Genomic DNA, 72089 nt, shown 5'->3' on the forward strand with positions numbered 1-72089 from the left:
AGAGAGAGTGCAAAAGAGAGGGGGAGAGAGAGAGCGCAAAAGAGAGGGGGAGAGAGAGAGCGCAAAAGAGAGAGGGGAGAGAGCACAAAAGAGAGGGGGGAGAGAGTGCAAAAGAGAGGGGGGAGAGATAAAAGAGAGGGGGTAGAAAGAGAGCAAAAGAGAGGGGGAGAGAGAGAGCAAAAGAGAGGGGGAGAGTGAGAGCAAAAGAGAGGGGGGAGAGATAGAGCAAAAGAGAGGGGGAGAGCAAAAGGGAGGGGGTAGAGAGAGCAAAAAAGAAGTGGAGTGAGAGAGCGCAAAAGAGAGGTGGAGCAAGAGAGCACAAAAGAAAGTGGGAGAGAGCACAACAAAGAGGGGGAGAGAGAGAGCGCAAAAGAGAGGGGGGAGAGAGAGCACAAAAAGAGGGGGGAGAGCGCAAAAGAGAGGGGGAGAGAGAGTGCAAAAGAGAGGGGGAGAGAGCGCAAAAGAGAGGGGGAGAGAGAGAGCGCAGAAGACAGGGGGAGAGAGAGCGCGCAAAAGAGAGAGGGGGAAAGAGAACGCAAAAGAGAGGGGGAGAGAGTGCCAAAGAGAGGGTGAGAGAATGCAAAAGAGAGGGGGGAGAGAGCGCAAAAGAGGGGGGAGAGAGCGCAAAAGAGAGGGGGAGAGAGTGCAAAAGAGAGGGGGGAGAGAGCGCAAAAGAGAGGGGGAGAGAGCAAAAGAGAGGGGGAGAGAGTAAGAGCGCAAAAGAGAGGGGGGAGCTCAAAAGTTAGGGGGGAGAGAGAGTAAAAGAGAGGGGAAAGAGCAAAAGAGAGGGGGGAGAGAGAGAGAAAAAGAGAGGGGGAGAGGGAGCAAAAGAGAGGGGGGAGAGAAAGCAAAAGAGAGGGGGGAGAGAGAGCAAAAGAGAGGTGGAGCGAGAGAGCGCAAAAGAGAGGGGGAGAGAGAGCAAAAGAGAGGGAGAGAGAGAGAGCAAAAGAGAGGGAGAGCAAGGGGTGGGATCGATGAACTGCAAAAAATGGCATGTGTGAACGGGATTTAGGACTAGTAATAATAATAATTGGTAAGGAGTTTTTTCTGGGCTGTTAGTCTTTTTTTCCTGACTTTTAAACTACTGAGATAACTCTGGTAGCTATTCAAGATTAGAACAATTATTCTTTGTCTTAGAATCCTTTCTATGTGACTGGTACGATATGCACAACTGGAACACACACTCAAATGAACATTAAACTCAAAACTGTATTCCTCATTAGGGGCTAGATTATAAAAAGAGCTCAAAAATATTTGTGCTAATGCCTCCCAGGTTATATAAATATATATATATATATATATATATATATATATATATATATATATATATCAATACGAAAAAGTCCCCTCTTAAAACTTTCTTTAACCAAGGTGAGGTGTTCTAAAAATAGTGTTGTTGGCGCATGAAAAGCACTTAAACGGAGCGATATTATAAGTTCATACCTTTATTTTCTTGTGTAACAAACACATACAACTTTCACTGACATAATAATTACCAGGAGACACAGGTGCTAACGGAGTATGACGTCATCTGACGCGTTTCATGCCTTTCTGGTGCTTTGTCAAAGATGTATAGTGGGAGGTATACTGGCTACTTATAATCCTCTTGGATTATGTTCCTCTCCCCTACTACAAACATGTCACCAATATTTGCATACCTCATTGTTTATAGTCAATACGGCATACAAAATAAACAGTATTAAAACACTATATATATTCCGAAATCTAACTGACAACTAGAGAAAAACTCACCCATAGAGGATGTGTCAATCTAATGTTAGTTACAAAGTAACAAAATAACAAATTGAAATAACATAGTAACAATAAGCTAGCTGAGCGATATTCTTTTTAGTTTATACGAGATAATACCTAGACTATTTGTTGAAAATCATCCTTTAAAATGACTCTAGATATTTATTTGTCTCTAAAATAAGAACTTTATTTTACATTTAGAATTATTAAATGTATTAATGTACCGCTCAAGTTGCTGATCATCAATTGAAAAATATTTTTTGTGTCAGTATAGTTGCAGCATAATGGCTTAAAAACAAACAATGTTTCACACCAGAACTCTATATACATAACCTGTACGTACAAAACCTATGTATTGTCTACATTGATAAATATTTATTCAAATGGGACTTTATTAACAACAAATGTAGTTGATCTATTAGTCTACATTCTACAGTTAGAACCATACACGGGCTTTTCTAATTTATCTTAAACTTTATCTGATATTTGGTCTAATAGTTATTATTATGCTAAAATACTGAAACTGTGAGCTAAGATATTTAGGAGGATAAGTTGTACGGTTTACTTTTATTTTTGTTATTATTTTTATTTTTATTTGGGAAGCATATCTTGGAGAAAGTAGAGGAATAGATGTAATATGCACTTATCGATGAGAAATTTTTAAAAAGTGGTCTAAGAGACTTTTAGATCATTTACCTTGATAGAGATCTATATCCCATCTGGAATTTATTCCCTTGGGTTCCTTTGTTCCCAAATTGAATATCCATTTGGCCTCTCTATCAAGCAAATTTCTAAATCTATCCCCTCCTCTGTTATTGAAGGGTATAAAGTCGATTGCTTGGAATCTAAACATTTTTTTGTTGTTTTCCAAAGTATTTCCATGTTTAAAGTAATGTTTGGCAATTGGGGTTTTTGGTGGGTCTCTTTCTAATGATGTAAGGTGTCCACGTATCCTGTCTTTTAAAAAACGACTTGTACAGCCTGTATACTGTTGTCTACGAATTTGGCAAGTAATCAAATAAACAATATACTTGGAGCAACAATCTAACCTGTGACTAATACTGTAGCTTTTGTTTGTAGTTGAAGAGGTGAAAGTATCACCTGTGATACCGTGTTGACATACATTACAGGGATGTTTACCACATTTAAAGAAACCTTTTTTTAGATAACCATGTTTCTTTTGACCTTGTTTTAGAGTTTGTGTAGACTTGAGTTACCTTACTTCCTATTTTTGGGACCTTTCTAGATAAAAATTTGATGCCACTCGATAGGCATTCCTTTAGTTTATCATCTAACCTAAGAATTTCTAAATTTCTATTTACAATGTTATTTACAATGTTTTTGATTTGGTTAAATTGGTTACTATATTGTGTAACAAAAACTGTGCTATTTTCACTATAGCCTGCAGAATCTTTTGTATGTATTTTGTGTTGTTTTTGGATACTTTTTTTGAGTAAGTCCTTGTGTTTAACTTTGGCTACTTCAGTTCTAAGAGACATCAGTGTTTTCTTATCATAGCCTCTTTGTGTCAGTCTTTGCACTAGCTTAAGTGAATGGGTAAATTAATCCATATCATCTGTACATATCCTCCTAATCCTTATTAGTTTGCCTTTTGGTATCCTTCTTTTTGTGTGTTGGGGGTGGCAGGAATCAGCCCTTAGGATAGTGTTCCCAGATATATCCTTTCTGTATAGTTCTGTGCATATCTTGCCATTGTCTGCTTTTAGGGTTATATCTAGATAGTTCACTTTAATTTTGTCTATCTAAAATGTGAATTTTAAATTTAGTTCATTATTATTAAGAAATTTTATAAATTCCTCAATTTGTTCATTGGTTCCCCGCCAGATAAACAGAAGATCATGTCAGTATATTTATGAAAATCTTAGTAGTGCTATCCAAATAATATATCAGCTTATGGTAGGGTTATAATCACAATACAAATAATAATTTTCCTTAAAAATAGAAACCCTTAATCAACATGCACCTACTAGACCATACAATTAATATAAATATCTGAATTCTTTTATTTAGTTAATATCCATAAACATATTGAAATATATTTGCAATAACAGGCAATGAAATAATATCATATGCGCTTGAAAACTATTTAAATATGCTATGCAAAATTCATACATGTTTATCTTAAAAAACAGCCTTATTTACAAATCTTTTAACATCCAAACAATACAATTTTAAACTGTGCTCTTAAGCAATAGGATAATATATATATTCTGCTATTTAACTGCAATTTATCCTAATACAAAATTTACAGTATCAGAACTTGCACAGATGAATTACTTAACAAATCAGATACAGATTTAAACAATATATAGGCTGTGAAACGTTAACTTAAAATCCAAACTATTTCTTTAACTCTGCTACATACAGTAATAGTAAATGCTTATTTTAAATGCTTGCATACAAATAGGCAGGCTAAGAGCTAACTGAAACAATGACATACAGTTTAAAAGTATAATCTGCTCTTTAAATCTATTAACTGTAAAGGCTATGCATATGACTTATCTTACAATAAAACTTTTGTATACATCACCAAATAACAGCAATCCAGTTTCCAATGTTTCGCAACAGATCCAATTTCACCTCAGAAATTTTAAAATTGGGGATAATGCATATGGAGTCCAATAGTAGGTGTGTGCTTTAATAATAACTGCAGCAGTTATTCCTTCTGGATCAGTCAACACCCCAACCTTTTTTTAGTCTATATGCTGGGGTTTAAATCATCTGATCTCACCCCTCCCCTTTTTTGATTATTTATCAGTCATTGGTGAATATTGGAAACGCCCACGGCCTTGTCCCTTGTCATTGGATAACCGGAATATCTCATTCCCAACAGCCAAAAGGCTTTCTGGCTGTAGTTCTCTCATGGCAACACCGGGTGGCAGCATTACAAACATTTCTAAAACATTTTTAAGCAAGTTAATTATTTTCATAAAATGGTTATTTAATCAGATTACACTCTCTGCATTAATCATATATAACCCCAATTACAGATGGTTAATATTAGGTTATTTTTTTCTGATTATTCTGATACCAAATATGTTATATTATTAACATTTTATTATGTTAAGGCAATTTAATACTGCTAATTATTAACTTAAAATGCATTATAATTTTATCAGTATTCTGGCATTTCTATACAAATAACAGCTTATTTTTAATTCAGTATTGTATTCCAACAAGAATATGTCATATTTTATGTTTCTGATAAGCCCAGGATGTATAAACCTTCTTCATGCAGATCTGAGATTATATGCCTGAAAAATATAAACAATATAGAGGTTATTAAACATTTATTGCACATTCATATGATATGACTTATTTCATCTCACGCAGGCATTCCATCTGAAATAAAGTAATAACTGTCATTAATTATTTCTTTACAGGTCCACAAATATTTATTTATATTCTTAAAAACACAGAGGTTAAGATATTCATGCTTTCAAAATATATATGTATATATAAAAATATATACAGTTGTTCTGAAATCATGTGCTGTTATCCTAACGTCCCCCACTGCCCTTTCAGTACTCAGTTGCCAGACTTTTTGTCTCATACTAACCACATGGGGTCCCCTGTACTTAAGTGCAAATGCTGAAAACTTTCATAAAACATGTTACTTTTGAGATCCTATTACACCTTTTCAGTTTGAAAGATAAATGGTATCCTGATTCCAGTCTGCTAATTCCCATCTCATTATCTCCTAAATCAACAGCCTTAGACATTTATGTTTTTATTAACTGTATGGGGGTAAGGGATGCTTGTATTTTTAATGAAGGAGCAAATGGTTTTGGTCCTGTCTCAAGCCACAACCTTTGTTCTCTTTCAAAATTACTTCCCCAACATTCCTCTAAGTGACTGTTCTAAAATTGGGTAGGCCAAATGTTCCATTGTCCCCCCCTGTGTGTTCAGCATAACTTTACATAATGAGTGGGGGAGATCTCTTAGAAATAATCCTTTGTTCTACCAATCATGTGCACATCCACAGACTTATTAAATAAAGATAAATATACTTCTATATATTATTTAATAATATTTCAAATACCTTGACATAAATCCCCCTTTCAAATTCAAAAATATGTAGGACACATGTATTTGAATTGGATCAAAGTTAGTGGTATTTGGTGAGGATGTTGACCGTACACATCATAGACAGTCTTCTATGTAGATAGTCTGTCAATTTTGAGCCTTCATGTTCATCAGCTTGTCATCTTTAAACTACAGTATGTCTTTAGTGCATTTGGGGGATATGACACTTCATTCTCCCTCTATGACTTGTAGTTGGGATCTGGGATGACATGCCCGCAATTGATTGATATGGACCCATTTATCTATGAAACTTTCATTTTTGGGGATCCTTATTTTATAGGCCACTGGAGATATTTTGTCAGTAATGACAAAAGGACCTTTCCATGAGGGAAGAAATTTCTTCTCCCTAACCTGATCTCTTCCAAAGTTATAAAGATAAACTTTATCATTTATTTAATATTCCTTTTTGGATGTTTTGAGATCATAATAGGTTTTAGTGGCAGTTGCGGCTCTTTCTAAATTCCTTTGAGCAAATGCGAAGGCATATTGCAGATGTTTTCTTAAGTTCTCCACATATTGATGTGTATTGGCAGCGTTTATCAAGTTTTGGTCTGAAGTACGCTATAGCAGATGCTGAGGTAGAACCATTCTTCTACCAGTCATCAGTTCAAAAGGTGACATCTTGGTAGCACTACTTGGAGTTGCTCTTAATGCCATTAAGACTAGAGGTAGTTTTACATCCCAGTCTTTACCCGTTTCACTCACAAACTTTTTGAGGATTTTAACAATGGACTGGTTGTAACGCTCTACACCACCACTTGAGGCAGCTCTATAAGCAATATGGAGCTTTCTTTTAACCCCTAGTATTTTCCACATTTTGGTCATCACTTCGCTAGTGAAGTGGGTCCCCCGATCTGACTCGATTCTTTGGGGCAGACCAAATCTGGAAAATACATGGTTGATGAGCAATGCTGCGCATGTTTCCGCACTATTGTTAGGTGCACTAATGCACTCTACCCATTTAGTGAACAGGCATGTTACAGTTAACATGTATTTGTTACCTCTTGATGATCTTGTTACTGGACCGATGAAATCAATTTGTATATCTGACCATGGCATTACCATCCCCCTTTTCTGCAATGGTGCTCTATGCGTTGGTGCAGTGGGTTGGAACTGTGGGCAGATTAAACACCCTTGACAGTAGGTTTGAACATCTTTCAACATGTGTGTCCAAAAAGCGTAATCACGCAATATTTCATACGTGAGTTTGGCACCGCGATGACCAGATGTGGGAGCATCATGGGCATGTTGAAGCATTAGACCTCTGAACTTGGTGGGTACTACCCACTGCTGGATGCCAGTTTTGGAGGTTCTAATTAACAAACCATCCTGTAACTTGAATTGTGATTTAGATTTTATTAAGATTCTCAGATCTTCTTTGCCAATACAATCATCTTTTGAGATGGGGTTGCTTTCAGGATCTTCTATGTGTTTATAGAAGATGCCTACAATGGGGTCTTCTTTTTGACTAGTGATCAGGTCCTCACTAGGAGAATCCTGACTCCATTGTACCAAGTTAGGCTCACCCTGTTGTTTTACCTGGTTTCTGGTAATGGCTTCTACCTGAATTGCACCCATTAAGAGGTCAATATTAAGGAGTTCTCCAGTTATGGCTCCTTGTTTGGCTAATGAATCCGCAAGATCATTGCCTTCCTTATCAGGACCTAGAACTTTGGAATGACCCTTGGTCTTTTTCCAGTGTATGGTTAAATCATTGGATACCACCAGATTATCAATCTCGCAGAACAACTTGCCATGCTTGACTGGTTTGTTATTGCTTTTCTGCATGCCATTCCTTTTCCAAGTTGGTAGGTATTCAACAAAACTGTCGCGCACATAATTTGAGTCAGTTATGATCACAAATTCATGAATACCATGTTCAATAGCCATTTCAATGGTTTTGAAAACAGCAGTTAGTTCTGCAACTTGACTGGATCTTGGTCCAATGTTGAAACCTATAGATATATTTGGGAATCCATTTGCCCCAGTTATACCAATGCCAGCGACTAATCTGCGCTCATTATCAATAGTGGCATGGTAAGAACAACCATCAACATACACCCCAGGTAATGTTTGACAATGGTCCTCATTGTACATTTTATATGGGGAAAGCAATTGTTCCTCCAGAAAATCATCTTCTGATAATTCTTCCCCTGGATCTCTGGCAGTACAGTCATGGAGCTCAGCAAACCCCTGTGCGACTGGATTCTTTTTATTCTGCTTGTAGCGAATTTCTAATGGCCAGCCTTGCAAGGAAAGAGTCCACGCTGTTATGCGGCTATTTGACAAATTCCCATCTCTTATTCTTTCACTTTGCAAATATAGCAAAGGTTGGTGGGCCGTTTCTACAATAATTTTCTCGCCCTGTATATAGCTGTGGAAATTTTGTAGAGCCCATACAGTAGATAAGAGGGCTTTTTCGCAATCGTTAAACTTTATTTCTACTGGGGATAGATTTTTGCTCGCATAAACAATGGCTTTGTTCAAATTATCATGCTTTTGGTATAAAACAGCACTCATGCTTATATCTGTGTAACCTGTCTCTAAGAAGAAAGGTTTACCACCTTCAGGGTACGCTAAGCAAGGTGCTTGAGTGAGTTTTCTCTTCAGCTCTCTGATGGCTGTCTCTTGAGACTCACTCCAGTGCCATTTCACATCTTTCTTTAGAAGAAGTAGTAGTGGTTTAGCTAATTCCGCATAATTATCAATGAATTTGCGAGAATAATTTGTCATACCCAGGAATGATCTATATTCCTTTAAGTTAGTTGGGTTTTTAGAATTCACTATAGCTTCCACCTTTTTCTTCTGGGGATTTAATCCTTCAGAGGTAACTTCATGTCCCAAGAAGTTTACACGGGTGTGGCACCATTGAGCTTTTTGTAGGGATAATTTGACACCTGCCCTTTTAAGTTGGCTGAGGACGTGTTTAAGCTCTGCAACATGTTTTTCAAAGTCTGTGCTTTTGATTAAAACATTATCAACATAAGATAAGGTCCCCCTTTCCAGTGCATCAGGCATAGCCTTATGCATGAATACAGCAAATTCATGTCCTTAATTTATGTATCCAAATGGAAGTCTCTGGAATGCATATTGAACCTTTTGGAAAGAGAATACCAGCTTATATTGGTCCTCTTCATGTACCTTTATGGTCCAATATCCCTGCGCACTATCAATGGCAGTGAATATTTTGGATCCCTGCATTTGTGCTAGGCATTGGTCAATATATGTCACAGGCCAGCCAGACATGTACACTCGTTTGTTTAGCTGTCTTAAGTCAGCACACAAACACCATTGTCCATTGGGCTTAAGGACACCTAGAATAGGATTATTATAAAAGCTGTGCACCTGTCTGATAATACCTCTTTCTTCCAAATTCCTTATGATCTCTGCAAGAGAATCATATGAGGCTAAGGGAAGTCTGTATTGTTTGACAAATACAGGTGGTGCATCGGGATCTGTTTGTATCCTTGCAATGTGCAAGTCTGTAGTACCACAGTCATAAGAATCCTTAGCAAAAATATCCTTGTACTCCATCAGGAGTTCTCGCAGCTGTTGGCGTTCATCATCGCTGGAACAGCCATTAGCTAAGGATATTTGCTCTTCGACTATTTGCTGAAATCCTGGAAAGATTTCAGGCTGTCCTATTTCATAGGCTTCTTCCAACCTAGAGGTGAGATCCCCTTGATTATAATTTACATTGCTCCCATGACTCTGGGTATTGGGGTAATCTTGCTGTTTGATTGGCTGATCAAACACTAGAGAGGCTTCCTCAATTTTACAGATGCCTTCCTCTGAGCTGAAGGGATAAATTGACTGAATATTAAATAGACCCTCTGGCATAGATGCAAAGGATTGTTCTATTAATTGTTCTTCAGTTAAGTATCCTTCAGGTATTAGCCCAATTACATTATTCTGGAATCCAAAAGTGTAATAACTTGATTCCAGTGCATATCCTATGGTAGTTCCCTTGAATAATGTTATATGTGGGGTCATGTTATGTACAATAATATGTATTGGAACAGTTCCAATATTCCCCATAGGAGTGTAGGTTACTGTGACACCCAGATTTTTTATTCTATGGGAGAGGCAAATCAGTGTTTCAGAAGTTTTTAATTTCTGACCTCTCTTTACCTGTAAGGGTAAAATAAATTTATCAGATCCAGCAGGAATTATGACATAGCTAGATACTTGCATATTTACAGCATATGGTAATTTCTGGTTTGACTTCAGGGCTGCATTTTCATCCTGAAATACTTCAGGGTCCCCCTTTAACCTGCTCCAGAGGCAAGAATTAATCAAATCTATTTGTATGGCATATCTATGTAAGATATCATTGCCAATGTATATTTGATTATGGGGAGTATTTAAAATGAAAAATAGGTGTTTCACTGACTTATTTCCAATAGAAATAGATAATAAGCACTTAGCTGTGATGTTATAGCTTTCAGACCTGTTATCCAGGTTGTGGACACAGTGGTCTTGGGGAGAAAGATATTTAATCACTTTAGGTTCAACTATCTGCGCTAATAAACCTTCGCTTATATAGCTAGCTTCCTGTTTTAAGTTTATTTTAGCATACTTGGTTTTACCAAGGTCATGCACTTGTATAGGGATAAATAGATCCTCTTTAACTCTCTCAATCCCTGTGAGGTATTGAGCGTGGCCTCCCCCCTTAGAGATTTTATGAACCCCCTTGTGGAGGGATATGGTTAATACATCGCCATCTAGGGAAATATTCGCTATCTTTCCAGGCGAAATTTTAAAAGTATTACCATCAGAGCCACTAAAAGGAGTCTGATCATCTATTTGTAGAATAGTGATCTCAGGTACAGAGTTATTCCTGAAATGAATCTCCACAGCATCTGGTTTCTCTTCCACCACGTGACAGCTATGTCAGGTGCGAGATATACCAGATTTTTCATAATTGATAGGCCGTTTAACTTGTGACCAAATTACATTATTTATGCAATCAATTATGGTGCTTAATCGCTTCAGGAGATCACTACTAATAATTAAACGATCAGTTGGCAGATCCACTATAATGACAGGGTGTCTTATGACCCTGTTCCCCAATTTAAATTTTAACCAGGCAGTACCGTAAACTTTTAGGGAGTCACCCCCAACACCTATTAGAGAACCGTCAAATTCTTTTATTTTAGGTTTGTGGGGTGTTAGCTCATTTAGCTGTGTGTAGTACCTGTGGGATAAGATAGTTGCCTGTGACCCAGTGTCAATTAATCGCCTGATATGGTTGGAGACTGAATCTTGCAGCTCAACTAATACATAATACCTTCCTGCAGTTTCTACCATTTCACACATAAAGTTGGCGTTATCATACATTTGTGGGCTTCGCCACGTGTTACCTGAGTTTGCCATGCTTTCTGATGCAGAAGAAGCTTCATACCTACCGGTCTCCTCTATGACAGGTTCGGCTGGATTCTTGTGTACTGCATCTGTGGAGATAAGGTTAAGAGAGTGCTGCAAGGGAAGAGGTTTGTTAATTTTTCCCGGATGAGGTTGATTGTCATCACAGCTAAATTGTCCATTTTCGGTCTGTGGGGAGAGAATATGATTAGTATAATTGATATTTATTATTACATTTTGTATATCTCTTCCCTTCAGGTGATACTGCAGTATTTATGACTGTACCTGTGGTCCACCACTGACCACTGGCTGTACCCCTAAAAAAATATTGCTCGGTTGCTGAGCCGTAGATTTTTGACTCATATTAGCGATTTGTTTGCTCAACCGATTTAACTGGGTAAACAGAATCTACCTGATTGTACAAGTTACCTCTACCCCTGGGCCTATCTCTTGGTGCCCCATGATAATGAATACTGGACCATTGGGTTCCCTCAGAATCAGGGCCGCTATTTCTATTCTGGCGTGGTTGCCCCTGGGGTTCAGCTTGTTCAGCATTAGTACTTTGGGGAGCATTATATACCTGGGGTGCCTGGTTACCCTGAGAATATCTTCGCCGTCTATTGTATCTACCCTTGCACGGATACCAATTATTTGGTGAGTATTCTCTTTGTGAGTAATTATTCACCTGATTATGTCCCCCACTTTGGTTATAGTCTCCCTGTTCCTCAACCTGTGGGAGGGGGCAGAGTTAAATCTCTGTGGAGAGGGCCTGTTTTGACTGGCCACCTCTGCATAGGTCTTCTTTTTAGACTCCAAATTGAGGGGGTTAGGTGACACCCTAGTTTCTGCTACAATTTTGGGTTTTGACTCCTTTTTCACCCCCTGTTCACTGGATTGCTGAATAGAGTATAATTTTGTACTCTCTTTGATCAGCCATTCCAATGAGCAGTCCTCATCAAAATCTCTAGCTAAGTTAATTTTGATGGGTGTAGGCAGTGCTTCAAAAAATACATTTACAGATTCTGAGCCATCAAATCTGGGATTATCCTCAGCCATACTGTACGCATTTTTCAATACAGAAAGGAATTCGATTGGACTCTGATTCGCACGACACTTTAAACCATATACCGCTATTTTCGCTGTAGTTTTAGTGCGATATTGCCCGAATTCTTTTCTGCATTGTCGTTTTACCCCATTCCAGGAATGAATATTCATATCCTTTAGTGAAGCAAAGAATTTGTGGTGTTTACTGTCAAATACCCAAGGCAGAAATTCAATTTTCAATTTCTCACTTGTAACATTCATTATAGCTAACGCATTTTCAAAAGCCTGTAAATGATCAATTACAGATGTTGTTCCCTTATTGGAGAATACAGGTACTGCGCGTTGTACGAAGGTGATTATTTTATGGGAATCATAGACTTTATCAGACTTACTTTGGGCTTCTCTGTTAGAGTTTCCCTCCCCCACGCCAGCTGCGCTACAGCAGTCCTCTGGATTTACATCATGAGGTGACTGCCTATTTGGGAAATCTATTTCTGACCCGTTAGGGGTCATTTGTCTATACTGTTCCATATGTTTTTGTACCTCGTCCCTGACGCGTTCGCTAAAGGAGTTAGCATTATCTGCATTATTCTCACTGTTAATATAAGGGTTTTCATTATGGCGATATGACCTTTTTAAATCGCTTAATTCTCTCTGGCTTTGCGCAAGCTGTTTATTTAAATCTTGTATCTGTGCGAGTAAGTCAATGTTATGCTTATCTAAGGCGGCTAGGTTTTGGGCAAATTCATCCATTTTATTTTTGGCTATTTTTAAACCCTCTTCGCGTCTGCGTGAGGAATGAATACTATTTTCTAGCTCCTGTATTTGCAATCGTTTGTCTGTAACACAAAACGACATTTCGTCAATCATGCATATTAAGAGGGGCCAAGATTTTAGGATTAGTTCTTCTCGCTTTTTGGGAGTTTTGCATTGATTAATCATTAATAATTCCTGGAAGAATTCATTCTCTTCATTCCACATATTATTATTAACGGTAATATTTTTAGCCCTAGTTTCAAGCATATCCATAAAATCATTTAATTCACCCGCAATATTAAACTTCCCTTTAATGTAACTTAAGATATCTTTCTTAAGGACCTGACCTTTAGTAATAGGTCTGGTTATGGGACCATTTTCAACGCTATGTATAGAATTAAATGAGTCACTTCTGGCTACAGTCATTATTATATTGGTTTAGTATTCAGTTAAATTAAAACGCTAATACAATTTTTGCCAATAAAAAGAGAAAAAAAAATTATATTTAAAAAAAAAATAGTATTAATTTTGAAATATGAATTTGAAATATGAAGAATTAATTAAAATTTAATTTTTTTAACTTTGAAAATATGAAAAATTAATATTTTTGATTAATTTTTAAATATGAAAAATTAAGATTTTTATTAATCTTTCAAAAATTAATCTTTAATAATATTTCAAGATATTAATATCAATCTCGAAATATGAAAATCAATATTTCAACCTTTCAAAAATTATATCTTCAAAATATTAATATCGAAATATGAAACTTTTTTCTCTCTTTTATAATAATTTCTATTTACTACAAATATATTATATCAAATATGATGGAATAATAATAAATCTCATTCAAAGTGCCTCCAATTATTATGTCAGTATATTTATGAAAATCTTAGTAGTGCTATCCAAATAATATATCAGCTTATGGTAGGGTTATAATCACAATACAAATAATAATTTTCCTTAAAAATAGAAACCCTTAATCAACATGCACCTATTAGACCATACAATTAATATAAATATCTGAATTCTTTTATTTAGCTAATATCCATAAACATATTGAAATATATTTGCAATAACAGGAAATGAAATAATATCATATGCGCTTGAAAACTATTTAAATATGCTATGCAAAATTCATACACGTTTATCTTAAAAACCAGCCTTATTTACAAATCTTTTAACATCCAAACAATACAATTTTAAACTGTGCTCTTAAGCAATAGGATAATATATATATTCTGCTATTTAACTGCAATTTATCCTAATACAAAATTTACAGTATCAGAACTTGCACAGATGAATTACTTAACAAATCAGATACTGATTTAAACAATATATAGGCTGTGAAACGTTAACTTAAAATCCAAACTATTTCTTTAACTCTGCTACATACAGTAATAGTAAATGCTTATTTTAAATGCTTGCATACAAATAGGCAGGCTAAGAGCTAACTGAAACAATGGCATACAGTTTAAAAGTATAATCTGCTCTTTAAATCTATTAACTGTAAAGGCTATGCATATGACTTATCTTACAATAAAACTTTTGTATACATCACCAAATAACAGCAATCCAGTTTCCAATGTTTCGCAACAGATCCAATTTCACCTCAGAAATTTCAAAATTGGGGATAATGCATATGGAGTCCAATAGTAGGTGTGTGCTTTAATAATAACTGCAGCAGTTATTCCTTCTGGATCAGTCAACACCCCAACCTTTTTTTTAGTCTCTATGCTGGGGTTTAAATCATCTGATCTCACCCCTCCCCTTTTTTGATTATTTATCAGTCATTGGTGAATATTGGAAACGCCCACGGCCTTGTCCCTTGTCATTGGATAACCGGAATATCTCATTCCCAACAGCCAAAAGGCTTTCTGGCTGTAGTTCTCTCATGGCAACACCGGGTGGCAGCATTACAAACAAAACAAATTCACCTTACATTTCTAAAACATTTTTAAGCAAGTTAATTATTTTCATAAAATGGTTATTTAATCAGATTACACTCTCTGCATTAATCATATATAACCCCAATTACAGATGGTTAATATTAGGTTATTTTTTTCTGATTATTCTGATACCAAATACGTTATATTATTAACATTTTATTATGTTAAGGCAATTTAATACTGCTAATTATTAACTTAAAATGCATTATAATTTTATCAGTATTCTGGCATTTCTATACAAATAACAGCTTATTTTTAATTCAGTATTGTATTCCAACAAGAATATGTCATATGTTATGTTTCTAATAAGCCCAGGATGTATAAACCTTCTTCATGCAGATCTGAGATTATATGCCTGAAAAATATAAACAATATAGAGGTTATTAAACATTTATTGCACATTCATATGATATGACTTATTTCATCTCACGCAGGCATTCCATCTGAAATAAAGTAATAAGTGTCATTAATTATTTCTTTCCAGGTCCACAAATATTTATTTATATTCTTAAAAACACAGAGGTTAAGATATTCATGCTTTCAAAATATATATGTATATATAAAAATATATACAGTTGTTCTGAAATCATGTGCTGTTATCCTAACGTCCCCCACTGCCCTTTCAGTATTCAGTTGCCAGACTTTTTGTCTCATACTCACCACATGGGGTCCCCTGTACTTAAGTGCAAATGCTGAAAACTCTCATAAAACATGTTACTTTTGAGATCCTATTACACCTTTTCAGTTTGAAAGATAAATGGTATCCTGATTCCAGTCTGCTAATTCCCATCTCATTATCTCCTAAATCAACAGCCTTAGACATTTATGTTTTTATTAACTGTATGGGGGTAAGGGATGCTTGTATTTTTAATGAAGGAGCAAATGGTTTTGGTCCTGTCTCAAGCCACAACCTTTGTTCTCTTTCAAAATTACTTCCCCAATATTCCTCTAAGTGACTGTTCTAAAATTGGGTAGGCCAAATGTTCCATTGTCCCCCCCTGTGTGTTCAGCATAACTTTACATAATGAGTGGGGGAGATCTCTTAGAAATAATCCTTTGTTCTACCAACCATGTGCACATCCACAGACTTATTAAATAAAGATAAATATACTTCTATATATTATTTAATAATATTTCAAATACCTTGACAATCATCTGTATATCTGGCGTAGAACTCAATGTGTTCACTAAACTTATTTTCCTGACCAAATATATATGTTGCCTCAAACCATCCTAAAAACAAATTGACATACGAGGGGGCAAACTTTGCCCCCATCGCAGTCCCGCATGTCTGAAGGAAAAATTCAGAATTAAGCAAAAATAAGTTGTGAGTTAAGAGGAACCTTAATGCCTCTAATGTAAATCCAATTAATTAATTGGAGAAACTGCTCTTCAGAAGTAAGTGGTACTCTACCGCTTTTAGACCCAATTCATGTGGAATGCACGAATATAGGGACGATACATCCACTGTAAGCCACATATTGCAATCACTCCACTTTTTCTTTTCAAGCTTTTGTAATACATGAGTTGTATCTTTAAGGTAGCCAGGAAGTGATTGCACATATGGCTGAAGAAGATTGTCTATCCATTCCCCCAATTTTTCTCCTAGTGACCCCACCCCTGTCACTATTGGCCAACCTGGGGGGGAGGCCAGATTTTTATGGATCTTGGGGACAATTCTACAATTGGCTGTGGTAGGCGTTGGATTATACAGATAGTCACACAATTTTTGGTCAAGTATATCTATGTGTACTTCCCAATTTAAGAGTTTAGTCATTTTTTTTTATATATATAGGGGTTGGGTCTCTTTTTAATTTACAATATGTATTGGTGTCATTTAGTTGGTGCTTGATCTTAGGTAATAATCTTGTTTGTTTTGTATGATTATTGACCCTCCTTTATCTGATGGAGTAATAGTTATTTCTTAATTTTGTTCAGAGGTTATTTAAAGCAATCTTTTGTTTCCTAGTTAAATTAAATTTCTTTTTTTTGGGTAATTTGTGTTTGAGTGATTCATGTAGATCTATTAGTTTACTATTGGCTAGATTACAAGTTGTGCGTTAGGCTTAAAAACGCCCGCTGGTATTGCGAGTCTTGCAGGTTCAGGTGTACCGCTCACTTTTTTGGCCAGACTTGGAAATACCGCAAATCCACTTACGTCAATTGCGTATTCTCTATTTTCAATGGGACTTGCATAGCGCCGGTATTACGAGTCTGACAAAAAGTGAGCGGTAGACCCTCTCCTGTCAAGACTGGTACCGCATTTAAAAGTCAGTAGTTAAGAGTTTTACACTACAACGCCGTAGCATAAAACTCTTAACTAAAGTGCTAAAAAGTACACTAACACCCATAAACTACTTATTAACCCCTAAACCGAGGCCCTCCCACATCGCAAACACTAAAATACATTTTTTAACCCCTAATCTGCCGAACCGGACATCGCCGCCACTATAATAAATATATTAACCCCTAAACCGCCGCACTCCCGCATCGCAAACACTAGTTAAATATTATTAACCCCTAATCTGCCATCCCTAACATCACCGACACCTACCTACATTTATTAGCCCCTAATCTGCCGCCCCCAATGTCGCCGCCACTATATTAACTTAAAAATAATTTAAATAAATCAAAATAAAAATAACTATCATTAACAAAATTATTCCTATTTAAAACTAAATACTTACCTATAAAATAAACCCTAAGCTAGCTACAATATAACTAATAGGGTTTATTTTTATTTTACAGGCAAGTTTGTATTTTTTTTAACTAGGTAGAACAGTTACTAAATAGTTATAAACTATTTAATAACTACCTAGTTAAAATAAAGACAAATTTACCTGTAAAATAAAACCTATCCTAAGTTACAATTACACCTAACACTGCACTATAATTAAATTAATTCCCTAAATTAAATACAATTAAATAAAATTATCTAAAGTACAAAAACAAACAAACACTAAATTACAGAAAATAATAAAAAAATTACAAGATGTTTAACCCTTTAAGGACACAGCTTTCAGTTTGCTCAATTGTTTTATGACGGAAAAATTCCGTCATATGTCCTTAAGAGGTTAAACTAATTACACCTAATCTAATCTGATCAGAACAGCCATTAGAATGCGAGCTCAATCTTATTGGCTGATTGGATCAGCCAATCCGATTGAACTTGAATCTGATTGGCTGATTCAATCAGCCAATCAGATTTTTCTTACCTTAATTCTGATTAGCTGATAGAATCCTATCAGCCAATCGGAATTCGAGGGATGCCATCTTGGATGACGTTCCTTAAAGGAACCTTCATTTGGCGAGTAGGCGTCGGTTGAAGAGGATGGATCAACGTCAGATGGAAGAAGATGGCTCCGCTCCGTATGGATGAAGATAGAAGATGCCGCTTGGATGAAGATGTCTACCGGTCCGGATGTCCTCTTTTGCCCGGATAGGATGAAGACTTCTGCCGCTCCGGATGTCCTCTTTTGGTCCATCGGTGCCCAGCTGGGTGAAGACGACTCAAGGTAGGGAGATCTTCAGGGGGGTAGTGTTAGGTTTATTTAAGGGGGGTTTGGGTTAGAGTAGGGGTATGTTGGTGGTGGGTTGTAATGTTGGGGGGTAGTGTGTTTTTTTTTACAGGTAAAAGAGCTGTTTACTTTGGGGCATGCCCCACAAAAAGCCCTTTTAAGGGCTGGTAAAAGAGCTGGTTACTTTTTAATTTAGAATAGGGTAGGGATCTTTATTATTTTGGGGGGCTTTGTTATTTTATTAGGGGGCTTAGAGTAGGTGTAATTAGCTTAAAATTCTTGTAATTTTTTTATTTTTTGTAATTTAGTGTTTGTTTTTTTTGTAATTTAGTTTAGTTTATTTAATTGTAGGTAATTGTAGGTACTTGTAGTTAATTGATTTAATTTATTTATTGATAGTGTAGTGTTAGGTTTAATTGTAACTTAGGTTAGGATTTATTTTACAGGTAATTTTGTAATTATTTTAACTAGGTAGCTATTAAATAGTAAATAACTATTTAATAGCTATTGTACCTAGTTTAAATAAATACAAAGTTGCCTGTAAAATAAATATAAATCCTAAAATAGCTACAATATAATTATTCGTTATATTGTAGCTATATTAGGGTTTATTTTACAGGTAAGTATTTAGATTTAAATAGGAATACTTTAGTTAATAATGTTTAATTTATTTTGTTAGATTAAAATTATATTTAATTTAGGGGGGTGTTAGGGTTAGGTTTAGATTTAGCTTTAGGGGTTAATACATTTATTATAGTAGCAGCGAGGTCCGGTCAGCAGATTAGGGGTTAATACTTGAAGTTAGGTGGCGGCGATGTTAGGGAGGGCAGATTAGGGGTTAATACTTTTTATTATAGGGTTTGCAAGGCGGGAGTGCGGCGGTTTAGGGGTTAATAACTTTATTAGAGTAGTGGCGAAGTCCGGTCGGCAGATTAGGGGTTAATAAGTGTAGGTAAGGTAGCGGCAACATTGGGGGGCAGATTAGGGGTTAATAAATATAATATAGGGGTCGGCGATGTTAGGGGCAGCAGATTAGGGGTACATAGGTATAATGTAGGTTGCGGCGGTGTACGGAGCGGCAGATTAGGGGTTAATAATATAATGCAGGTGTCAGCGATAGCGGGGGCGGCAGATTAGGGGTTAATAAGTGTAAGGTTAGGGGTGTTTAGACTCTGGGTTCATGTTAGGGTGTTAGGTGTAGGAAACAATGGGGCTGCGTTGGGAGCTGAACGCTGCTTTTTTGCAGGTGTTAGGTTTTTTTCAGCCCAAACTGCCCCATTGTTTCCTATGGGGATATCGTGCACGAGCACGTTTTAGCTGCTTACCGCTACCGTAAGCAACGCTGGTATTGAGGGTTGAAGTGGCGGTACATTAGGCTCAACGCACCCTTTTTGGAGCCTAACGCAGCCCCTCAGACAACGCTAAATACCAGCGTTGTCTTAAGGGTGCGTTGGGAAAAAAAGCGGTGTTAGCTACGCGGGTCTTTACCGACAAAACTCTAAATCTAGGCAAAAGTAAGCAGAAAACGGATAGTATCATAGTAAAAGCGGTAACAATTATCGCTCCGAAAATTAACCAGAGATTAGATCTCTGGTTCATTTTATAAAGTTGCCCCAAATGCCCTTAAAGTAGAGGGCATTGTAGTTCTGTATATAATAAAAAAGTAGCATTTTTTTTAAAATAGAAAAAAACTGCACTAGGCAGTTTTGGGGCTTTAAAGTTGGTGGGAGTGGGGTGTTAGAAAAAAACGGCACTGAAAAAAGCCATTACATTGCGGTCTATGGAAACTGTGTGTTCCCATAGACTGCAATGTAAATATGTATGTATAACATTATATAAATATATATTTATGTGTTAATATGTGTATATACACATATTAAGTTCAAAAAGAAAGTAGCTGGACGGTCTTATATAGTATATAAAAAGTAAATTTTTATTCCATAAAGTTAAAAACAAAATAAGGGGTACATCCAAACCGTATAACAGACATACTGGTGCGCAGTCCTTAAACGGCTTACGCGCTTCGGATTACCTCCATAGTCATAGCCTAATTAGGACTATCCATTACTGATTTAAAAACCCCTTGCTTGCTCGCAATTGGTTAAAAAGTTAATGAGACCGCCCCATAATGCGTTCACTCATAATACACAACATATTCTCTAAACTAACTATCTAAGAGATACTATTAGGCATGATTAATTATCAATTGATACAAAATAAAAAAATACAGAAAATACATATATATTAGTGGAAATAGAAGCCTAAATGTCTCAAATTTGATCTATAGCATACCTTAAAATTATATATAGTGCAAACATATTTATTTGATTTAATTCCAATAGAATTAATTCAATTTGATATATCCATAGATATGGATTTTTATTATTTTTTGTTTTTATTGCCACAAATTCATTATACCATATCTAGAATTTAACCCTTTAGGCAATCTAGTATTCAAGGTAAAAATCCAAAATGCTTCACGCCTTGCCAGAATTAAATCTGGATCTCCCCCTCTTCTAGGTCTAGAGATTTTTTCTATCGCACACCAAGAGAAACTATTAAGGTTTCCTTTATGATAAGTGCCATAATGTTGCACAATTGGTGTGGATGCTCTCTTGGTATTGAAGGAGGAGAGATGCTCCCTGATTCGGGAGTTGACATCTCTTGACGTGAGGCCTACATATTGGATTTTGCATTGGGTGCATTCTATAAGATAAATAACATTTTGTGACATGCAATATAAACATGTTTCAATCTTATAAATTTTGCCTTTAACTATGCTCGAAAATTCTTTAGTCAATTTAGCATAGTCACAGGGTTTACACTTCTTGTGTCCACACCTGTACATGCCTGTGTGTTTAAGCCAAGCGGTCCCTTTTGGTTGTTGTGATCTTAATAAAGTTGGAGAAAGTATAGATCCCAAGGTGGGGATTTTCCTTTATGAACATCTAAGCCCCTTCTTTACTGTATCTAACAAATTATCCTCTGCAGACAATATAGTAAAATGTTTACGTACAATATTACATATTGCAGGATATTGCATACTATGTCCTGTAAAAAATGGCACACCTTCAAATTTATCAGTATTTCTCACATTATTTCTTAAAAGATCATCTCTTGGTATAGTGTTTACAGCCCATTGTGCCTTCTTGATAACCTTCATAGGGTACTTTCTGACTGCTAACCGATTTACTAAATCTATCAATTGTAATTCATAGTCATCTGAGTTTGAACAATTTCTTTTTAATCTTGTAAATTCCCCTTTTGCTATAGCATAGGGTAAGTGCTTTGGGTGACAGCTAGTTCCCAAAAGTAACGAATTACCTGAAATTGGTTTAAGATAAACGGTGGATTCTATTACCCCTGTATTATTTCCTTTTAGAGAAATATCCAGAAAATTAATTTTAGTGATATTATGTTCAAATGTGAATTTCAAACCTATTTGGTTGTTGTTAAGATAATCAATAAAATGTTCTACATCCTCTTTTGAACCTTCCCAGATAAACAAGAGATCATCAATGTATGTCCTGTATAAAGAGATATTCTTCCTATAGGGGTTACTATCTCCAAAGATGTGGCCAAACTCCCACCAACCTAAAAAAAGGTTAGCAAAAGAGGGAGCAAATTTAGCTCCCATAGCTGTGCCACATCTTTGAAGATAGTAAACTCCCTCAAAATGAAAGAAATTATGAGTCAGCAGAAAGCCCAAAACCTTAATCACATATAGTTTAAAAGTATCTGTATAATCTGAGAAGTTGGTAAGAAAAAACATACAGCTTCCGTACCTTTAAGGTGGGGAATACTTGAATATTGTGATACAGCATCCACTGTGAGCCAGCTAGACTGCTCTGACCATTTACGTGTATTCACTACATCTAGCACATGCTTTGTATATTTGAGGTATGAAGGGAGGGAGGGAGGTTACCAATGGTTGTAAAACTATATCCATCCACTCAGATAGATTCCCTAGAATGGAATCTACTCCACTTACTATCGGTCTACCTTTCACATTGTCTAAAGACTTATGAACTTTTGGAAGATGGTGGAACAGGGGTGTTTTGGGATGTTCCACATATAGATATTCAGTTGTTTTAATATCAATACACCCCTGCTCAACACCATCATCCAAAATCTGTCTTAGTTCTTCCTTAAAATGACTAGTAGGGTCTCCTTTGAGGATAGCATAGTCTGATGTATTTTCAAGTTGTCTTAAGCCTTCATTGATATATTGGAGGTGATCCATTACAACCACCAATCCTCCGTTATCAGCTCTTTTAATCACCAAGTCTGTATTTTTTTGAAGAGTATAAAGAGCTTTCTTTTCAGGCCCCGTTAAATTGGATTTAATTTTTGGATGACTTTCTTTAAGTTTAATTAAATAATTTTCTATCCTATTATAAAATGTTTCTATTACATTACCCCTTTTATGTATTGGATATAATTTAGATTTTTTCTTAAGGACTGGACCTATATTTACTTCACCTGACTCTGTTTGGGCTTCCATTTGTAACTGTTGTAAAGTTACGATATCACATGTATGATCAAATACACATATTAACACATACATATATATTTACATAGTCATACTGCCCATTGCTGTGCTAATTACCTCTTTGCTGTGCAAGGTTCTGGTGCCATCTGTGATGGGATCAGTACTAGGTTCCCATAGGAGCCTATGGAAGTGTGCTTTCATGAACGCGATGCTTCCTTGCAATGCAAATGCAAGCTCGCGTTCTCATTGCGATTAACTTGTAATACCAGCACACATTATCATGCACTAGTATTACAAAATGGAGCACTAATATTGCTTGCATGCAAGCGATATTTAGGGCTCCACTTGTAATCTGGCTCTTGGGAAGAAAATTTTAATCTAAACCCATTTTTGGAGATATATTAACTGTAATGCTGTTAAAACTGATTTTGCTATTTGTTTTAACAAACATTCTCTAATGGCATATTATGGGTGCTAAAGTGTATTTTAAAGTGTGAGTGCAGATAATATACACATCAAATGCACATTAATTACAATAAAATATGCTATGTTATCACTACACATTATTTTACTTATGGCAATAAAAAAAACATTCTGTGTACCATGTATGTTTCTCACATAGTTATCCTCCTTGAAACATTATACATAATACATGTAATGTTTACTAGATATATAAATGATCAGAATAGTATTTTTAAATCTCTAATCACATTTGTTACAATTTTGTTTAAGAAAAAAAAAAGACAACCCCCCCAAAGTAAATAAAGCCATATTTCTGCAGTTCTGCAGTTCAGACTCAGTGTGGCACTGTTGGCCAATAAGAAAGTGTTGCTGAATATCTCATGCTGCAAATGTTTAGAATGCTTAAGCAGTGCTGAAATCAGGGCAACATCTTCACTCTCTTTGCAATTTGGATTATCAACATTTTGGGAATTTCAAAGTAAATCATTAAAAGGGACTATTTGCAGAAGGTTCTGAAGAGTATCAGATTCCATAGAAGACAATGGCATTGCAAGTAATATTATTCTATTGTTTTTTTCTTTGTGAAGCTGCATCTGATCATCTCCAGTACTCAATTTATGAAGAAATGAAAAAGGGTTCTATAGTAGGTAATGTTGCTAATGATTTGGGTATAGACAATACAGAATTATTATATAGAAAATTGCAGATATCTTCTCAGACAGAAAAGCAATATTTTAATATCAACTTTGAAAATGGGAACATATTTGTAATTGATAGAATAGACAGGGAAGTAATATGCAGGACAGAGCAGAAATGCTTTTTAAATTTGGAAATATTGGTTGAAAACCCTGTGAATATTTTCCATGTAAGAGTTGAAATTCAAGATATAAATGACAATGCACCTAGTTTCTCTAAGGATTTATTTGATATAGAAATTGGTGAATTTTCTTCTCCTGGAACACATTTTATTTTAGGGAATGCACAGGATCCAGACCTAGGTATTAATTCTGTTCAGAGCTACAAACTCAGCTTTAACCAACATTTCACACTGGGAGAAAAAACTAGAGCTAATGGAATAAAATATCCTGAACTTGTTTTAGAAAAGCCTTTAGATCGTGAGGAGCAAAGTATCTATAATTTAATTCTCACTGCTTATGATGGAGGCACACCTGTAAAATCTGGAACTGCTCAAATACGGGTCATAGTTCATGATGTCAATGATAATTTTCCTGCATTCAGCCAAGAAAAATATCAAGTAACTCTAAATGAAAATATACCAAATGGTTTTCTTGTCCTCCAGCTTAATGCTACGGATGCAGATGAAGGTACAAATGCAGAAATTACATATTCATTCAGTCACATTGCTAAAAATGCTATGGAAACGTTTACTTTAGATTCTCAAAGTGGAGTTATTAGAACAAAGGGAGAGCTGGACTTTGAAGTTACAAAAATGTATGAGATGATGGTGGAAGCTAAAGATGGTGGTGGTTTAGTGGGACATTGCACAGTTTCAATTCAGATTATTGATATCAATGACAATGCTCCTAAAATAATAACTAAATCTCTGACTACACCTATTCCAGAGGACTCCTTACCTGGTACACTTGTGGCCATAATTAATGTTCATGATTTGGACTCAGGAAAAAATGGTGAAGTGATATGTCAACTTTTTGGTGAACTTCCATTTAAATTATTGTCTTCATCTGTAGGTTATTACAAACTTGTAACTACACAGCCCATGGACAGAGAAACAACATCTAATTACAATATTATTGTAAAAGCTGAAGATGGAGGCTCTCCCCCCTTGTTTTCAAACAAAACAATTCAGTTAGCAATATCAGATATAAATGACAACCCCCCAGTTTTTGATAAAACAAATTATGTGGCCTATGTGATGGAAAATAACTTAGCTGGAACTTCAATACACAGAGTGCATGCTTCAGATTTTGATAATAATGAGAATGCCAGAATAATATTCTCCATTCTTAATATAGATATTGAGAACATACCCATATCATCATATATTTCCATAAACTCAGCAACTGGAATTATTTATGCACAACGCTCATTTGATTATGAACAGTTAAGAGAAATTCAGTTCAGAGTAATGGCTAAAGACAGTGGATCTCCTCCTTTAAGCAGCAATGCCACAGTCAGGATATGTATCGTGGACAGGAATGACAATGCTCCAAAGTTTCTCTACCCATCAACAGACACTGATGAACCAGCATTAGTTGAGTTTATTCCTCACACATCTGAGAAAGGTTATCTAATCACCAAAGTGATTGCAGTGGATGCTGACTCAGGACACAATGCTTGGCTCTCTTATCACTTTCTACAAATTCCAGAACCAGCCTCCTTTATCATTGGACAGAACACAGGTGAAATTAAGTTAGCACAAAGTCTCCATGATACAGATTCTTTAAGGCAAAAGGTTATAGTTATGGTAAAAGACAATGGTGAACCTCCTCTTTCTGCTACAGTTACTGTAAAGTTTGTTATGGGAGAAACATATCAACAAGTTCTTCCAGAGATAAGTAGCCAACCTGGTAATTTAGAAACACAATCAAATATAACCTTGTTCTTAGTAATATCAATAGCTGTGATTTCTCTTTTATTCATTTTGACAGTAATAGCTACAGTTATTTCTAAATACAGGAAAGCAAGCACTTCAACTCCTTTTGGAACTCTGACTAGGGATATGTTTCCTCAAGTTGGCCTCACATATCCCACTCAGTTTAGTGATGGAACATTGCCACTCCCATACTCATACAATGTTTGTGTAGCACTTGAATCAAGCCAAAATGAATTTGCCCATCTTAAACCAATCCAGAATGTTCCAATAGACAATCTTATTGACACAGACGATTCCGTTCCTGGAAATGATTCTCTGATCAAAAATGTTCCTTCAGAGGTAAGATGTGTTTCTTAATATTCATTTTAAAGATTATGAAAGGCAAATAAACAAAAATAAATTGTTGAAAATATAAAAAATAATTGTATGCTAATGCTAAATATCTCAATGCAGCATTCTTTATCAGAGTTGCTGAACTGAATATAGCTAAATAATTGCCATAATTTGCTTGGTTACTAATACTGAATCTTAAGGACAACATTTCTGTTTCTGTGGTGGAATTATATTTTGGTGTCACACATGAAATTGTTTAAATCTCAATTTCTCAGTGTCAACCTTTAGGCACTAAAAGCAAGCCATAAAGATGTACTTGATTGAGAATAGATACAATATTAGTTATATAATTTGCTGGAAATTTCTGTGTAAATAGTCCTGGACTAGTAATAAACTGCAATAGATGCAAATGAAATTTGGCCTTACCTTTCTTTATAATGAGTAGGCTGAACTTTTTTGTTCTAGTAGTTCTTTCTTTTTTTTACTAGTAAACTATTGAGATTAGTCTGGTAACTACTTAGATTAGAAAGAATATTATTTTCCATTATTATCCATTCTACTTGACTGGTGGGATATGCAAATAACAGGAAAACACAATTACAAAAATATTAAACTCAAAGGGCCCCATTTATTAAGTTGCTGATGCAGCTTTGGGGTCTGAAACACTAGTTAAGTAGCTGTGGCCTTAAGACCACTACTTAGCCTCTCCATCACCTAACGTGTGGCTAAATTAAATCATCCTGATTGTATATGGATGACTGACACCTACTGCTTGTGCACAATTGGCCACGCATGAACAGGGGGCAACATTGCACAAGCAGCTTATGCTGCTCACTTGCAGCGATGCTGGGCAGGAGCTTCGCAGGAGTGAAACTTGTCCACCGCTCTAAGTAAACTATTAATGCATATGTATTACATGTTAAAGGTAAATTGTTTGCGCGTGAGTGAAAGCCAATGCACGCTTCTGGACTTCCAATATCGCTACTGCAGTAACTTCTTCTCCCCATAGACTTCAATGGAGCTGACAGAAAAAAAACCTTATCGCTCGTGTGCTAATCATACACCATATTAGACATACTGCGCTAAACTTAAGGTAGTTATAAATATTTGATTTTCCAATGTTCTTAACATTGCAGTCAATGCTCCTTTATATATATATATATATATATATATATATATATATATATATATATTTCTATAGATCTATGATTATTTTTTGTTAAATATATATTTATACCGATATATCTTAATGAATATATATATATATATATATATATATATATATATATATATATATATATATATATAGTGGGTTGGGTTTTGGTATGGTGCCTGAAATAGGAGACTTGGAGAATGAGTCACTACACGAGATCCTATTTGTGGCTGTTTTTATGAGTATCTCACTTCCTAATTAGTGAGAAAAAAGTTTTTGTTGACTGTAAAAGGGTGTTTATAACAGCGCCTTCAAAGTGGAAATCCTCATGTGCATGTAGGAATACAAATATACCCAGATGAGTGAAACAATGAATAGTATCAACATAGCAAAAAATGATCCGCTCACCTGTTAAGACCACAGGGATAACTGGTCAGCGATGTGATGTAGTGTAATACTCCCAGTCAAGTCCTGTTTTCTTCTCTGGTGGAAGTATTCCCCTTATATGCCCAGGGAAAGGTCGACTCACAGTTTCTTGGCCTCTAAAATTCAGCAGATTCTTATTGCTATTATGGAACTCTTGAAAGTGTTTAGCCATTGTGCTTAATTTAATATTATAATTTTTTATGTCTCTTTTGTGTTCCTTAATTTGTTCCCTAAGTTCTCTATAAATTTTTCCTATGTAGTGCATTGGGCATTTGCAGAATAACATATAAACCACACCTTCGCTCCCACAATATATATGTCCTTTAATCTTGTGTCAAATTCCATATTTATCAATGAATTTATTATCTGTTGCCATATTCTCACATACTGAACAGTGGCTACATTTGTAGTTTCTACTTTTTGCCCTCCATTTATCTAACCAAGTGGTTTTTACTTTTGAATCAAAGTGTCTCCTAACCAGATTATATTTTATGTTTGTAACTCTTCTTGGTGTTATAGACAGTACAGTATCCGCTATTTTGGCAATAGAGGGTTCAGCTTGGAGAATATGCCAATGTTTTTTCAAAATATGTCTAATATCCTTCCATTTGTTATTGTAAGTTGTTATAAACCTGACATTTTCCTGACATTTTCCAGGTCCCTGGATTCTGATTTGAATTGTGTTTCTTCAGAACAATTTATTTTTAATCTTAGGTACTGACCATAGGGGATGTTATTTATTAGATTTTGACGGTGATGGCTATTGTACGAAAGTAAGGTATTCCCTGCTGTAGGTTTTCTATGTGTAGTAGTCTGTAATTTACTAGCAATTCTTCTGATATTTAGGCCTAGAAAAGTTATGTTGTCTGTACTATGGGAAAACATGAATTTTAGATTCCAATTATTTATATTTAAACTTTTTATAAATTTATCAAGATTTTCCTCAGAATCTTCCCAAATTAGAAATATATCGTCTATGAACAGTAGACAGAGAGCTATAGAATTTTCTTTGTTAAATTTACAGTCCAGGATACAATTCTATTCCCATCTTCTAAAGTACAGACAAGCATTAGTGGGGCACAGCATGTTCCCATGGCAGTCCCTAATATCTGTTCATACAATTTTCCATTGAACATAAAAAAAACTGTGCTCTAAAATAAAAGATAATAACTCTAGCACAAATCTGGTATGTTTCTTACATGAACTGCCTTACTGTTCTAAGAAGTATTTGCAAGCCTCAATCCCTAATTAGTGAGGGATTGAGGAATACAAAGACTCCACATCGATGGCCACTAACAGGGTTTTGTCTTTTACAGAAACATTATCTATTTTTTTTCAATACATCAATGGTGTCCTTAGTGTATAATGGGAGATTTAATAGAAAAGGTCTGAGGCAGAAGTCCACATACTGAGAAATTTTCTCAGTAAGTGAATCTAAGCCTGAGACTATGGGTCTACCCAGTGGTGGAATTTTCCCCTTATGAAGTTTTGGTACTGTATAAAAGGTAGGTGTGATTGGGAATTTCACTTTCAAGAATTCAAATTCATTTTTGTTAATGATATTATCTTCCAGAGCTTTTAGGAGTATTAAGGTAATTTTCTCACTATATACCTCTGTGGGATCAGATTGAAGTTGTTTGTATTGTTTTTTTTATCATTTAATTGTCTAGTACATTCATCTACATATTCCATAGTTTTCAAAATAACCATGTTTCCCCCTTGTCAGATGGTTTTATGGTTATGGATTGGTTCTCTTTTAAATCCTTCAAGGCTGACCTTTGTTCCCTATTTAGATTGTCTATAAAACCACTATCTTTGTTTAGAAAATTGATATCTTTTTCTACCATTTTTACAAAATTATGTACCATTGGTGTAGAGGATAGGGCTGGCATATATTGTGATTTAGGTCTCAGATTACTGAAACCTATTTTATTAGAAGTTTCATTCTCTAATTCTGATGTGCTTTGGAAAGTCGGAGGGGTTACAACTGTCCACCTCCGGACTTACTTTGGAGCTCCAAAGGGGAATACTACCCAAACGGATCCGGGATCCAACTATCCAACAAGCCGATACTCATAGTGAAAGAGACGTGGAATACCATTAATTACCTCTCAAGCCACTGAACGCATTACCTGGATCTTTGAAAATGGAAGGGTTGATCATTATAGAAGAGGTACCGCTTTTCTTTTCTTTGAATATGATTGGCTTTGCAGGACGCTGACATAGGGGAGGTCTGTATGATACCTGAAAGGGTATCAAAGGTGATCTATGGACCTAGCACAGCCCTAAGCAATTTCTTGGGAGAGCTTCCCCTAATTTACTGACTTACTTAAGCCATCATCTGAGTTTGCGGTAATTATACTTCCACACCCTATTTCTCTCCAGGATCACTGAACTTGGATTACAATTTGTCATTCACTGATCCCTATGCCTAAAGAATGGGTTTAATAATGGCGTATTTGCGCCCGACATTATATGCTTGAACTAACGTTCTAGGTTGAAAACCAAATTGTGACCCGACATTTAGAGGCTATTTAGGGTATATTTGCTTATAGGACATTTTTTCATATATGATCCTTATCTTTGGGACTCTGAATAATTCAAATGTTGCCATTTAATGTATTATTTGGTGTTTATTAAATGTATTCTATTTTGTGTATATTACAGGTTATCTTGTTTCATTCTGTCTTAGTCTGAATTCATGTTTCTTATACCCCTGTGCTGGTTAAGAATCACTAAAAATATTTTTTTTTTTAATTATTACTATTTTTGGATTCTCTTGCACTGGCAAGTGGTGATTAAGAGGTAATTCTGCACCACCCACCGCCACCATTAATTAATTAGATATTGATTGTGTAGTGCTGGTTCAACTCTCTCTCTCTCTTTATATATATATATATATATATATATATATATATATATACAAAATGGAGTTGAAGTGTTAAGACAGCGCTTTCAAGTAGACGATGCAATGCCATAAGCCAGAGGAATATAGGAAGCAGTTTAAAAAACAAAAGAACAGAACAACATCATAGTGTAGTTTGTTAACCACTTAGTTATATCAATGTGTGATTATTGGTGCTCACCTGATTGATTCTTATCAATATGAGGTGTATAGTATACTAAGTTAGGTTAGGATAATTTATCCCCACTGTATTAAAGATGAAAAACTTTGTTATAAATGCTTTGTTAGAGATGAAACACTTGTAATCCAGTTAGGAATCAGTGAGATTGTACTCAATGAGAGGTATAATAAAAACCCATTTATTTAGTCAGTCTTTGACAAACAAATATATATAGTTAGTGAAAAAGGGACATTAAGAAATCCAATTGGATAGGATCCTTGAAATAAAATGACCCAAAACGATCCTTTAAACGAAATCTCACAACAAAAGTCGTTATTACCCTCTGACGAAGTGAAGAGAGCTTCACGAAATACGTAAGGGCGGAGCTACACAGCAAGTGACGTCACATACAGTCTTGCAGTCCGGGAGCACAGAGACCCATACCGGAGCTGTTTGTTTTGCATTCTCCTAGACAGAACAACCTGCAATCTTTCTTTGTGAGAGATTAAGACACACTGGACTCTGCAAGAACGACTAAGTATACACATCTGTATAGTATACTGTAAGAACCAGTTTTGTGTTAATGACGATCTGTACACCATATTAATTCATGAGTGTCTGTGGAGGTTGAACTAATTACCACTAGACTTTTGTCGTGAGATTTTGTTTAAAGGATCGTTTTGGGTTATTTTATTTCAAGGATCCTATCCAATTGGATTTCTTAATGTCCCTTTTTAACTAACTATATATATTTGTTTGTCAAATACAGACTAAATAAATGGGTTTTTATTATACCTCTCATTGAGTACAATCTCATTGATTGCACACAACACACAACATTATATGCTTGAACTAAAGTTGAGCCTATCTCACTGCCTGCACGGTAACTGTCAGAGTGTGAAACACCACAGGGATTTATATGGTGGGAAATGGAAGTGTGAAAACTATCCTATAGAGGGGGCTGATATCCCCTGCCCCCCTGCTGCAATGCCAGTGTTAATAGTACAGATGGATTTAATCTTTAAAAAAGTTAAAAGCAGCAAGTAAAATAGTGTGATCTCCGAGCAGAGAAGGGCTTATTATATCCATTACAGTTAAGCAGCCTTAAAGTTGCAGGTGTGATTTTTTGCCTGCATCACCACTTTAATGATCAGAGAGGAACTAGAACAACCGCTCAGCTAAACTCCCTCACACTGCACCCTTTTACTTGTGTGAGGCAAATCTTATTTGCTCGGTTTGCCAGATGTCCAGTTTTACAACACTGTAACTCTTAGAGACAACAGTGAAAAGAAGGCAGCAAACATTAAACACTCTAACCTTCTCTTACCCTGGAGTATAATTACATTTTTATGTATAGGACCAGACTTGCCTGTCTTCATCCTTTTGGCTAACATCAAGCATTCCTCGTAACTCAGACCCAGGTAGGCTCCTCCAGACAGTTGATCACTCCTCCGGTTCTTAATCAGTACCGCACTCACTGTGACTGCACTGCAGCAGGCTAGGCTGAGGGCGCTTGCTGGCTAAAAAGCTGGAAGTGTCAAGCAGGTGGCTCTCAGTCTCACACTCTGTCTACTCTGACACACAGTTCAATCTGACACCCAGAATCCCTGGCACTTATTGTGGATGTGGGCTAGTCTGAACACATTAGCAGCTCTTCTCTCTGCTTCTTCCTGTCACCTGTCCTGCTGTGAATCCAGACACAGGCCAGGAGAGCTGCCTCAATTGTGTTTTTTTCTGATTGGCTGATTATGATTGCATGACTAACTGAAATTGACAGTGGGGCTGGCACTTCTATTACCACTGTAATAACTGTTGTGCAATGGAGAGATGCAACAAGCAGGTCTGCCTCTCTCCATTGTGCAACAGTCAGTTACTACAGTGGTAAAGGATCACCAGCCCAACTGTCAATTTCAGTCAGTCACAAAATCAGCTAATAGCATATAATTTTTTTTTCCTATTTTCAATTTGTAATTGATTTATATCTCTTGCCATAACAGGCAAGACAGTGCCTTACCTGCCTCCCCTGACTGCACGTCCCTTGCTCATTTTTATTTTAAATAGCTAGTGCTGTTTAATTTAAAGCACATACAAATATATGGTTTGATCACAGGTTTATGTTTGGCAATAATGGTAATAATAAACAAGCATGATTTTGACACAAACTGTAGGGATTTTAGAAAAATGCTATGGGACAGATTACAAGTGGCAAGTTAAATATGTTTTTTCACTTGCAAACTTCTAATGTGGGTGGATTAGTGTGCTATTATAAGTTGAAAGTAAAAAGCATGAGAGTAAAACCCGATGCGTGCTAACTTTCGAGCTTTGAATATTGCAACTGCGTTAACTTCTTCTACCCATGGGCTTCAATGGAGCTTGCACGCTAACCCAACACTACATAGACCTACAGCACTAAACCCAGAAGGTACTTATGAATACATAACATTACATTCAAGTAAAACATTATTATTGTGTTGTTTAAAAATATATATGAACTTGTTTTCTTTGCATTTTTCGAGGTCTGAAACCACTGCATCTTTTTTGTTATTTTTACCAGTTGTCATTTTCTGCAAATACATACTCTAAATGATAATATTTTTATTTGGAATTTGGGAGAAATGTTGTCAATAGTTTATAGAATAAAACAAAAATGTTTATTTTACTCAAACACTTACCTAAAAATATTAAAACCAAAGAAACTGATAATTTTGTAGTGGTCTCTTAATTTTTTCAAGAGTTGTATATAGTTATATACATACCTGATCTATCTATCTATCTATCTATCTATCTATCTATCTATCTATCTATCAATCTTTATATATAGTTATGTTTATGCACCAGAAAGATGTAGCTTAGAAGGTTTTATTTTTATTTTATATTAATTAGATCCCCAGAGGAGAATTATATATATATATATATATATATATATATATATATATATATATATATATATATATATATATATATATATATATATATATATAATATATATATAAAATATAAAGGGACATCTTAAAACCCTCAAAGGTGATTGCCCATATAGGTTTCCTCACATGGATAGTTTATAACTGAGTCCCTGTATGTGGACACATGTGATAATTTATGGAAGCTCTCAATCAACTATGTAGGTTCACAATATTTTGTTAAGAAAAACAAACTTCCTTGACTATTCAGACCATTCCATACAAATATCTCTATGTGCAGCTTGTGTATCAGTAACATACATTTTCCTTTGCTCAGCAAATTGCCTTCTACGGGCTACAGGGAATATGTGTAAATTCCTAGAAGCACACGCATTCACTTTAATGTAAATTAAAGTCCCCTATCAGTTAGCACCACAATACAACAATAGCTAGGAATTAGGGTTGCACCAATACCATTTTTAAGTACCGATACTTTTTTCAAATACTCACCGATACCAATTACCGATTCTTTTTTTTATGTCATGACAGTTTACCAAGCACAATACAGACAAATGATTTAAGATCACTTCTTTATAATTATGAACTGTATCTCAAAAGACATTTTGAAATAATTAAACAGTTTTATTTGCTTGTTGTCACAAAGTTCACACAACATGTTTATAAATAAAAATATTACAATAACATATATTAATAATAACAACAATAAATAACAGCTGCAGCAGCTGGGGCTGGAAAGCTACAATTTAAATGGGTGATTACTGGATGCAATTGGGTTGTAGGGTGCCTATATAACTCATCAATCTGACATTTGTACTTAATACAACGTAATATAATTTAATTCTAAAAATAATATTGTGGAAGGAGTATCCCAGTAATCCCCTTTGTGAAAAATGGGGCATTTGCATTCTACTGATTCAACAGAAAATAGGGCTGGTCTTCATATTTTTCCAGGGCTGCTTTTATTCCCAGTCCAGCCCTGGCAAAGGATGTTCCTCAGAGTACAGTATGTTTTGAGCATAATTGTGCAAGATGAGAACCAGCAGTATAACAGGCAATCTAGCAATTAGAATAATTTTTCAAAAGTTAGTGGCAAGTTCTTATTAAGGAACAGAAGCATCTCTGCATGTTCAGCTATAAGTCTGTTTATGCTATCAGTAAGGACGTTTGACGCTAAGCTGAACAGTCTTTAACTTTTCACACTACTGCATGGGTCAGAAAGATATTTTTGGGCCATTAAATATCAGTTTATTAACTGCCCAGTACTTCAGGGGTTTGTCTAAATGAGGTACAGTGATCTCTCCCAGGTAGGCTTCCAGCTGTAAAGTAGCAGCTTTTGGAGCATTGCTCAGATGTACAATAATACAAATAACAGCACTTTGTATTGGCAGAACAGAAGTGAAATTTTTGATAGTTAAGTCTCCACTCCAGCTTAAAATGAAATGGGAACATGCAGTTCGAAAAACGTCACAAGATGGTGTATGGGTAGGAATTGGAGGTATCGGTTAAAGTATCGGTGCATTAGCATGAGTACAAGTACTCATTCAAATACTTGGTATCAGCACCGATACTGATACTAGTATCAGTATCAGTGCAACCCTACTAGGAATGGCATCATATCCCCATAGTGCAGATATAATAACACTGGGACAGTTGCCTAGTACTCACGGCACCATACTTCATCTGCCTGTTTAGAGCTTCTCTGCTCACAGCTTCTATCGATCACAGCTGGTCCTTTTCAGCATTGGTTATCCAGACAGTCTGCTCATAGCTCCTGTCAGCTGTGACCCTACCATTACAGGGTGTGTTCTCCAAACAGTGTAGTGTGTTCAATATCACACCGCTATCCAGGGTCTTTATTATTACCAAGGTCCGGCTCCCAGATTTAACGGCCCTCAGACTTTGGGATCACCACTTAAGCATCGCTCCTAGGCACCATGACGTGATAACTTAGCCTACTGCCTGCAGCATTAAAAGCTGCATGATATGTAAAGGAGAAGATTATATACAATGAAATTATTTTAACATAAGAATACTATACATTTTAGTACGTATTTGAAATGTATTTTAAACAATAGGTTAATTTAAAGGAACATGAAACCAAAAATGTTCTTTAATGATTCATATTTGATTTTTTTTTCTTGGTATCCTTTGTTTAAAAGTAGGTAGATATTATAAGGATCAAGCATGTGTCTAGAGCACTGTATAGCAGCAGTTCTGCAATAATACTTTCTGCAATTTTATACATTTGGAAGAGCACTAGGAAGCAGCAGTCTTTGCTGCCCTATAGTGCTCCCAACACAATACCATAAAAACAAAGCAACATTGATAACAAAAGTAAATTAGAATTTTTTTAAAAAAATTGTATGCTGTGTCTGAATTATCAAAGGACAATTTTGGGTTTCATGTCCCTTAAAACAACAGATTTGACTCCCATTTAAAATGGATGTTCTAATTAATTAAAAGGGTAGTGTGTGGGTAGGAAACATTAAAGAAAGAATCTTGTTGGGATTTTTCCTCTTGTTAATGTTTTATTACCAATTCAAATTAGTGTTTTAAATATAGACCCTTATTTTGCACTGACTAAGAGATCAGATAAATGTTATGATACAATGATGATAGATAGATATATATGATAGATATATAATAGATAGATAGATAGATAGAGAAACATGTATACATAATATAACTCTGAAATTATATTTTTTCAGTGAAATAAAATTCACAATGATTTCATATTAAAATATAATTTATTTCCAGAGCATTTGAAAACAGGCCCCAAATAGCAATTTGGGAAAAATAAATAAATGTGTACCAAGTTAAAATACATGTGTATAAAATATTACATAATTTTGGTGATTTTAAATGAATAATTTCACAGGCATATTTATCTAGAAATAAGAGAACAAAAAGAACTCACAACAGTATGCAGTAACAATGCATCAGTACATACACATGTGTAACTACAGGGATCTCAGAGGTCTCAATTGAAACTGGGCCAACACCTCTAGATGTCCTATCTGACCCTGCAGTCACTAGTGGCAGGGCCACAGGAGTGACTGGTGGGGTCCAGGTAACAAAGGCAACATGTCTAGCCCCTGTGTATGCCCTCTTTGTGTGGACTAACCAAGCTGAGAGGGTTCTAACAGTTACAGAGAAGCAGTTCCTCTTGCTCATAAGTGGCTACTGGCTCAGCCTCTGTTGTTTGCAAACTGCCAAAAAGGGTGCTGTTGAAATGGAGGGTCCAACACAACCTTTGACATAGGGCCCAGTGAAGTCTAGTTACGCCCCAGGTTGGTCTTCTCGCAAACAACGTGTCTGAACACTAAAAACCTAGCAACACTATACACTATCTGCTTTTGGGTGAATGAACTGTATATTAAGTGTTTTAGATACAATATAAGGAGTGGTCTGTGGGTCAGAGTGTATAAACTTGCATTTTACTTTGAAGGACCATCATGTAAGTTTGTAGCTACCTAAATGAGACTCAAAATAAAATTTTACAAGTGTTATAAATATTCTTTACAAAAAGTGACATCAATGGTGAGAACAATGATCTATCTGTAAATTGCATCTAAAACTAAATTGCATGACAGGCCCTAAATATTTTCATTATTTTGTAATAAAAATAATCTGTTCCTTTAATATATAATTACTTTTTTGCTAACACTTGAAATGCTAGTAAATATCCTGATGCTTATTGATGGGTTTTGGACACTCACACATTTAAAATTTGACATAAACCATACAATAATATTGAACAGTTTGTATTTATAGTTGCATCTCTGCATTGGACGTACAGAATGGCAAACATTACAAAATTACAGACAATTTTTGTTAAAATTAAGACACATTTTTGGAGATATATGTATTGTTGGTGAAAGTGATTTTGTTCTTTTAAGACTCTTGGTCCATGGTGTATTATGGGTGTAATTTAAAGCACAAGTGCTGATAATATAAATGACAAATTCACAATAATTACAATAAAATGTGCTGCATTTTATCACTACACACGTCATTCTATTTATGACAAGTCTTCAAAATAAATTTAGTAGTTATTTTTGTTGTATAAATATACACAATAAATGTAATGATTACTATATTTATAAATAATTAGACTATTATATATTATTAAACCTCTAACTAAGACACATTTGTTACAATTTTGTTTAAGAAAAAAAAATACAGAAAACAATCTATTATTTTGTAAAGTAATAAAGCCACCTTACTGCAGTTCCGCAGTTTAGACTCAGTGTGCCGCTGTTGGCCAAAAAGAAAATATTGCTGAATATCTCATGCTACTGATGCTTAGAATTGTTAAGCAGTGCTGAAATATGGGCACCAGTGTCATTCTTTATATATTTGGATTATAAATAGTTTGTGAATTTCAAAGGTAACCAGAAAATAAGAATCATTTGCAGATGGTGATGAAGAAAACTGAGTTTTAAGTTACACAGGAGACAATGGCATGGCAAGTAATATTTTTCTTTTTTCCCTTCCTTTGTAAAGCTGTATCTGATCAGCTTCAGTACTCAGTTTATGAGGAAATGAAGAAAGGCTCTATAATAGGGAATGTTGCAAATGATTTAGGTATGGACAATACTGAATTATTCCTTAGAAAACTGCAAATATCTTCTCAGACAGAAAAACAGTATTTCAATATCAACTTAGAAAATGGGAACTTAATTGTGATTGATAGAATAGACAGGGAAGCAATGTGTGGGAGAAAGCAGAAATGTTTTTTGAAACTGGAAATATTGGTTGAAAATCCTGTGAATATTTTCCATATAAAAGTAGAAATTCAGGATATTAATGACAATCCACCTCATTTTTCTAAGGATGTATTTGATATAGAAATTAGTGAATTTGCTTCTCCTGGAACTCATTTTATTTTAGGGAATGCACAGGATCCAGACCTAGGTATTAATTCTTTACAAAGCTACAAACTCAGTTCCAACCTTCATTTCACACTGGGAGAAAGAACTAGCACTGATGGAATTAAATATCCTGAACTTGTGTTAGAAAAGCCTTTAGATCGTGAGGAGCAAAGCATCTATAATTTAATTCTCACTGCTTATGATGGAGGAACACCTGTAAAATCTGGAACTGCTCAAATACGGGTCATAGTTCATGATGTAAATGATCATTTTCCTGCATTCAGCCAAGATAAATATCAAGTAACTGTAAATGAAAATGTACCAAATGGTTTTCTAGTGCTCCAGCTTAATGCTACGGATGAAGATGAAGGTTCAAATGCAGAAATAACATATTCATTCAGCCACATTGCTAAAGATGCAATGGAAACTTTCACTTTAGATTCTAAAAGTGGAGTAATTAGAATAAAAAAAGAGCTGGACTTTGAAGTTACAAAAGTTTATGAGATGATGGTGGAAGCTAAAGATGGTGGTGGTTTAGTGGGGCATTGTACAATTTCAATTGAAATTATTGATATCAATGACAATGCTCCAAAAATAATACTTAAATCTTTGACTACACCTATTCCAGAGGACTCTTTACCAGGTACACTTGTAGCCATAATTAATGTTCAAGACTTGGATTCAGGAAAGAATGGTGAAGTTATTTGTCAAATTTTTGGAAAATTTCCATTTAAATTGTTATCTTCATCTGTAGGTTATTACAAACTTGTAACTACAGAAACTTTGGACAGAGAAACAACATCTGATTACAATATTATAATAAAAGCAGAAGATGAGGGATCTCCCCCATTGTATTCAAACAAGACAATTCAGTTAACAATATCAGATATAAATGACAATCTACCAGTTTTTGATAAAACAAATTATGTGTTCTATGTGATGGAAAATAACTTAGCTGGAACTTCAATATACAGAGTACATGCTTCAGATCTTGATACTAATGAGAATGCCAGAATAATACTCTCCATTCTTAATAAAGATATTGAGAATATACCCATATCATCATATGCTTCCATAAACTCAGCAACTGGAATTATTTATGCACAACGCTCATTTGATTATGAACAGGTAAGAGAAATTAAGTTCCAAGTAATTGCTAAAGACAGTGGATCTCCTCCTTTAAGCAGCAATGCCACAGTCAGGATATGTATCATGGACAGGAATGACAATGCTCCAAAGTTTCTCTACCCATCAACAGACACTGATGAACCAGCATTAGTTGAGTTTATTCCTCACACATCTGAGAAAGGTTATCTAATCACCAAAGTGATTGCAGTGGATGCAGACTCAGGACACAATGCTTGGCTCTCTTATCACTTTCTACAAATTTCCGAACCAGTTTCTTTCATCATCGGGCAGCACACAGGTGAAATTAGGTTAGCACGAAGTCTCCATGATACAGATTCTTTAAGGCAAAAGGTTGTAGTTATGGTAAAAGACAATGGTGAGCCTCCTCTTTCTGCTACAGTTACTGTAAAGTTTGTTATTGGAGAAACATATCAACAGGTTCTTCCAGAGATAAGCAGCCAACCTGGTAATTTAGAAACTCAATCAAATGTTACCTTTTTTTTAGTAATATCAATAGCTGTGATTTCTTTTTTATTCATAGTGATAGTGATAGCTACAGTTATTTCTAAATTAAAGAAAGCAAGCAATCCAACTGCTTTCAGCACTCTAACTAGGGATTTGTTTCCTCAAGTTGGCCTCAGATATCCCTCTCAGTTTAGTGATGGAACCTTGCCACTCCCATACTCATACAATGTTTGTGTAGCACTTGACTCGAGCCAAAATGAATTTGCCCATCTCAAACCAATCCAGAATGTTCCAACAGACAATCTTATTGACACAGATGATTCAGTTCCTGGAAATGATCCACTAAGCAACCATTTGCCATCAGTTAACCTAACAGAGGTAAGATGTAATTCAAATGAAAATATGAACATTGTTCCTTGAGAGATAAAATTTGCTTCTTAATGTTTGTGTATAAATAAGTAAACTTTATTCATTAAGCGTTACCATAATTACTGTTTTTCTTTTTGGCATAATACAGATCTTTAGTACAATCCGAAAAAGTAGTGAAAGAGAAATAAACACACATACTGTATATTGTTGAAAATAGCAAAGAGAAATGCATGGTAGTGCTACATATTTCAGTGTGGCATTCTTAAGCAGGTTTTTAAAATGGAATAGAGCCAAATAATTGCTATGATAAAATTTGCTTGCTCACTTTTATTAAATCTTATAACAAGTATAATATCTCTGTAACACACTTGGGTTTCATCAAGAATAAATTTCTCTGTGTCAACCCTTCAGTTCCTACAAACAAGGTAAATTTAAAGATACATTTGTTTGAAAATAGATATTATATTGGTTATAATCATTACTGGAAATTTCTATAAAACAGTTGAAGAGCATGCTTTAACAAATATTAAACTGAAATGTAATTAGGCATAAAGAACCAGTTAACAAATGGAGTGCAATTGATAGTGCAGAGTACATTATCTTTTGCTCAACCTCAAAGAATAATGTAGAATCTGGTAATACAAGTGTCTGCTTCTATATTTTAAACAAAACATCTTAATGTGGCCAAAATGCAATTAGTAAACCCTATACTTTTAATGGATAGTGCAGGGAGAACTATTAATGAGCTCATTATGCTCTTATTACAAATGGTGACTTACACTCGAGCGCAGTCCAAACTACCATTAAAAAATTTAGCACTTTTTAAGACCTGAAGTAAACCATCATTATTAATAATATAAAACAGGAATGGGAGGTGCAGTTTTTTTTTCTCTCCCCCGTCCCTCGCTTTGTTGACGGTAATATGTAAGCATAAGATATGGATATTCCTAGGTTAATTGGAAAAAAAGGGAAATAAGAAAGATATTAGAGAAAAGAGAATTTATTTATTACACTTTGTATGATCAGCACCTTATAAGTTTTGGTCATGTTATAATATTGCATAATGTATAAATATGTCTTTTTTTGCAATTAGTTATTGTGACAATATTTCCAACAATAAAATAAAGATATAAAAAAAATATAAAACAGAACTACATGAAGAATTCCACTACTTGTTCATCATTGGCTTAGTGCATGCACAGCTTAGCACATTATTGGTTTAGCAGTTGAGTAATATCCAACATGAATTTTACTGTGCCCCTCAAAATAAGTCTGTTATGAGGAATTTTATGCACCCATGCTATCTGGCATATAAAAATTAGAATGCTGTAAACTAATGCTTAATTGATAAAAAAGTTATAAAAAATGTGCAGTGCACCATGACACACAGATGGCTGCCGTGGTTAAACCAAGTGAAACAAATATAAAAAAACTGGTGGTTTTACAATACCAATACATAGAGGTAATCACTCAAAAAAAAACGAAAGCAAAATTAAAAATGGTCAAGCAACCAACTTGACAATTATTGGATCACTTAAGATGGATTGACCCTAAATTCAAATACAAATTCATTTTATTTATTTTGTCTGTAGCTCGTTCACCATCTTTTGCTTATCTAAGAAGGAAAGAGATACAGAAATTATTTAAGATACTTCACTATAAAATGAATAATAATAATTGTGCTTTTATATTTATTTCATTACTTTGCTCATTTTTCCTTTTGGTAATAAAAAATGTTTAACTTAATATAAAGTTTGATCATGGGTTTATAATTTGGCAATAAAGGTAATAATTGGATTAATTTAGTTTAAGATTATTTGGCACTCATTGTAGGGATTTAGGAAATAATGCTATATTAACAAGGTCAAAAGTAAATGCAATATAGTAATTTCTTATATATAGAGGATAAATTTCCACTGAGGGTTCAGATAATTATTTACTACTTTGATAATGAAGATGCACATTTGTTCCAAGTGATGAGCTTTACTGTGAATAAAATACATTTTACACTTAATAGAACACAACATAAAGAAGTATTTAACATTTAAATTGAAAGGAAAACACAAAAGTAGATGAATAAAAAAGAAGAAACATGACAGTGACCTCAATGACTATTAAGAGAATAAAATTAGAAATATTGTTCAGAAATTAAACAATGTCTGTAATTTAAAAGTTAAAATAGAGTTAGATCAGAGTAACAAAATCAATATTAAAAGAAAGCGAAAAAGAAATATATAAGCAGAAAGTTACTAGTACAATGTTAGCGCTAGATTACAAGTTGCGTTGTATTGTTAGCACGGGATGCGATAAGCAATATCACGACCAAGCTAACTTCCGCGCGTATTACAAGTTGAAAGTAAATGGGTGCTCTCTAGCAGAAACAAAATTAGTGAGAGTGAAGACCTAGCATAAAGTATAAGAGTTTAAAAAGAATGTGCCCCAAAACATAATAAGAATATTAAAATTACAGTTTCTGATAAAAATATTTCTTATAAATATTAAACTATTTTTTACAAGGGTTAAAAGGTATACAGTATATACACATACAGCATATATACACTTTAGAGCCCTTTCCACTCAAATACCTTAAAACATGAAAAATAATTTCCATTTAATTTTAATGTTTTAATGTGTTTTACTGTGTATTTAAAGTAAATATTTTACATTCCAATGTTCTTCACTTAGTAGAAAATATTCTTTGTATTTCTAAATATTTATTTCTATCTATCTATCTATCTATCTATCTATCTATCTATCTATCTTTCTATGAAACCTAAAAATGTATTTCATGATTTAGAGGGAGCATGCAATTTTAAAAACCCTAATTTACTTCTATTTTTAGTGAGGTTTTTTATATCCTATGTTCAAAAGCAATTAAGTATGCTCAGGTGTGTACATGTTAGGGAGTACTATATGGCAGCAGTTTCGCAATAATACTTTTAGCAATCTTATACATTTACAAGAGCTCTAGTTTGTCATGTAGTTCTCCAGACACATGCACGCTACATATTTAGGTAATAATTATGTGATTCAATGAAGAATACCATGAAAGCAAAATGAATAATTGAAGTAAACTGGAAACTTTAACAATTGCATGTTCTGTCTGAATCACAAAACAAACAAGTGTGAAAAAGTTGCGTGGTGAAGGAAAGGGTAAAGACAAAAGCCATGTGGATTTGTATTCTTGTCAATAAAGTTTATAGCACCAGATCAAATATGTGTGTTGACTATGGCCGCTTTATTTTGCTTTGACAAAGAGATCAGATAACTGTAATATGTACAGAGTATATACAGTATATATACAGTATATATATATATATATATATATATATATATATATATATATATATATATATACAGTATCCTACAAAAGTGAGTACACCCATCACATTTTTGTAAATATTTTATTATATCTTTTCATGTGACAAAACTGAAGAAATGACACTTTCCTGCAATGTAAAGTAGTGAGTGTACAGCCTGTATAACAGTGCACATTTGCTGTCCCCTCAAAATACCTCAACACACAGCCATTAATGTCCAAACCATTGGCAACAAAAATGAGTACACCCCTAAGTGGAAATGTCCAAATTGGGCCCAAAATGTCAATATTTTGTGTGGCCACCTTTATTTTCCAGCACTGCCTTTACCCTCTTGGGCATGGAGTTCATCAGAGCTTCACAAATTGCCACTGGAGTCCTCTTAAACTCCTCCATGACAACATCATGGAGCTGGTGGATGTTAGAGACCTTGCGCTCCCCCACCTTCCATTTGAGGATGTCCCACAGATGCTTAGTAGGGTTTAGGTCTGGAGGAATGCTTGGCTAGTCCATCACCTTTACCCTCAGCTTCTTTAGCAAGGCAGTGGTTGTCTTGGATGTGTGTTTGGGGTCATTATCATGTTGGAATACTGCCCTGCGGCCCAGTCACCGAAGGGAGGGGATCATGCTCTGCTTAAGTATGTCACAGAAGATGTTGGCATTCATGGTTCCCTCAATGAACTGTAGCTCCCCAGTGCCGGCAGCACTCATGCAGGCCCAGACCATGACAATCCCACCACCATGCTTGACTGTAGGCAAGACACACTTCTCTTTGTACTCCTCACCTGGTTGCCGCAACACACGCTTGACACCATCTGAACCAAATAAGTTTATCTTGGTCTAATCCGACCACAGGACATAGTTCCAGTAATCCATGCCCTTAGTCTGCTTGTTTTCAGCAAAATGTTTGTGGGCTTTCTTGTGCATCATCTTTAGAAGAAACTTCCTTCTGGGGCGACAGCCATGCAGACCAATTTGATGCAGTGTGCGTCGTATGGTCTGAGCACTGACAGGCTGACCCCCCCACCCCTTCAACCTCTGCAGAAATGCTGGCAGCAGTCATATGTCTATTTCCCAAAGACAACCTCTAGATATGACGCTGAGCATGTGCACTCAACTTCCTTTGTTGACCATGGCGAGGCCTGTTCTAAGTGAAACCTGTCCTGTGAAACCACTGAATGGTCTGGCCCACCATGCTGCAGCTCAGTTTCAAGGTCTTGGCAATCTTCTTATAGCCTAGGCCATCTTTATGTAGAGCAACAATTCTTTTTTCAGTTCTCAGAGAGTTCTTTGCCATGAGGTGCCATGTTGAACTTCCAGTGACCAGTATGAGAGAGTGTGAGAGCGATAACACCACATTTAACATACCTGCTCCCCATTCACACCTGAGACCTTGTAACACTAATGAGTCACCTGACACCTGGAATGGAAAATGGCTAATTGGGCCAATTTTGAATGTTCCACTTAGGGGTGTATTTTGTTGCCAATGGTTTAGCCATTAATGGCTGTAAGTTGAGTTATTTTGAGGGGACCGCAAATTGACACTGTTATACAGGCTGTACACTCACTACTTTACATTGTAGCAAAGTGTCATTTCTTCAGTGTTGTCACATGAAAAGATATAATAAAATATTTACAAAAATGTGAGGGGTGTACTCACTTTTGTGGGATACTGTATGTATATATATATATATATATATATATATATATATACACAATGGTTTCAAAATAAAATAGAATTTATTTCCAGAGCATTTGAAACCAAGTCCAATAGACCAATTTGAAACAATCATAGAGGCAGTGTGTAATTATTCCACATACCATATTCCACATTTTTTGTAATTTTCAAATGAATAATTTCACAAGCATATTTATCTCACCATAATAGAACAAAGATAAACCCCAAGAGTGTAACACTGTATCAGTAGATAAACAGGCTTCTAATTCCACCATGGTTATTTACGTTAAATATAGGTTACAATTGACTCTATTATTAGCAGGAGAATGTATGCTTTATTGGCTCATTATCCAGCAAATTAGCAGGCAATCTTCTCAGAAACAAGTTGTTTTAAGGATAAAATTAACACACAAAAACTCCTTACATAATATGCATTTAGGTGTGTTATTGGAGCATTAAGATGACATGTCAGATAAAATTTGATGGGCAGTCTGTGGAAGAACCAACATGCAACGTTGCTCACTAAAATGAGTCAAATAAAACTCAAGATGAAAATGCAAATGTGTGAGATTGCTTTACAAAAAGTAATATAATACAATAGTGAAAGACTTGATGTGACCTTGTTGCACACATATGTAAATAGAAACATTATTGATGTACTCACACATATATTGATGCTTATCGATAGTTTTTGTACACTTGTGTTTAAAAGGTGAAGTAAAGGATACAAAAAATATTTTACACTTTGTGATTGTGGTCGTTAGCCTCAGATGTAATCCCAGGCGACTAGGGTGTATATCAGCTAACTAGTATTGCTTGTTAAAAATAATTTGTTTTTTTGTTATATAACAGCATAATGTTTCTTTCTGAACATCTTTTTACTGATCTCTATTATATCTACTCTGGAGTAAAGATTTTCTCTTTTTTTTGCAGTATAATTATACATTTTAGTTCCAATATGTGTCTTATTGGACATGATAAATGGCAAATATTTGCATATGTATTTAATAGACATATATGCTATATTTCATAAGATAAGAATCGCTAGAAAAACGATATCACGACTACAACATTTAGCAATCGTGCTCTTTTAAATGTATATTTTATTTCATAATCTCATTTTCTGGTTTCATTATTGACAACAGAAATCTCTTGCAAAGATTTTTACAAAACAGAAGTCCAAAAATCATGTTTTGAAAAATCGTGATTTACAATAAATAGAATCTAACGTGCGTCGTAAGAGCACACCTTCAGAGTTCTGGTTAACTGTTATGCGAGACAAAAAAGTTTTGCAAAACACATAAAAATTACATTTAAAAGTACAGTTATTCTCATAATAAAATTGTCTAATAAACATTATTTAAAAAAACATATGTATTATATATATATTGCATAAAAAAGTTATAAGGGCTCAAAGATATGAGGAGTCAGGTGTTAGAATAAAAATGGCTGCAAAGGGTTTTAACATACATGTGTAAATACATATGTTTATATGTGTGTACATATGTATTTATATGTGTGTATATATATTTACAGACATATATGTGCATACATATATAGACATATTTGTAAGTGCATTGGAGTCCTTTGCAGTAAACTAGCTGAAAACATGAAAAATTATATTTATACATATTTAAGCTATATTCATATGTAATAAAGTGTCTAACTGTGCATTTACTGTAAATATTTTACATTCCAATGTTCTTCACATAGGGTAATATGTATTTTTATAGAGATATATGACAAAGATACAAGGTACACTTACCAAGACTTAAAAAATGTTCAGTTTATTACTAGTGATGTTTTTGGGGTCACCCTTGTCTTCAGGTCTAAAGATGGGGGTGACCCCGAAACATCACTAGTAATAAACTGAACATTTTTCAAGTCCTGGTGAGTGTACCTCGTATCTTTGTCATTTCTGTATTTACACTCTGGATGCACCCTGGGCACAAGGATTTGGAACAAGTGGTTATGTGAGTGCTTGGCCCCTATATATCTATACTTAAATATAGTAATATATACTGTACATATGTATAGATATATATTGTACATAAAAACATTAGATATATATATATATATAAATATTTATTTAATAATAAATAGAACATATTCTGCTATGTCAAGAACATTGGAATGTGAAATATTCATATTCATGTCAGGTTAGCGCACTTGATTAATTTGCAATCGGGTTTGTGTGCGAGTATGGGTGTTAGTTTTTTCCTCACTTTACTCGCTCCATTGAAGTCTGTTGGGAAATAAGTTAAAGCATTCGTGATATTCAAAGTTCAGCTTTTTACACATGTCGGGTTAAAACTTTTTATTTTCATCTTGTAATACACATGCTACCTGACGCAGGCAAAACGCCTTTGCCTAGCGAGTTTAACGTGCAAGGAAAGTGATAAATTGTGCGCTACTTGTAATCTAGCCCCAAATCAGAAAACAAAAGTTTACTTAGTCAATCATTGACAAAAAAAAACCTTTTCAAATATTAAAAGTTAAAAATGATTTCACAAACATTGCCAATATAACCATAATACCAATGTATATATTGCATTAAGATGATATATTACACAAACATGGACTCCATTAAACCTCGTTAACCTATTTCCATTTTCAGCGATTGACAACCATTATCAGTTGTTAACATTGATGATGTTGTAAAATGGAGGTGCAATATTGTGGAAAATATCAACTGTGTTTGGCTACGAAAGATTGGGATTATATTGAAAAACAAAAATAATAGCCAATCCTGTTTACCAAATATTAAAATAGAATTTCAGAAAGTTTGAAATTGATTGTTAAAATTGAAATGAATATATTTGGGGATGCTATATTTAATAAGAAAATAATGAACAAGTTATAGGAGATATTTGTATGCATGTTTTTTTTTTTTTTTGGCCAAACTGATTTTGCTTCTAATTCCATATTAATGCCAACGAGAACTTAAAATTAATTATAATGCATATGCTTTATGCTATCACTACACACAAGTTATTATTGCAATAAGATAAACATTGTTTTATACAATTTTTTCTACATTTCTTCCATGGTAACTTAAGATTTGCTTCTGTAAACTTGAAGAATCTGACAATTATATTTTTTGTAGTTATCCTTTTTGAACCAATATAAAGAATACAGGTAATATTTACTAGATTTATAAATAATAATATTATAACATACTATTACATCTCTAATCAATAGATAGTTGTTACAATTTTGTTTAAGAAAGAAAAGGAAATAAAGCAATCTATTTATTATTTTGTAAAATAATAAAGCCACCTTACTGCAGTTACACAGTTTAGACTCAGTGTGCCGCTGTTGGCCAATAATAAATGCTTCTAAATATCTCATACTATTGATGCTTAGAATTGTTAGGCAGTGCTAAAATCAGAGCAAGATTTCCACTCTTTTCACAATTTGGATTACCTATATTTTTGTGAATTTCAAAGGAAACTAGAAAAGAAGGGTCATTTGCAGGAGGTGAGTTTTAGATTACCAAGGAGACAATGGCATGGCAAGTAATATTTTTCTTTCTTTCCTTCCTTTGTGAAGCTGTATCTGATCAGCTCCATTACTCAATATATGAGGAAATGAAGATAGGCTCTTTAATAGGGAATGTTGCAAAGGATTTGGGTATGGACAATACAGAATTGATCATTAGAAAATTGCAGATATCTTCTCAGACAGAAAAACAGTATTTCAATATCAATTTAGAAAATGGGAACTTATTTGTGATTGATAGAATAGACAGGGAAACAATTTGTGGGATAGAGCAGAATTGCCTTTTGAATCTTGAAGTGTTGGTTGAAAAGCCTGTAAATATTTTCCATATAAGAGTTGAAATTCAAGATATAAATGATAATCCACCTAGTTTTTCTAAGGATGTATTTGATATAGAAATTGGTGAATTTGCTTCTCCTGGAACACGTTTTATTTTAGGAAATGCACAAGATCCAGATCTAGGTATTAATTCTTTACAAAGCTACAAACTCAGCTCCAACCTACATTTCACACTGGGAGAAAAAACTAGCACTGATGGAATTAAATATCCTGAACTTGTGTTAGAAAAGCCCTTAGATCGTGAGGAGCAAAGCATCTATAATTTAATTCTCACTGCTTACGATGGTGGCACACCTGTAAAATCTGGAACTGCTCAAATACGGGTTGTAGTTCATGATGTAAATGATCATTCTCCTGCATTCAACCAAGACAAATATCAAGTAACTATAAATGAAAATGTACCAAATGGTTTTCTAGTAATCCAACTTAATGCTACAGATGCAGATGATGGTTCAAATGCAGAGATTATGTATTCCTTCAGTCACATTGCTAAAAATGCTATGGAAGCTTTCACCTTAGATTCTCAAAGTGGAGTAATTATTACTAAGCGAGAGCTGGACTTTGAAGTTACAAAAATGTATGAGATGATGGTCGAAGCTAAAGACGGTGGCGGTTTAGTGGGACATTGTAAAGTTTCGATTCAGATAATTGATATCAATGACAATGCTCCAAAAATAATACTTAAATCTTTTACTACACCTATTCCAGAGGACTCCTTACCTGGTACACTTGTAGCACTAATTAATGTTCATGATTTGGATTCAGGAAAAAATGGTAAAGTGATTTGCCATGTTGTTGGTGAATTGCCATTTAAATTAATAGCTTCATCTTTAGGTTATTACAAACTTGTAACTACACAAACTATTGACAGAGAAACAACATCTGATTACAATATTATAATAAAAGCAGAAGATGAAGGATCTCCCCCCTTGTATTCAAATAAGACAATTCAGTTAACAATATCAGATATAAATGACAACCCCCCAGTTTTTGTTAAAACAAATGATGTGACCTACGTGATGGAAAATAACTTAGCAGGAACTTCAATATACAGAGTGTACGCTTCAGATATCGATATTAATGAGAATGCCAAAATAATATTCTCCATTCTTAATACAGATATTGAGAACATGCCCATATCATCATATGTTTCCATAAACTCAGCAACTGGAATTATTTATGCACAACGCACGTTTGATTATGAACAGTTAAGAGAAATTCAGTTCCAAGTAATGGCTAGAGACAGTGGATATCCTCTTTTAAGCAGCAATGCCACAGTCAGGATATGTATTGTGGACAAGAATGACAATGCTCCAAAATTTCTCTACCCTTCAACAGACACTGATGAATCAGCATTCGTTGAATTTATTCCTCACACATCTGAGAAAGGTTATCTTATCACCAAAGTGATTGCAGTGGATGCTGACTCAGGACACAATGCTTGGCTCTCTTATCATTTTCTACAAGTCCCAGAACCGGTTTCTTTCACCATTGGGCACCACACCGGAGAAATTAGGTTGGCACGTAATCTCCAGGATACAGAATTTTTGAGGCAAAAAGTTGTGGTTATGGTAAAAGACAATGGTGAACCTTCACTTTCTGCTACAGTGTCACTGCAATTGGTAATGGGAGAAACATATCAACAGATTCTTCCAGAGATAAGCAGTCAACCTGTGGACTTGGAAGCTCAGCCAAATGTAACCTTTATCCTAGTAATATCAATAGCTGTTATTTCTATTTTATTCATTTTGACAGTAATATCTACAGTTATTTCTAAATTTAGAAAAGTAAGTACTCCAACTGCTTTTGGCACTCTAACTAGGGATTTGTTTCCCCAAGTTGCCCTAAGATACTCTTCTCAGTTTAGTGATGGAACTTTGCCACTCCCATATTCATATGATGTTTGTGTAGCACTCGACCAAAGTAAAAATGAATCTGCACATCTTAAACCAATCCAGAATGTTCCAACAGACAATCTTATTGAAACAGTTGATTCAGTTCCTGTAAATGATCTTCTGAACAACCATTTGCCTTCAGATAGTCTAACAGAGGTAAGATATATTTCTTATTTAAATAAATTCATTTGAAAATATGGACATTGCTAATGTGTCTGTATAAAAAGTTAATTGAAACCCTTACAGTTTTTTTTGTCCCTTAAATTGATGGTAAATAAACCTAAACTACAATCCTATTCATAATCAATATTATTTTGATACCTTCATTCTTTTTTTTCAAATGTTTTAATGCAATTCTTTCGATCCATTATTATTATATTTTCTATAGCCACCTCCGGCAGGCCACAGCAAAAACTTTTTTTTTTTAATTGAGGTGACATTTTCCCCTCTTAACCAATAGGCAATCTAGCCATACGGCACTTCTTTAAAATAAATAAATAAATTAAAAAAAAATGCCTGTTGGTTTTATGGTGAAAATGTCACCACAAAAAAAAAACAACTTAGTTTTTCTGTGGGCATACGGAAGGGGGCTATAGAAATATAATAATAACAAAGCTAAAGTGTTGCTTTAGTATATCTGGGGGGGAAAAATAGATGAATGAATGTGAATATAAAAAATAATATAGTTTAAGAATTCGTTTGTAGCTTAGGTTTAGTTTACCATCACTATAATTTATTAATTATCATACATGTGATAACTGTCTGCCTGTCCTAATTATAGCATTGGAACAGCATTGGGTTATTCATTGTATTGACTAGACATTTATATTGTGGTATATATAGTTTTCTTTATAAATATTGTCGTTTTTTTTTTGTCATTTAAATATTTAATACAGATCGTCAATGTTATCTGAAATAAAAAATGCAAGTCAGTGAATTGGAAATAAACACAGACCTGTCATTGACAATAGCAATGATAAGTTTATACTAGATTACTTATACTAAAATTCCATTGCGGTACTTTCCACCTCACATTTGCTGAACTAAATATGGCAACATTATATTGATAGTGGAACTTGTTTATTCACACTTACTTAATTATCTAAACACACTTTCTGTTTATGTCATAGCATTATATTTTTAAAGTTATATATTTGTAAGTATAATTTTTTACTTCAGGGCCTACACGTACAATTTATTTGAAAGCTACTAATTTTCTGAGAATAGCTATGCTAATAGATATATTTATTGGAACATGGACCTTGTCAGGTGTGATTTAATACAGGTTTCCTTTAATCCTTTGAGTGCACTTTCCCACCTGGGTGCTAAGGTGATTTAAGTTTTTTTAAAAAAAAATAAATAAATTTAAATTTTTTATTTTTTTTACTTTTGTATTTGAATATTCTTTTTATTCATATTTGTGATTATTTAATTTGTTTTACTTCGGTGGTCTGATATGCAAAAGATTAGAAAGCCCACTTAAGTAAATGAGTTAAAGGAGATTGGACTTGCTTAGCATGATAATGGGGATTGCTGAAGTGGTGGCTATGGGTTTGAGCATCCTTATCAGACTGTTGACCATGCTAAATAGTAGCTTTGAAATTAATACATTTTCCAACATCAGAATAATGACAATGGGAACGAAAACACCATTAACATATTAAAAAAATTGTACCAGATATTGAAAAACTTGCCAATAGGATGTATGGACAGCATTGACTTCTGCAGTCTCAATCCGTTTTTTTTATACTTTTCAGCAGATTTTTTGTACCATTTTGCACTTGAATTCATATGAAAGTATTTGTTTAAGTGTAAAAATGGCCTTTTCTACATGTTTGTGAATACAGTATTCCAATACGTTTTGCTATAATTATGTTGCAGTATTATAGTATAGTCTGTCTCTAGTGGATAGGATAAATATGTATATGTATTCAATAGATATATACGTGATATCTCAGCTAATAGGAAACATGAGACAATTAATCACAACCTCATCATCTAGCAGTTATGTTTCGCAATCACATTCTTAAAATGTTTCTTTGGATTAATAATTTCATTTTTGTGATTGTAATTTACGGTACTCTCTTCTTCTTAAATGGGATTTATACTGACTATTGGGTCTTCGTGATCAGGATTTAAGAGTTTGCTGTTCTGATTGGCTGCGAAGATCTTCTGCACAGTGTTGCCATCTTCTTACAGTAAAATAAATTCATTAAAAACAAACCTTGTTCTGCAGAGTGAGGTTTGGAACTTTTGGCTTCCTTTTTAACTTCAGAAATTTGTAGTTTCACAATTTACAATATGAAAATGTTTAAAATCATGATATAAAAGATGCTATTATTTCTTGCTAATTTCTTTTTATGCTGTATAATTTCCAGAAGTCTTTTTGATTTTTTTATTATAATTTTGGCAAATTGGAAGACAACGTTGTCTCAATCAATGATTGAAAAAATAAATATATTTTTAAATATTAAAAGATTAAAAACATCACTGAGTAAACATGCCCAGTAACCATCATACCCATACATAAATTGTATTCACAAGATTTAACACTTATCAGAGACGCCACATTACAACACACACACACATGGCGGCTGATTTATTAAGCAACAAATGCTGCTCATTCCGTGCTAGCTGGAAGGCTCGCTGGAATCAGGAGTTAAGAAGCAGCGGTCATAAAACTGCTGCTCCTTAACTCGGGATAATTGACAACTCTGCTAGCGGCGGATTGGCCGTGAATGTGCAGGGAGCGGAAACGCACAAGCATTTCACAAGCAATACTTGTGCAATGATAAATGCCGACAGCATATACTGTCGGCATTTAGCGATGTTGGGCAGACATGATTTGTTAGATACAAGAGAATAGTCCAGCACACATCTGAAGCTGGGTGCAAAGCTGCAGCAGGGGACCACACAACCCCGCAATAATATCCAATGATTCCAAAAAGACAGCAGCACTCCAAAATTGTAATTCTCAATCAGAGGTTTATTACTGAATCAGGAAACAACAACAGCAACGTTTCGGACTTACATGTCCTTATTCATGCTATGCATACATCATTTCCTTTACACCTTTTAAACCATCAGTAGATACACCTCCTAAGTTAATTAACCAATTACATTCATCATATATTTATGTACAGTTTTTGCAAAAAGCTTGTGTGAACACTTATCTCTATTAAAACCGTAAACTAACAGACATGGAGGATTTATCATATACCAAGATATCTTTCACAAAAACACTGAGAGGTCATAATCTATATTCATACCCATTGGCATTAGGCAATTTAAATGAAAAATCCAAAAGGATGCTCTTTGTTTTAAATATTGCTCTCTATAGCCCCCCCTCCATCAAAAAGGGGAGACATGTTCTACTATTTGAAACCTTAACTGACATATTATGGCCAGCCTGCATAAAGTGTGTAGCTACAGGAGATTTAATATTTTTTCTTCTAATGTTCTATTTGTGTTTGGTTATTCTATCTCAAACCTTATGGGTCATTTCCCCGATATAAATAAGCCCACACTGACATTTTAGCAGATAAATAGCATACTCTGTGTTGCACGTGAAATAGCCTTCAATCAAAAATTTACGCCCTGTTCACTTCTCTTATCATCTGATACTATGCGGCGAACCTGCAACAGCTGACTCTTAGGCAGGGAATTCTTCAAGGACTGAGGATGGGCACTGCTAGCTAATGAAAGATAATTTTTATCTGTGCTCTTCTCATACAAATCAACCTTAATCTTTCCATTTTCTTTGATAACCAAGGTATCCAGAAAGGCCAAGCTTTCCTCACTGTAGACCAAACTGAATTTGATCCTATAAGTAGCACCATATCGTTAAAACAATTCATTTTCATATACTGATATTTCTTTATATACATTCATAAATATATTGGCAATGGTATATGTAGGGGCAGCATTGGAGCCCATTGCCGTGCCCTGCAATTGCAGGTAGAACTGATCTTGGAATAAAAAGTAATTGCACCTCAAGATTATATCAAGTAATTTAGTGATGAATTCTCTTTCATCATCAGTATACAATTTTGAACCCGCAATCATTTTATTAACAGCCCCCACACCTCCATCATGACTAATGGAGGTGTATAGGCTGGAGACATCCAAGCTCAAGCTGTACAAAATACACTTGTCTAGAGGAACAGAAATTTCCTCCAATTTGTTAAAAAAATCCCCAGTATCTCTGATATATGATTGGGACTCCAACACAAACCTCCTAAGTATGCAATCTAAATACACTGAAATATTCGAGAACCCAGTCTACACCCATCACAATGGGGAAGCAAGTTCGCATGTGCAAACTTACCCCGCAACGGCCCTGGAGCAGCTTACACTGCTTCGTACATGGACCCCAAAATTAGCACTGATGTAATTAAATATTCTGAACTTGTTTTAGAAAAGCTATTAGATTGTGAGGAGCATAATATCTATAATTTAATTCTTACTGCTTATGATGGTGGCACACCTGTAAAACATGGAACTGCTCAAATACGGCTTGTAGTTCATTGTGTAAATGATAATTTTCCTGCATATCAAGTAACTATAAATGAAAATATACTTAATGGCTTTCTAGTAATCCATCTTAATTCTACGGATGCAGATGAAGGTTTAAATGCAGAAATTATGTATTAATTTAGTCACATTGCTAAAAAAATAATGAAAAATCTTCACTTTAGAATCTCAAAGTGGAGTAATTAGTATAAAGCGAGAGCTGGACTTTGAAGTTACAAAAATGTATGAGTTGAAGATTGAAGTGAAATATGCAAAAATAATACTTATATCTTTGACTTCAACTTTTCTTGAAGACCCCTTACCTGGTACACTTGTAGCACTATGTAATGTTCATGATTTGGACTGAGGAAAAAATGGTCAAGTGATTTGCCATGTTGTTGGTGAACTGCCATGTAAATTAATTTCTTAATCTTTAGGTTATTATAAACTTGTAACTACACAAACTATTGAAAGAAACAACATCTGATTACAATATTGTAATAAAAGCAGAAGTTTTAGGATCTCCACATTGTATTCAAATAAGACATTTCAAATAACAATATCAGATATAAATGACAATCCACCAGTTTTTTGATAAAACAATGTATGTGACCTATGTTATGGAAAATACCTTAGCAGGATCTTCAATACACAGAGTTCATGCTTCAGATCTTGATATTAAAGAGAATGCCAGAATACTATTCTCCATTTTTAATACAGATATTGAGTAAATGACCATATCATCTTATGTTTCCATAAACTCAGCAGCTAGAATTATTTATATACAATGCTCATTTGATTATGAACAGATAAGAGAAATTCAGTTTAAAGTAATAGCTGAAGACAGTGAATCTGTGCCACAGTCAGGATATGTATTGTGGACGGGAATGACAATGCTTCAAAATTTCTCTACCCTTCAACATACACTGATGAAACAGCATTTGTTGAATTTATGCCACATACATCTTAGACAGGTTATCTAATCACCAAAGTGATTGCAGTGGATGCTGACTCAGGACACAATGCCTGGTTCTCTTATAACTTTATAAATGTTCCAGAGCCAGTTTATTTCACCATTAGACAGGAAACAGGTGAAATTAGGTTTGCACACAGTTTCTGCGGAGGATACAGATTTTATAAGTAAAAAAGTTGTGATGGAAAAAAGACAATGGTGAACCATCTCTTTCTGCTTCTGTCTCTCTAAAATTGTTTATGGGGGAACATATCAACAGATTTTTCCAGAGATTAGCAGCCAACCTGGGGGTTCAGAAACTCAAATAAAATGTAACATCTTTCCTAGTTATATCAATATTTGTGACTTCTGTTTTATTCATCATGACAGTAATAGCTACAATTATTTCTTAATTTAGGAAAGTAAGTACTCCAACTGCTTTTGGCACTCTAACTAGGGATTTGTTTCCTCAAGTTGCCCTAAGATACCCTTCTCAGTTTAATTATGGAACTTTGCCACTCCGATGTTCATACAATGTTAGCGTAGCACTTGACCCAAGTCAAAATGAATCTGTACATCTAAAAACTGACCCAGAATGTTACAATGGACAATCTTATTGACACAGATGATTAAGTTTCTGGAAATGATCCATTTAGCAACCATTAACCTTCAGCTATCCTAACAGAAATAAGATGTATTTCTTATTTAAAGTGACATGAGATTCAAAATGTTTCTTTCATGATTTAGGTCGAGCATAGAATTTTAAACAACTTTCCAATTTACTTCTATTATATAATTTGCTCAATTATGTTTATAAACTTTGTTGAAGCATATACCTATGTAGGCTCAAGTGCAGCAAAGCATTGCTGGGAACTATTTGCTGATTAATAGCAGCACATATATTTTTCCTTTCTTTGGCCCACCAGAGATGTTCAGCTCATAGTAGTGTATTGCTGGTCTTCAACAAAGGATATAAAATATATAAAATAAACCAAACGAGCACAGTGTGGGGAGAGAATCACTAACATACAGATAGTCCCCAGCTCCAAAGGATCAATATCTAATCAATTAGACAGTCCACCAGTATGGGGGGTAACACTCATATATGTTTTACTCTGCTACGGTTCACACACGTTATGCAATTGTGAATAGGTGCCTCACCCCCCAAGTAAAGAGTCCGTAGTAACTTACTGATGTTTCTAGAGGTTGAATCCACTGTCGTCCGTTGATCCTTAGTGTACCTCTCTGCAGAACCAGGCTGCGGTAGTAGAGCAGTGTAGTAATCGCTGTATTCCCAACGACCGGGCGTGGGGGCGTGTCACATACACGCTAACGGACTATGCGTCTCTAGCCGGCTTCACTGGTAATGCTCCTCGGATCCAATCCGTGATGCCTGGAGGCGTGTCACCTTCGCGTTACCACTGCATCCACCAATGAAAGGTACCAGAGGGTTCCGTGTAACTGACAGACGACAGCATACAAGATAAAGTGTATCCCTCAAACCGGGAGCTTGAAAAGATAGAGGACTCTTAGGCAGGGTGCCGTATCGCTCGAGCAGGCTAAAATCACTTCACCATAAAAAAACTGTGAGAGCGAACGGCAAGGTAAATTAAATAAAACAAGTCCTTTATTTCCAAAAGTCGAAACGCGTAAGCTTGCCTACCCTAGGTCTTGTGTGCAACTTTTTACACTGTTTTGGACCATCTGCTTTTAACTTTTGGAAATAAAGGACTTGTTTTATTTAATTTACCTTGCCGTTCTCTCTCACAGTTTTTCTATGGTGAAGTATAAAGAATATGAATCACATTTGATAATATAAGTAAATTGGAAAGTTATTTCAAATGTTATGCTTTAGCTGTATAATGAAAGAAAAATGTTGGGTTTCATGTCCCTTTAAATAAAGTAATATGAAAAATTGGACATTGTTAATGTGTAGGAATGAAAGTTAATTGACACTATTTCAGTTTTTGTTTCTTAATATGTTAATAATCATACTTATGATAAATGTCTACCTGTGATAATTATAGTTTTGAAACAGAATTGGAATATTCATTTAATAAACTAGACATTTATATCTTGTTATATATCGTTTTAGGGATTAAACTAATTTCAAGAAAATATGTCACTGTGTTATATTTTTAATTTAGATGTTTAATACAGATGTTATTAATATCTACTGGAATAAACCATGCAAGTTAGTGAATTGGAATTAAACACAAATTTGTCATTGACAATGGCAAATATAAGTTTATACAAATATTAGCCATTCCATTGCAGTTCTATTAATCACATTTTCTGAAGTAAATATTGCAAAATAATCACCACAATTAAACTAGTTTAGTCACACTTACTGAATCATATAAAAAAAAAAATCAGTTTATTTCGTAGCATGATATTTTACTTGTTAGTTATACATTGATAAGTATCATTTTCCTCCTGGGTGAAATTAAATGGCACACAGTGCTTTCAATCATCCCTATAGGGACAGTGATTAAAGGGACACTGAACCCAATGTTTTTATTTTCGTGATTCAGATAGAGCATGCAATTTTAAGCAACTTTCTAATTTACTCCTATTATCAAATGTTCTTCATTCTCTTGGTATCTTTATTTGAAAAGCAAGAATTTAGTTTATATGCCGGCCCATTTTTGGTGAACAACCTGGGTTGTTCTTGCTGATTGGTGGATCAATTCACCCACCAATAAACAAGTGCTGTCCAGTGTAGATGCCTTCTTTTTCAAATAAAGATAGCAAGAGAACGAATAAAAATTGATAATAGGAATAAATTAGAAAGTTGCTTAAAATTGCATGCTCTATCTGAATCACAAAATAATTGTTTTGGGTTCAGTGTCCCTTTAAGTTTGCTCAATTGCTCCATGACGGAATAATTATCATTGGTCCCCCAATCCATTTTCTATATTGTTCAGGTCTGCATGCTCTTAACAATGGGGGCTACTAGAAGCTAGGGTGAAGACTGAGGGGACTTACTGTACAAGTTAATCTATGATTCATTTAATTGCAGATGCTGCTCCAGTGAATCCAAACTTTATCAGATTTACCCATTCAGGATAAGAAAAATATTAAACCTTTATACAAAAAGTGTATAATTTAAAACAAGCAAAAATAGGTCACTCACTACCCATAAAATATATTAATGGGGAAATAAACTGCACTGATCTTCTTATATGTCCTGTTTAGCACAATCTTATATGCAAGCAATTTGTTATTCTGTAAGTAGTTAGCAATGTTGAGGGAGAAGCATTCAGTTCAATTGGTTTCCTTAAAAGGACATACAATCTAAATTTTTTCTTTCATGATTTCGATAGAGCATACAGTTTTAACAATTTTCCAATTTGCTTCTGTAATCAAATTTTCTTTTTTTCTCTTCGTATTCTTTGTTAAAGGAACAGCAATAAACTACAGGGAGCTAGCCAAGCACATCAGATGAGCCAATGATAAAAGGCATATATGTGCAGCCATCAATCGGCAGATAGATCCCAGTAGTGTATTGCTGCTTCTGAACCTATTTAGGTATGCTTTTCAACAAAGGATGCCAAGAAAATGAAGCAAATTGCATACCAGAATTGTATAATTGTTTAAAATTACATACTCTATCTTAATCATGAAAGATTCATCTTGACCTGTTGACATATCCCTTTAAGATGTAACATGTGATACCCTTTTTGGCAAATTTACTAGTCCACTTATTATAATGCCCCTCTAATACTTAAATTCATGTATTTAAGGTCCCGCCAAACATGTTCCATGGTACTGCACACTATCATGCTCACATTATTATATAATCCCCTTTAGAATGATGATGTAGCTGAAATGGGGATACGGCCTGAACCATTTTACACTTACACTTTCTCAAAGGTGTTTCTTCGCTCTTTCATTTTTATACTTCAAAATGCATATTTTTTTGCTTTTTATATGTTACCATTTTGGGATCATTTTATTACTTTGTCTAATACTATTGAAAAAAGATTGAATTTTGCTTTGATGATTACCTTTTCAAAATTGAATTTCAGTTGTTTTAGATACATTTGCATTAATTTTTTTTATTTTGTCAGTTGCTTAGTAAATGATGATTATCTTTGTGTGAGGAGTAAAGATACTAATATAGACCTTGGAGATAATTGGACAATAAATTAAATGACTGCATAATAGTGTATGTATATTATTAATTTGCTAAGTGCCAGATTATGAGTGGAGCGCTATTTAGGGCTTTTGCTCCCGCGCTAACTGCCCTAGAAGTAAACTTTTTGCAGGTTGCTCTTGTATTACAAATTGAAAGTAAAAGCTATGGCTTTAGAATAAGAATATCCCCCCCGCCCCTAAAAGTCAATAGAGAAAAAAAAGTGGAAAAAACCTGAATACCCCACTCGTGCACTAACCCGAATGCATATTATGAAGTGCGCTAACCCAACATAAAAATATGAATATTTCACATTTAGAATGTTCTTCACATAGCAGAATATGTTCTATTTATTCATAAATACATATTTCTACATATATCTGAAGCTAATTTGGTACAGCATATATCTATACCTATACATGATTATATATAGGTTAGCTATATAAAGATATATATATATATATATATATATATATATATATATATATATATATATATATATATATATATATAAATATCTATTTAGAAATACAAAGAACATATTCTGCTATGTGCAGCACATTAGAATGTGAAATATTTACAGTAAATACACAGTATAACACTTTATTAAATATGAATATTGCATAAATATCCTTTTACATGATTTCATCTACAGCAAAGGGCTCCAATGCACTTATATATGTCTATATATTTGTACACATGTATATGTTTAAATGTGTATATATGTCTGTAAATACATATATACACATAAAAATACATAAATACATATGTATACATATATATATATATATATATATACATGCATAGACATATTTAGAAATGTATGTGTAAGTATCTAAATATTAAAGCCCTTTGTATGCCCTTTGTAACACCTGAGATCTCATATCTTTGAGCCCTTATAACGTTTTTGTGCAATATCTTTTATTTAATCATTTTTATTAGATAGTGTTATTATGCGTGTAACTGTACATTGTAATGTATTTTTGATGTGTTTTGTGACACTTTTTTGTTTTGCAAAAAAGTTAACCACAGCTCTGAGGATGTGCTAACCCGATAAGCGTTAACTTCAATTGTGCTCAAGCGATCGTGTTTACTTTTAACTTGTAATACAAGAGCAATTTAACTTGCGTGCAAACAAACGTGAAAACCGTATATCGCTTGTGCGCAAACTGTATCGCTCAACTCGTAATCCGGCCCTAAATTGTAAAATAATGCAGTATGCACTAAAAAATAAATTGATATTGAAAAATAGATATTTTCTGGCTGAAAGAATTAAGTTTATAATGATATCAGATGTTGATTTGAGGAAAATTCTACAAATCAGCAATATGTACTAGGCCTGTTACCATAATTGCAATTAGCTTTGTCGTTTTGTCATTGTTGTATTTGCAAACCTGTCACCGTACTTATTGATAATCTATTTTTGATATGCAATAGGTAGGGATTGAATGTAAATTCATTCATAATGCATTTGAATAATAATAGACAGGTAGTATACACATGTTTCATTTAGACTTATTCAAATTCTATTATCAATACTATTAAAAAACTTTAAAAGTTTACATATAAAGATCATTCAATATGATTTTTATTACTTGAAAAAAATGTGTTTTTAAAAATAGAAAGACATGAAACATGAAAACAATAATGAAGGTAATGATACTAAAGGTTTATTTGGACCTACAATTAATGTGTATGTAATAGCTATTGTAAAAATTAGATATCCTTTGTTACATGTGAAGAGTTTTGTGTTGCAGGAATAATACCTTATTATATTATGAATGTTATATGCTTGTAGAAGCCATTGATATTTATTAACATCCAAAAATAGGGTTCTCCTATATGATTGATGTACTGGATCCTTATGTTTGGGTGTTTCACCAAATTATCCTTTTGTGAAAATTAATTAATTGAATTTTGGTAAGATAATAGTTTGTTGTATAGCTGACTGAATTTCAAAATTAAAGGTAAACTAAGCATTATTTTGAATTACAATATATATATAGTAAGCAATACCGTTATAGCTGATGTATCAGCTAAGCAGACATATTAAAACCCACATTGGTGCATACTTATGTGTATGGCTCTCCTCTTTCAAATACAATTTCAAGGTATCTCCAGGTATCATGAAGTGTCATATTGTTAAAGCTAGACCACATGGATTTAAGGTTCTTTTGTGAAGTTTTCGAGGATGAGTTAGAAGAGTCAAGGACCAGGTTAAAAAAGAAGTTCAGGTCCCCACTCAAGATAATTGTTCCTTTTGCAAAATTTAGAAATCTATCAAATAAAGCTGTTACAAAACCAGTCATAGTCTAATTTGGGTCATAAATATTAACTCATGTGATTAGGCTTCTGTATAATAAACCAGTGACAACCAGGTATCTACCTTCTTTATCGCTATCAAACTTTTTTTCCCGATAGGAAATTGTTTTATTTTAAAAAGGATGCTGACCCCATCCATTGTAAGAGCTATTATAATGTGTAAGGTAGGAAGAATAAAAATATTTTAGTTCTTTGTTAAGACCGAAATCTGTTTCTTGGAGCAGTAAATGTCTGTATTTTAATGTTTTAGGTCTAATAGGGCCGCCTTTCTCTTTTGGGGAGAATTAAATCCCTTGACGTTTTGAGATATAACTGTGATAGGATGTTTACTTGTTTCAGTCATATGGAAAGGTAACACTAGATGTAATGACAACATTGTGAAAGATGCCTGACAGTATTAAACCAAAATGCAATTTCTTTTATAAAAACCAATAAAATAATAAATGTGACAATAATAAAAAATAGTTAATAGATCAAATGAAACATACATGGCTGTATAATGTAGTCTAAAAGGAATAACCTCATAAAATGGCATAAGCTACATCTTGGGACATAAACATTTGAGGAATATCTATCCAGACCTATAGTTTTGAGTACATTATATACAGGAGACAGGTGTCAGACTTAGGGCAAAGTTATTATATAACTAGAACAAATGAAGTAACTGTTACTTTAGGAACTTTAAACTTTCACTTAACAAGATTTGTTATGATTTATATGATGTGAGTCAAATTCAAGTTCAGAGTTCAAATTGCTATAAAGAAGTAGATATAACAATCCAATATCTTAGACATTTAATAGTGTCTAGTGAGAGATAATAAGTAATAGTTAAATATACCAATCAATTGTCTCAAAAACAAATGAGGTGAAAAGCTCATTGTTCACCATTAGAATCTTGTTTAGATGTCATTGCCTTATTTGGTGAGTTCCTCATCCCCTCTTGTCTTGGAGAGGTAGATGGGTTGAAGGGCTTTCCCTTCTTTTTTGGAGCCGGCACTGTTTCCCAATTCTCTTTCACTTTTCTGATGGAAACCTTGGAAACAGGAAGCTTTGTGCTTTTATGTGGTCAAGGAATTACTGGGGGTTCCAGCCTCATCAGTGTGCAGAATGCCGGAATCTCTGATGGGTTTTAGCATATTGTTAATTTGTTGTCATGTATGATGGAAAGGTGTAGAGGGAAGCCCCACCAATAAGGTATCATTTTATTCCTCTACAAGGTAGTGAGGGGATAAAGTTATTTTCATCTCTGAAAGGTCCGCAGGAACAAATCTGTTAAAAAAAATGCAACACAGTACCTCGAAATCTGATTGGTTGGTTCTTTCTGAAAGCCACCTTTAGGTCCTTCTTATCTGTAAAATGTTTAAATTTGATAATAACATCCCTGGGTGGTGCACTATCTGGAGGTCGTGTGTGGTCTGAGTGCACAATGTGCTCTCACCCATTGTATATTTGTGTCAGATCGGTCTCCTTTCACATGTGCAAATAGTGATGGTAAATAATATTTTGGGAGTACCGAATCAGGGATTCCTCATATTCTAACATTTTTCCTGTGGCTCCTATTTTCTAAATCCTACACTTTTTCTTGTAAAATGGAGATTATGGGGCATATTTATCAAGCTCTGTATGAAGCTTGATGCCCCGTGTTTCTGGCGAGCCTGAAGGCTCGCCAGAAACACAAGTTATGAAGCAGCAGTCTAAAGACCGCTGCTCCATGACCTGTCCGCCTGCTCTGAGGTGGCGGACAGACATCGCCGGAAATCAACCCGATCCAATACAATCGGGTTGATTGACACCCCCTGATAGCGTATGCTGTCTGCATTTATCGATGTGCAGCGGACATGATCCGCAATATCGGATCATGTCCGCTCGCACAATGTTAAATCGGCCCCTATATCTGTCTGTTGGTCTAGTTGAGTTTGCATGGCTGTTAAATCTTCATGGACAGCATCTCCATTATCTTCTAGAGCTTCTTCTCTAAATTCCAGTGTGTCCCTTGACCATTTTAGATGTAAATGACAATCCTCCTATTTTTAAAAAAAAGTTATATTATCTATATTCTAGAAAATAATCTACCTGGAACCTCTATTTACAGAGTTCGTGCTTTTGATCCTGATGCTAATGAAAATATAAAATAATTTATTCCATTGATCATACAATTATAAGAGACATTTCAGTATCTTCCTATATTTCCATACATGTAGTAACAGGAGATCTTTATGCTCAGTGCTCTTTTGATTATGAAAAGTTAAGATAATTTCAAGTCCAAATAATAGCTAATGATTCTGGATTTCCATCCGTAAGAGCTAATGTTCTAATGTTACAGTAAAGATATGTATCATTGACAATAATGACAATGTTCCTAAAATATTTACCCATCACCACACTTTGAGGGTGCATCGTTATTTGAGTTTATTCCTCACTTTTATGGTAAAGGCAATCTCATCATTTAAATACTTGCAGTGGTTGGATCTCCTATAATTTATTAAATTAGCCATCATTCTTCACTATTGGTCAACACATAGGTGTCACAGAACTTTCCAGACACAGATAACTTAAACAACAGAGTTGTAGTCATGGTAAAGGACAATGGGATCCCCTGTCTATCAGCTACTCATAACTTTCAACAAATTATTTCAGAAATAAGCAATCAACCAAGTTAATCACAAATCATTTTACCTTGTAATATCCAGTGCTTTGATATCTCGTTTATTCATGTTGACAGTGATAATTACAGTAATTTCCAATGTAGAAATCCAAATATTACAGCAGATGTTGGAACACTAAACCCCCAATTCAGCAATAGATCTCTGCCATTACAGTATTTACTATGATCTCTGTGAAGCCCTCAATGCAGGTCAAAATGTATTTACATACTCCAAACCAGTACAAAATGTTCCAACAGGCAATCACATTGATACTAATGATTCAAATAATGGACCTAATTCCCTCAAAGATAGCTCCCACTCTGCTAGCCCAGTAAAGGTGATGTTTATAATTCGTTTTCAAGTACAAGAACATTTAAAGATAATATTTTTTTATTATGATTTTTGTTTATAATAATTATATTTTTTCCTATTCATTGAAATAAAAATTTGAAGTGATTTACAGAAATTCATGCAGGGCCTTTTTTTTTTAATTTCAAGAACATCCCAAAGCATCAGAGAACATAATTTTCAAATGGTTTTCTTATGTTTGTTTAGACTTTCTTCATAGAAAGGTAAAGGAAAAATACTTCTCTATGCATACAATTATATAAAACAATTAATTATGTAGCATATTTGTACAACCAAATTACATAAATTTCTTACACAAAGACCATCATAAAAGATTTTCCGTTGGAGCAAGGGATGCTCAGTAGCAATAAAGAAATAAGATTCAAAGCACCTCCATTTTTTTTTTTACTTTAAATTGCATTTAATTTAAACTTACAACATGATATTGTCATACCAGTATTGTGCCATACTTTAAACATGGATACATTCATGCCAGTAGAGTGCCATGTCAGTTCTGTTCTGCTCAAGAAAGCATTAAAGAATTGATGAAAGGGGTTCACAAGAGAAAACTATGGCCCCTATTTATCAAGCTGTCAACCGCAAATACGCTGGAATTCTGCAGCGTAATTGTGGAGAGCTTGATTCGCCTTATTTATCAAAGCCTACAGACTGGCAAAAGTAGAAATTTGTGACGTAACATACGATCCGCCGGTCTCAGTCCGGCACAGATCGATGCTTACGTCATTATAGATGTTCCGAATGCAAATTTGGCACTATCTGACTACTTTTGCAAGTTAACAAATAACTACCAGGCATGCTCGCCACTATTCCGGCCCAGCATACCTTTTTGGGATTCTGAAAGCAGCGAAAGCTTATGTTGGCTGCTGCCCAATATCCCATTGATTCCTACGGGAGAATAAAAGTTACGTTTACACCTAACACCCTAACATAACCCTCTAAACACCCCTAATCTGCTGCCCCCTACACTGCCGCCACCTACATTATACTTATTAACCCCTAATCTGCCGCCCAGACACTGCCACCACCTACATAATGTTATGAACCCCTAATCTGCTGCTCCAGACACCGCCACCACCTACATTATACTTATTAACCCCTATTCTGCCGTCCCGACACAGCCACCACCAAAATAAAAATTATTAACCCCTAATGTGCTGCTCCTGACACCGCCGCCACCTACATAAAGTTATTAACCCCTAAACCGCCAGCCCCCCACATCGGCATAAACTAAATTAACCTATTAACCCCTAAACCCAACAACCCGCTAACTTTATATTAAATATTAACTCATCCCTATCTTATAATACATTTAAACTTACCTTTAGAATTAAATTAAACTATATTAAACTATTAATTAACCTACCCTAACTATTATAATAAAATTACATTCCACTATATTAAATTAATAATTAATCTAACCTAACTTTTATACTAAAATTACATTAAACTACAAATTAAATTAACTATATTATATATTTAAACACCTAACCCTACTCAAATAATTTAAATCTACACTAAAAAATTACTAAGTTACCGAAAAATAACAACTAAGTTACAAAAAATAACAAACACTAAGTTACACAAAAAATAAACACTAAGTTACAAAAAATAAAAAAGAAATGATCAAAGATTTAAACTAATTACACCTAATCTAAGGGCCCTATGAAAATAAAAAATCCTCATAAAAATAAAAAAAAAACCTAACCTACAATAAACTACAAATAGCCCTTAAAAGGGTCTTTTGTGGGGCATTGCCCCAAAGAAATCAGCTCTTTTACCTGTAAAAAAAAATACAAATACCCCCCAACAGTAAAACCCACCACCCACACAACCAACCCCCCCAAAAAAAGCTAACTCAAAAAACCTAAGCTCCCCATTGCCCTGAAAAGGGCATTTGGATGGGCATTGCACTTAAAAGGGCATTTAGCTCTATTGCAGCCCAAGTCCTAATCTAAAACTAAAACCCACACAATAAACCCTTAGAAAACCCTTAGAAAATCCTAACACTAACCCCAGAAGATTTACTTACAGTTTTGAAGATCCGACATCCATCCTCCAAGAAGCTGGCAGAAAGTCCTCAACTAGGGGCCGAAGTCTTCATCCAAGCCCGCAGAATTCTTCCTCCAGACGGCATATTCTATCTTTATCCATCTGGTGCGGAGCGGCTCCATCTTCAAGACATCCGACGCGGAGCATCCTCTTCTTTCTGACGACTACCGATGAAGGAAGGTTCCTTTAAATGACGTCATACAAGATTGCCTCCCTTTCATCCTATTGGCTGATCCAATCAGCCAATAGGATTGAGCTCGCATTCTATTGGCTGATTGCAATAGCCAATAAGATGAAAGCTCAATCCTATTGGCTGATTGCAACAGCCAATAGGATTTTTTCAACCTTAATTCCGATTGGCTGATAGAATTCTATCAGCGAATCTGAAACTAAGGGACGCCATCTTGGATGACGTCATTTAAAGGAACCTTCATTCGTTGGTAGTCGTCGGAAAGAAGAGGACGCTCCGCGTTGGATGTCTTGAAGATGGAGCCGCTCCATGCTGGATGGATGAAGATAGAAGATGTCGTCTGGATGAAGACTTCTGTGGGCTTGGATGAAGACTTCGGCCGCTTCGTTGAGGACTTCTCCCGGCTTCTTGGAGGATGGATGTCAGATCTTCAAAACTGTAAGTAAATCTTCTGGGGTTAGTGTTAGGATTTTTTAAGGGTTTTAAGGGCAATGCCCATTCAAATGCCCTTTTCAGGGCTATAGGGGAGCTTAGGTTTTCTGAGGTAGCTTTTTATTTGGCGGGTTGGTTGTATGGGTGGTGGGTTTTACTGTTGGGGGGGTATTTGTATTTTTTTTTTACAGGTAAAAGAGCTGATTTCTTTGGGACAATGCCCTGCAAAAGGCCCTTTTAAGGGCTATTTGTAGTTTATTGTAGGTTAGGGTTTATTTTTTATTTTTGGGGGGCTTTTTTATTTTCATAGGGCTCTTAGATTAGGTGTAATTAGTTTAAATCTTTGATAATTTCTTTTTTATTTTTTGTAACTTAGTGTTTATTTTTTGTGTAACTTAGTGTTTGTTATTTTTTGTAAATTAGTTGTTAGTTTTTGGTAACTTAGTAATTTTTTAGTGTAGATTTAAATTATTTGAGTAGGGTTAGGTGTTTAAATATATAATATAGTTAATTTAATTTGTAGTTTAATGTAGTTTTAGTATAAAAGTTAGGTTAGATTAATTATTAATTTAATATAGTTTAATGTAATTTTATTATAAAAGGGTAGATTAATTATTATTTTAATATAGTTTATTGTAATTTTAGTATAAAAGTTAGGTTAGATTAATTATTAATTTAATATAGTTTAATTAAATTTTATTATAATAGTTAGGGTAGGTTAATTATTAATTTAATATAGTTTAATGTAATTTTATTATAATAGTTAGGGTAGGTTAATTAATAGTTTAATATAGTTTAATTTAATTCTAAAGGTAAGTTTAAATTTATTATAAGATAGGGATGAGTTAATATTTAATATAAAGTTAGCGTTAGGTTTAGGGGTTAATAGTTTAATTTAGTTTATGGCGATGTGGGGGGCTGGCGGTTTAGGGGTTAATACATTTATTTAGTTGCGGTGGGCTCCGGGAGTGGCAGGATAGGGGTTAATGACTTTATGTAGGTGGCGGCGGTATAGGGGGTGGCAGATTAGGGGTTAATAAGTATAATGTAGGTGGCGGCGGGCTCCGGGAGAGGAGGAATAGCGGTTAACAAGTTTATTAGAGTTGCGGTGGGCTCTGGGAGCAGCGGGATAGGGGTTAATAACTTTATTTAGTTGCGGTTTGGTCCGGGAGCGGCGGTATAGGGGTTAAACATTTTAGTATAGTGTGGGTGTTTAGTGACAGTATACAAATAAAGCTGGGAAAAAGCCGAAGAGCAGCGAGATTGATGACTGTTAGTTAACAACAGTCCGCTGCTCATCGCCCCGTGCTTGGTGCGCGGCTTTTTGACAGCTTTTTTGGTAACTATGGAGAGCGTATTCAGGTCCGCGGCCACGATGTTAGGCGAGGGTATTGGTGCCGTTGAATGCAAGTAAGTTGATGGCTTGATAAGTAGGCCTCTATGTGTACAATTATTTTGTTCCTGTTAGGACACTTCATCATGTGATATTTTTCTGATTCTTTTAACTAAATCTGGTAAAGAGTACCCAAACAAATCTCAATATAAGTTCTCTTAATTAGGCATTGTGAACCTTATTTGCATATCATAACCTGATATCTTTTGAGTGGAAAGACCATTTGCTGATAATTTCTGTGGAAAAAAAGTCTCCTAATGTATCTGAATATGTTATACACACAAACCCACACACAGACACACATACACTCCTACATACACTGGCAAAAGGTGTGAGGTGTGTGCCACAACTTTCTGTTTGAATGAACTACTAAATTACATTTAAATAAAGGGTGTTTGTGGATATTGATTGTGCCAAGTAAACTGTCATGTTTATGTTTATCAAGCGTAAGGAAAAGTTAGCAGGAATGTTTATTTGATAAATTTACTGAAAAAAGTAAAGTTCCCTTAAGTCTTGACATATTACAAGGTAAAAAAAATACAAATACCATTTTATTTTTGAGGTATTTATTTTGAAAGAAGATAACATAAATATAGATGACAGAATTGTGGTTCAGACCGAGACTGGCAAAACAATAAATGAAAAATAGAAAGGCAACTAGTTGAGTTCCATAGTTCCTATCACAATACCTCAAATGTAAAGTGAAAGATACAGATCTAAGTTGAATAAAAGTTGAGACAAAGAACACAATAATACACACTTATTATACTATTTTTATTTTAGTTTTTATGAATTTTATTCTTTATTTCTATTAATTACATGTATTTTATATTTATGTTTATGTGATTTTCAGCTACAATTTACTAATTTGCTTGAGGAGTGGATCAAGCAAACTTTAAAGCTTAAATGTAAACACATACTAATTTATATGTATAATTTCCCCCCTAAATGTGCTTTCTATCTTTTACACAATACAACAGATTTATGTCATTCAAATCAATGTAATAGAATGTTGCTTCAAATATAGGGTTAACTTTAAACTGCCACCTAGGGATTTAATGACATTTCACTTTTTTGAACCTGTTTTTGCCTGCTGATTTCTCCAATAAAAAAATGTACCTAGTCTTGGCAGTCTACAAACATATTTGCATAATTAAAAATGTATCTTAAAATTTAAAGTGACTGTATTAGATAGTCAATTGTACAGAACAAATAGTGGAGTACTGTGAGGAGTGGCTATTGAAGTTATATTACCAGCCAGTAAGGCATTCCTTTGAAAGGCAATTATCAATATTGTGTAATTAATACAATTCTGGGATGGGACCTATCTACCACTAGACATTTTGGGATGTACCTGTGTGGTTCTAATTCTGATGTATTTTTAAATGAATATCACTTTATGGTTAAACCTCAGAACCATTACATAGAAAACAAATGATATATGTTGGGATAAGATGAATATATGCAGGTATATACACACATATGTTTACAATAAAACAGTCCCATTTATACAGGAGAACTAATGTGTGCTTTGTTTCTCTGCCCAAGATCATCCATCTTTCAGCAGGAGGAAAATAGATGAGAGAGAGTCTAGTTACTAGTTT

General features: G+C 34.6%; 3 protein-coding genes across 3 annotated transcripts; all 3 read left to right on the top strand.

Annotated features, from left to right (window-relative positions):
- The first annotated feature begins 23962 nt into the window (after window positions 1-23962).
- Window positions 23963-37179, top strand: LOC128664819 (protocadherin gamma-B5-like). The gene is made up of 3 exons (XM_053719622.1): window positions 23963-26358; window positions 32354-32417; window positions 36884-37179. Exons 1-3 carry the CDS (start codon window positions 23986-23988, stop codon window positions 37177-37179), a joined length of 2733 nt encoding a protein of 910 aa, XP_053575597.1. The 5' UTR covers window positions 23963-23985.
- A 1198-nt stretch (window positions 37180-38377) lies between these two features.
- LOC128664820 (protocadherin gamma-B5-like) lies at window positions 38378-40804 on the top strand. The gene has a single exon (XM_053719623.1). The coding sequence runs from the start codon at window positions 38378-38380 to the stop codon at window positions 40802-40804; it is 2427 nt and encodes an 808-aa protein (XP_053575598.1).
- Window positions 40805-49254: 8450 nt separating this feature from the next.
- LOC128664821 (protocadherin gamma-B5-like) lies at window positions 49255-51675 on the top strand. Its single transcript, XM_053719624.1, has one exon. It carries the CDS (start codon window positions 49255-49257, stop codon window positions 51673-51675), a length of 2421 nt encoding a protein of 806 aa, XP_053575599.1.
- The last annotated feature ends 20414 nt before the right edge of the window (window positions 51676-72089 follow it).

The sequence above is a fragment of the Bombina bombina genome, chromosome 6 (genome assembly GCF_027579735.1).
Source record: "Bombina bombina isolate aBomBom1 chromosome 6, aBomBom1.pri, whole genome shotgun sequence".
Classification (NCBI taxonomy): domain Eukaryota; kingdom Metazoa; phylum Chordata; class Amphibia; order Anura; family Bombinatoridae; genus Bombina; species Bombina bombina.

Bases quoted from the DNA above. Each gene is read 5' to 3' on its own strand.
- LOC128664819 (XM_053719622.1), top strand. From the start codon at position 23,986: ATGGCATTGCAAGTAATATTATTCTATTGTTTTTTTCTTTGTGAAGCT. The intron at 26,359-32,353 runs GTAAGATGTGTT...TTTTATGTATAG, and splicing joins TCAAAAATGTTCCTTCAGAG to GACCAGACTTGCCTGTCTTC. The intron at 32,418-36,883 runs GTAGGCTCCTCC...GTGTAACTACAG, and splicing joins TCCTCGTAACTCAGACCCAG to GGATCTCAGAGGTCTCAATT.
- LOC128664820 (XM_053719623.1), top strand. From the start codon at position 38,378: ATGGCATGGCAAGTAATATTTTTCTTTTTTCCCTTCCTTTGTAAAGCT.
- LOC128664821 (XM_053719624.1), top strand. From the start codon at position 49,255: ATGGCATGGCAAGTAATATTTTTCTTTCTTTCCTTCCTTTGTGAAGCT.